Raw genomic sequence first — 72,089 nt, 5'->3', positions numbered from 1 at the left:
CAAATGAAATTCATGCATGAAAACATTATTTGAACGAAACCACTTGCGAATGAAATGTGATTCCTTTACATTTCACACTAAAAGTCAAAATTAGTAGTACACCTGTCAGCGACGTAAGCTGACATTGTTTAATCAAAACACTTCCACCAGAAGCTAATGTTGGGGCAGCTAAGGTGATGGACGTCGGCTTCAAGTCTCTGACGTACTGACGGCTCTCCTATTATATCTATACGTTGAGAGCACATTGTTGCTTGGTTATTGTTGGTTGGTTTGGGGTGAGGGTACCAAACAGAGAGGTCATCGGTCCCATCAGATTAGGGAAGGATGGGGGAAGGAAATCGGCCTCGCCATCATGGCATTGGCTTGAAGCGATTTAGGGAAATCAAGGAAAACTTAAATGAAGATGGCCGGACGCGAGTTTGATCCGTCATCCTCTCGAATGCGAGTCCAGTGTGCTGACCACTGCGACATCTCGCTCGATAAGAGCGCATTGTTATCTCTTGAGTCCGCTACCACTCTTTTGTTCCTTACCTTTTGTATCAAGAAGAAAAGAAATATTATTTAAGAACTTATCAGCTGGCGCCGATCTTGAAGAGACACATTCTTACGTTATGTCATCAATCTTATTTGGAAGAAGGAATTCTATCGTAACTGCATTAACTGTGTCGTGATATAACAGTTCTGGATAATTGGTAATTAAACCTATGATAATGAGGTATTTTTTATTGTGGTATTTTTTATTGTGATATTTTTTATTACCATTGAATTTTTTCATTTCTTTTAAGATTCAAATTCGCTACTTGCAAATCAGTAAAACATGTAGGACCTGGAATTCTTGCTAGTTCATGGTCAAGCAATAATGAAACCGCAGTTTCCGAGCCCTGTTTGGTGATTGTTTTCAAACCTAAAATTCAAATAAAAATACACTCCTGGAAATTGAAAAAAGAACACCGTGAATTCATTGTCCCAGGAAGGGGAAACTTTATTGACACATTCCTGGGGTCAGATACATCACATGATCACACTGACAGAACCACAGGCACATAGACACAGGCAACAGAGCATGCACAATGTCGGCACTAGTACAGTGTATATCCACCTTTCGCAGCAATGCAGGCTGCTATTCTCCCATGGAGACGATCGTAGAGATGCTGGATGTAGTCCTGTGGAACGGCTTGCCATGCCATTTCCACCTGGAGCCTCAGTTGGACCAGCGTTCGTGCTGGACGTGCAGACCGCATGAGACGACGCTTCATCCAGTCCCAAACATGCTCAATGGGGGACAGATCCGGAGATCTTGCTGGCCAGGGTAGTTGACTTACACCTTCTAGAGCACGTTGGGTGGCACGGGATACATGCGGACGTGCATTGTCCTGTTGGAACAGCAAGTTCCCTTGCCGGTCTAGGAATGGTAGAACGATGGGTTCGATGACGGTTTGGATGTACCGTGCACTATTCAGTGTCCCCTCGACGATCACCAGTGGTGTACGGCCAGTGTAGGTGGTCGCTCCCCACACCATGATGCTGGGTGTTGGCCCTGTGTGCCTTGGTCGTATGCAGTCCTGATTGTGGCGCTCACCTGCACGGTGCCAAACACGCATACGACCATCATTGGCATCAAGGCAGAAGCGACTCTCATCGCTGAAGACGACACGTCTCCATTCGTCCCTCCATTCACGCCTGTTGCGACACCACTGGAGGCGGGCTGCACGATGTTGGGGCGTTAGCGGAAGACGGCCTAACGGTGTGCGGGACCGTAGCCCAGCTTCATGGAGACGGTAGCGAATGGTCCTCGCCGATACCCCAGGAGCAACAGTGTCCCTAATTTGCTGGGAAGTGGCGGTGCGGTCCCCTACGGCACTGCGTAGGATCCTACGGTCTTGGCGTGCATCCGTGCGTCGCTGCGGTCCGGTCCCAGGTCGACGGGCACGTGCACCTTCCGCCGACCACTGGCGACAACATCGATGTACTGTGGAGACCTCACGCCCCACGTGTTGAGCAATTCGGCGGTATGTCCACCCGGCCTCCCGCATGCCCACTATACGCCCTCGCTCAAAGTCCGTCAACTGCACATACGGTTCACGTCCACGCTGTCGCGGCATGCTACCAGTGTTAAAGACTGCGATGGAGCTCCGTATGCCACGGCAAACTGGCTGACACTGACGGCGGCGGTGCACAAATGCTGCGCAGCTAGCGCCATTCGACGGCCAACACCGCGGTTCCTGGTGTGTCCGTTGTGCCGTGCGTGTGATCATTGCTTGTACAGCCCTCTCGCAGTGTCCGGAGCAAGTATGGTGGGTCTGACACACCGGTGTCAATGTGTTCTTTTTTCCATTTCCAGGAGTGTACAATGCATAAACTCTTCATGTCAAGTTCACTGTCTTTTTTTGTTTTGTTTTTTTCTTTTTTTTTTCATTTGCGCCAAGGCAAGCGACCAAGCAGTTGTAGTGTCAAAATTGGGTGGTGAAGATAAACGTTGCAGTTTCTTATGATAGCGCCAAGCGCCGATGAACTCAGCATTTCCCCTCGCTCGCCTCCGTCGTCCACAAAGGCCAATCTTATCATTTTGATTTTTATTCATCATTTTTAGCAACTGTTTCTGAAGAATGCCGATGTGAAGAAATAGCATACTAGTTGCGTTAAAATTTTGTTTCTTAACGTAGCTGGTGTGGTATTTATTCACATTGGAAAACATTTTGCTCCATTCACTCCTCCAGCCCCCCTATCCCCGCCTCTTTTGTGCCACATATACTTGCTTCACACAGTCAAAGGGAACTATTCGAAGTGATGAATGCTCAAAAAGTAATAAGACTCCTTCTCAAAGTGAAAGTAAAATTATGTTCTACTACAATTTCAAAAGAATAAATCTAAATATCTTCACAAGCTGCGACATTGTCGCGACTAAAACAATGACCAGTATATACAATATGTTTCCTTTAATTCACGTTTATGGTCACAAACTTTTAGTTAACAGATTACCGGTTCCGGTCTATAATGACCATCATCAGATCTGCAGCAAAAAATGGGAAAAAACATAAATACATTCGCAAATTGTCTACAGCTTAACAACAATAAATAGACCACATAGAAAAGTTCTCCTGACATATATATATGTGTTTGTGCGCTTTAAGTATGAAGAGGCATACCTGTTTTATAAAATGTCCCTGCAAATATAAAAATACCTTAAAAAGTCTGATGAGAGATGTGGCTTTCAGGTTAACAACACCCTACAACTATGAATAAAACATAAACTGAAATGGACATATGACAAATTTGATGACTCTGGAGTATACAGGATTGACTGTAGTAATTTTGACAAATATTATGTCGGTCAAACAGGCCGCTCTTTTATATTAACATTCGAAGAACACTCACAGCCACGGAACAAAACTGCTTTGGGACAGCATTTGACTGAAACTGATTATTCCATAGGGAGCATAGTGAACTGTAGGCCTATTCCCCACAGAAGGGAAAAATGCCGTGCTCTCAGAGTATTAAAGAAACTTGAAAGTTAAAAATAAAAGAAAAAACTGAGTAACTGGCAGAAGACTTTGTACCCAGTGCCTACATATTTTTATTTCACAATATTTCATTTTAATGACGGCGCGGTGCTGTTATATATAGCTTGTTGATAGTTTCACCTAGTACGGAGTGCCTCACATATTTACTTCGTTTTCCGTACGTTTTACCCGTGACTCTATTATTTTCATGTTCCTTCTCTGTTCATTCCATATGCTGCGTTAACTAAATAATGTTGGTCATGCACTGTTACGGAATTTTATCATTCTTTGCTTGCAACTGAGTGCCGCAGGGGAGGAGGAACTCTCTGGCGGTCACGTTCCTCCAACCACTTCTCGCCTGTGCGTAATTCTGGCGTTACCGCTAACAGAGGGCGCTGATTACATCTACATCTACATCTACATCTATACTCCGCGAGCCACCTTACGGTGTGTGGCGGAGGGTACTTATTGTACCACTATCTGATCCCCCCTTCCCTGTTCCATTCACGAATTGTGCGTGGGAAGAACGACTGCTTGTAAGTCTCCGTATTTGCTCTAATTTCTCGGATCTTTTCGTTGTGATCATTACGCGAGATATATGTGGGCGGTAGTAATATGTTGCCCATCTCTTCCCGGAATGTGCTCTCTCGTAATTTCGATAATAAACCTCTCCGTATTGCGTAACGCCTTTCTTGAAGTGTCCGCCACTGGAGCTTGTTCAGCATCTCCGTAACGCTCTCGCGCTGACTAAATGTCCCCATGACGAATCGCGCTGCTTTTCGCTGGATCATGTCTATCTCTTCTATTAATCCAACCTGGTAAGGGTCCCATACTGATGAGCAATACTCAAGAATCGGACGAACAAGCGTTTTGTAAGCTACTTCTTTCGTCGATGAGTCACATTTTCTTAGAATTCTTCCTATGAATCTCAACCTGGCACCTGCTTTTCCCACTATTTGTTTTATGTGATCATTCCACTTCAGATCGCTCCGGATAGTAACTCCTAAGTATTTTACGGTCGTTACCGCTTCCAATGATTTACCACCTATGGCATAATCGTACTGGAATGGATTTCTGCCCCTATGTATGCGCATTATATTACATTTATCTACGTTTAGGGAAAGCTGCCAGCTGTCGCACCATGCATTAATCCTCTGCAGGTCCTCCTGGAGTACGTACGAGTCTTCTGATGTTGCTACTTTCTTGTAGACAACCGTGTCATCTGCAAATAGCCTCACGGAGCTACCGATGTTGTCAACTAAGTCATTTATGTATATTGTAAACAATAAAGGTCCTATCACGCTTCCCTGCGGTACTCCCGAAATTACCTCTACATCTGCAGATTTTGAACCGTTAAGAATGACATGTTGTGTTCTTTCTTCTAGGAAATCCTGAATCCAATCACAAACCTGGTCCGATATTCCGTAAGCTCGTATTTTTTTCACTAAACGTAAGTGCGGAACCGTATCAAATGCCTTCCTGAAGTCCAGGAATACGGCATCAATCTGCTCGCCAGTGTCTACGGCACTGTGAATTTCTTGGGCAAATAGGGCGAGCTGAGTTTCACATGATCTCTGTTTGCGGAATCCATGTTGGTTATGATGAAGGAGATTTGTATTATCTAAGAACGTCATAATACGAGAACACAAAACATGTTCCATTATTCTACAACAGATTGACGTAAGCGAAATAGGCCTATAATTATTCGCATCTGATTTATGACCCTTCTTGAAAATGGGAACGACCTGCGCTTTCTTCCAGTCGCTAGGTACTTTACGTTCTTCCAGCGATCTACGATAAATTGCTGATAGAAAGGGGGCAAGTTCTTTAGCATAATCACTGTAGAATCTTAAGGGTATCTCGTCTGGTCCGGATGCTTTTCCGCTACTAATTGATAGCAGTTGTTTTTCAATTCCGATATCGTTTATTTCAATATTTTCCATTTTGGCGTCCGTGCGACGGCTGAAGTCAGGGACCGTGTTACGATTTTCCGCAGTGAAACAGTTTCGGAACACTGAATTCAGTATTTCTGCCTTTCTTCGGTCGTCCTCTGTTTCGGTGCCATCGTGGTCAACGAGTGACTGAATAGGGGATTTAGATCCGCTTACCGATTTTACATATGACCAAAACTTTTTAGGGTTCTTGTTTAGATTGTTTGCCAATGTTTTATGTTCGAATTCGTTGAATGCTTCTCTCATTGCTCTCTTTACGCTCTTTTTCGCTTCGTTCAGCTTTTCCTTATCAGCTATGATTCGACTACTCTTAAACCTATGATGAAGCTTTCTTTGTTTCCGTAGTACCTTTCGTACATGATTGTTATACCACGGTGGATCTTTCCCCTCGCTTTGGACCTTAGTCGGTACGAACTTATCTAAGGCGTACTGGACGATGTTTCTGAATTTTTTCCATTTTTGTTCCACATCCTCTTCCTCAGAAATGAACGTTTGATGGTGGTCACTCAGATATTCTGCGATTTGTGCCCTATCACTCTTGTTAAGCAAATATATTTTCCTTCCTTTCTTGGCATTTCTTATTACACTTGTAGTCATTGATGCAACCACTGACTTATGATCACTGATACCCTCTTCTACATTCACGGAGTCGAAAAGTTCCGGTCTATTTGTTGCTATGAGGTCTAAAACGTTAGCTTCACGAGTTGGTTCTCTAACTATCTGCTCGAAGTAATTCTCGGACAAGGCAGTCAGGATAATGTCACAAGAGTCTCTGTCCCTGGCTCCAGTTCTGATTGTGTGACTATCCCATTCTATACCTGGTAGATTGAAGTCTCCCCCTATTACAATAGTATGATCACGAAACTTCTTCACGACGTTCTGCAGGTTCTCTCTGAGGCGCTCAACTACTACGGTTGCTGATGCAGGTGGTCTATAGAAGCATCCGACTATCATATCTGACCCACCTTTGATACTTAACTTAACCCAGATTATTTCACATTCGCATTCGCTAATAACTTCACAGGATATTATTGAATTCTTTACTGCTATAAATACTCCTCCACCATTGGCGTTTATCCTATCCTTGCGGTATATATTCCATTCTGTGTCTAGGATTTCGTTACTGTTCACTTCCGGTTTTAACCAACTTTCCGTTCCTAATACTACATGCGCACTATTTCCTTCAATAAGAGATACTAATTCAGGAACCTTGCCCTGGACACTCCTGCAGTTTACCAATATTACGTTAACTTTTCCTGTTTTTGGTCTCTGAGGACGGATGTTCCTTATCAACGATGATAATGTCCTCTCTGGTAAGCCGTCAGGTATTTTATCGTTTCGCCCAAGGGGGGGTCCCTCTAACCTAAAAAACCCCTGTGTGCACGCCACACGTACTCTGCTACCCTAGTAGCTGCTTCCGGTGTGTAGTGCACGCCTGACCTGTCTAGGGGGGCCCTACAGTTCTCCACCCAATAACGGAGGTCGATGAATTTGCAACCATTATAGTCGCAGAGTCGTCTGAGCCTCTGGTTTAGACCCTCCACACAGCTCCAAACCAGGGGACCGCGATCGACTCTGGGCACTATGCTGCAGATCTTAAGCTCAGCTTGCACTCCGCGTGCGATGCTGATTGTCTTCACCAAATCAGCCAGCCGCCGGAAGGAACCAAGGATGGCCTCAGAACCCAAGCGGCAGGCGTCATTCGTTCCGACATGTGCTACTATCTGCAGCCGGTCACACCCAGTGCGTTCAATAGCTGCCGGAAGGGCCTCTTCCACATTACGGACGAGACCCCCCGGCAAGCACACCGAGTGCACACTGGCATTCTTCCCCGACCTACCCGCTATTTTCCTGAGGGGCTCCATAACCCGCCTAACGTTGGAGCTCCCTATAACTAATAGGCCCGCCCTCTGTGACTGTCGGGACCTTGCCGGAGAGTCGGCCACTGGCCCAACAGGCGAGGCATCCTGTGGTGGCTCGGAAACGATGTCATCACCACTAGGAAGCACCCCGTACCTGTTGGAAAGGGGTAAGGCAGCTGCCACGCGGCCAGATCCCACCTTCGCCTTTCGGCCAGGCACGCGCGAGCCCACCACTGTCCGCCATTCACCCTGGAGTGATGGCTGACCGGTAAGATGCTCACTGCCGGAAGACGCAGCGACATCAGGGGTTCCATGTGATTCCAAGGCCACCATGTTTCCTTTCCTTGTGGAATAGTTTTTTATTACTATCCCGTGCACAATCAAAGGTGTTTATTACTTATGTCATAATCTAGAATATTGGCACTTGAGCATGTGCCAACTACTGTCTCTTACTCTTCCTCTTTTTAACAATCTGACTTTTGTCATGTTCTACTTCATTGTTTTTTATTACTGTATTGCCTTTTATACGTTATAAGCTCATTATAGACTTCAACCTTTGTATCCCTCTTTATTTTATGCTGTTCAATTAATCATTGAAAACTAGTGTATGCCTACATTAGCGGCAATTTGGTGAACTTAAAGCACAAACATTTTGTGGCTACTATACGGCAGCTTGTTTTGAACAGTAGTGCTACTGACAACATGACCCGTGCGTATGATGTTATTTATATATATTTGACGATGCTGGTGCTGATTTTGCATTTAACATATTTTGACGATACCACTATGGTTGCAGTACATTAGGACTTAGGTTATAACACAGGTATGCCTCTTCATGCTTAAGGCACACAACCGCATATATATGACAGTAGCACTTTTTTTTTCTTTATTGTATTTCAATTCCCCATCGGGGCGGGCTGGCAGCAGCATAGGCGCTGCTCTTCAGCCGAAAGACATAGAACAAAACAATAGAAGACATTTAAAAACAGCAAAGGAGATAGATATAAAAAAGGGGGAACATCATGGAAGGCAATAGACAAAAAACGGGGTGACTGTAAAATGGAGAGAAAATACTGTTTAAAAGGAGCACACACAAAAAGCCACACACTGCGACGGTTAAAAGAACACAAGCCACAGTACGACAGGAGCATAAAGGTAGCGACTGATGGCATAGCACGTAACGTAACACTGACGGCGAACCTCAAGGCAGTACACAATTAAAATCACACCTCTTGATGCACACGAGAAACAGCACTAAACACAACACTGATGTGGCACACTGATGATGATCAATACAGAGGATCTGCCAGGCGCTAGGAGATGAGGGAGACCTGAAGAAGGGAGGGAGGGGAAGAGATGGGGGAGGGGAGCAGGGGATGTGCGGAAGAGGGCCAGGTAGGGAGGGATGTGGGAAGGAGAGAGGCAAGTATGGGGTGCAGGGTCTCAGGGGAGGGGGGGATGGAGGAAAATCCGCTCTGGGAGAAGGAGGAAAGAGGAAACGGGGGCCCTGGGGAGGGGGGGGGGGGGGGAACAAGGCCAGGTTATAGTTGGAAGGAAGGGTAGATGTCACAGAGAAGTTTGTCATCCGGGAGGGGGAGGCATTGGAAATTGCCCTGATGACGGAGATGGAGGGTGTGGAGGTGGAGAGGGGGAGGGATACAGCGATAGAGGCGCGGCTACGGGCGGGGGGATGGAGAGGAAGGAGGAAACCAAAGGCTGCGGGGGATCAAGCCTGCGAACAATGTAAAGGATGCGCAGATGTTGGAGGAACAGGAGGAGGTGGGGGAAGGGGGTCAGTTCATACAGGAGCCGTGTGGGGGAAGGAAGGCGGATACGGAAGGCAAGGCGGAGCACATGGCGTTCAAGGATTTGGAGGGCCTTGTAAAAGCGGGTGGGGGCGGAGATCCAGGCGACGCTGGCATAACAGAGGATAGGACGGATGAGGGATTTGTAGGTGTGGAGGATGGTAGAAGGATGCAATCCCCATGTCCGGCCAGACAGGAATTTCAGCAGACGGAGGCAGGATTGGGCTTTCTGCTGGATGGTCAGGAGATGAGGGGTCCAGGTGAGGTGTCGGTCAAAGGTGAGGCCAAGGTATTTCAGTGTGGGGGTGAGTTGGATAGGACAACCATAAAGGGTGAGGTAGAGATCATGGAGGCGAAAGGAGCGAATGGTGCAGCCTATGATGATTGCCTGGGTTTTGGAGGGGTTGAGATGGAGGAACCACTGGTTACACCAAGTGGTGAACTGGTTAAGGTGGGTTTGGAGGGTACGTTGAGACCGTTGAAGGGTAGGATAGAGAGCCAGGAAGGCGGTGTCATCAGCATATTGGAGAAGGTGGACTGGTGGGGGTGGCTTGGGCATATCAGCTGTATACAAGAGATAAAGGACAGGGGAGAGGACAGAACCCTGGGGGACGCCAGCCATGGGATAAAAGATACGGGAGTTGGTGTTCTGGAGGGTGACATAGGAAGGACGGTGCGAGAGGAAGGAAGCGACCAGACGGACAAAATTGATAGGTAGGGCGTAGGTTTGGAGATTAAAGAGGAGACCGAGATGCCATACACAGTCATAGGCATTTTGGAGGTCAAGGGAAACAAAAATGGCGGAGCGACGGGAGTTGAGCTGGAGGGACAGAAGGTGAACAAGGTTGAGGAGTTTTTCGTCAACAGAGAAGGAGGGTCGGAAGCCACACTGGGTAAGGGGGAGGAGGTGGTGTTGAGCAAGGTGCTGATGGATACGGTGGGAGAGGATGGATTGAAGGACCTTACTGAAGATGGAGGTGAGGCAGATGGGACGATAGGAAGAGGCGGCAGAAGGGGGTTTGTTGGGTTTGAGGAATAAGAGGACGCGGGAGGTCTTCCACAGGTCAGGGTAGAAGCCAGTAGAGAGGACGACATTATAGAGATGGGCGAGGACAGTCAGGAAGGAATAGGCGTTATCGCGAAGGTGACGGTAGGTGACACAGTCGTGACCAGGGGCCGTGTTGCGTTTGGACCAGAGGATAAGTTTAATACCTTGTGCTGTGATGGGAGTGTTTACATCGGAGGGGGGCAACTGCCCCAAGTACTGGAGACTAGGAGCAAGTGGAGCGACCGAGGTATCGGCACAGTCCATGACTGTGGGGAAAAGAGAATAGTCAAAGTGGGGATCATCAGGGATGGAGAAGACCTCGGAAAGGTGGGAAGCGAAGTGGTTGGCCTTACTGTGGTTGTCAGGAAGGGGGCGATCGTTATGGAGAAGGGGGTAGTGGGGAGCGGAAAGGGAACCAGTAAGACGATGGAAGGCGGACCAGTACTAGGAGGAGTTGATAGGGAGGGTGGCGTTGAGTCGCGTGCAGGTCTGGCGCCAGTCGCGGCGTTTCGTTGCTGTAATAAGGTTCCGTACGTGTCGCTGTATTTGCCGGTGGCGTTGGAGTGTATCCCTGTCATGAGGGCGCAGGAAGGAGCGACAGAGGCGGCGGGATTCACGGAGGAGGAGGACAGTCCGCGGAGGGAGAGTGGGACGGTGTGGTTGGATGGTTTTAGTAGGAACATGTGCCTCCACGGTGTCAGTAATTACCTTCTGAAGGAAGGACGAGGCGTGGATGATGTCGTCAGGATGGCGATAGGTAAGAGGGTGGCTTTCGACCTGGGTGGAGATGGAATCCCGGTAGGCATCCCAGTTGGCACGGCGATAGTCATGGACGACCTTGGGAGGGGGTGCTGGGCACGGAGCCAGAGGGGGGCGGTGAGCAGACGTTATGGTGAGAAGGACAGGGAGGTGATTGCTACCTGTGGGGTCAAGGACGGCGACAGCGATACACCCAAGGAGGTTGGCGGAGGCAATGACAACATCGGGGGTGGTGTCACTTTCAGGTCAGGTGTGCTGGGGAAGGGGAACAAGGTCACCTTGGATTGTGGAGAGGAACTGATGCCACCGCCGAAGGGCAGCAGGAGTGCGGCTATGGATGTTGAGGTCGGCAGCAATCACATAGGTGAAGAAGGTGTGGTCAATGTGTGAGATGAAGTCATAAGGAAGAGGAGCAGTGGAGCGGACATAGATGGTAGCACAGGTAATGGTGAGGGAGGGGAAGAAGACACTAAGGATAAGGTGTTCAGTGGGGTCATTGAGGAGAGGTTGTGGCCGGACGGGGATATGCTTAAGAAGGCCAATCGGGATCCACCCTGCACACGAGGACCAGGAGCGTCAGTGCGGTGGAGGATATAGGGGGAGGTGGGGATAGAATGGTGGGGCTGACAGTAGTACTTTTCATTTTGGTCTACTTGTTGTTTTTAAGCTGTAGACAATCTGCGAGTGTATTTATGGTTTTTTTCCGATTTTTTGCTGCAGATCTGATGATGGTCATTATAGACCGAAATCGGTAATCTGTTAACAAAACGTTTGTCACCATAGACGTAAATTAAAGGAATTTTAAACTTTAAATATGTCTTAAAATTGTGAAACAAATGTATGAAATAAAAATATCGATTCTCGATATCGCCATTTACGTAATGATATACTGGTTAGGATATAGCGTCCATGTATATCGATAGTTTCTGCGAAAATATCGATATTTTACTAAGAGCCCTACCCAACAGACGTCAGCGTAGCTGAAAATTCCTGGCAGATTAAAACTCCCGAGTTCGAGTCTCGGTCGGGCACACAGTTTTAATCTGCCAGGAAGTTTCGTATCAGCGCACACTCCGCTGCAGAGTGAAAATCTCATTCTGTCAGCATAGCTGCTCGTAGTGTACGGATGACGACCACCAGCAGAGAGGCTGTCGTGACGCGCTGAGAGGAACAGCAAACATGGCTTCCGAGCGCGGCAGCCTGCTGAGAGGTGCGCCATCCGTTGGAGCCGAGGTTCCACGGCATAATGTCGTCAGGCGTTCCGCTTAGTTCCATCTTGCTGCGTAAGCTAACATGTTTACCCGTCAAGGTGTTGTACAGCGCATTTAAAAACTAGCGCCTTACGACAGAACGGCTAACCAATAGGGTTGCCAGATCTTCGGGCGCCAACCGGAGTGTCCGGGTTTGGAATTAATTCTCCGGGTACACGGGCTAATGATTTTAGTCTGCGAGCTTGAATGTGATCTTACTCTTCAATCATTTTGAATAATTTTATGCGAATATTAATTTTTTATTATAACAAAATGTTAAGTTCCTGTTCCAACAACTTTTCATTACTGCGTCTTTAATATTCGGCTAGCACATAGGTAAAGAAACACTGATAAGCTGTGACAACTTGTCGACTGGCAACGTCTATTTTTCGTGTTTCTTCGTCCATTGTCAGTATGAGTTTATCGCTTATTGTTGGGACGCTTGGGTCGCGCGTCAATATACTAGGTTTTACAGTCCAGAATCTCGAGTAATAATAGTGAAATGAAGAGATGCTGTCTCCGTCTGTTTCGCGAAGAATGGTTGCAGGACAAAAATTATTAGAAAAAGTCCTTACAAAAACATGATAATGATGAGAGTTTGATAAGAGCGTAATATACACTATCTCAGTTACCATTAAATACAGCTGCCTGAAGGCCCTGAATAAACATTTACAACCAGAAAGACACGAGGCGAATATTATTAGACAAAAGAAAAAACATTCTCTTCTTAAAATCTTTTCAAAATAATTTACTGCAGAAGACGACAAAATCGCTGCAACGGAATTAACTTTGACTTATCACAGGGTGAAACTCCATTAGTCCTTAATTCCCAAGGTTGTGGTAGTAAATTAAATCCAAACGCTTTCAAAGGTGCCTCTGTAGTGAAGAAAGAAGACGCGGCTACCGGATCTAGTAATAATAGAAAAGAGAGTGTAGAAATGAAGAAATATTTCTTTAATAAAATTACTTTTCATTTTTTACAATTGGGTGGAGTATGTGGGTACACCACATTTTTTTTCGGAAGATTTCATCTTCTTATGAATGTCTTTTGTTTCCTTTCGCGCATTTATAAAACTCCATGAAAGTGAAAAAATTGGCTCGGAGCACTATGGGACTCAACTGCTGAGGTCATTAGTCCCCTAGAACTTAGAACTAGTTAAACCTAACTAGCCTAAGAACATCACAAACATCCATGCCCGAGGCAGGATTCGAACCTGCGACCGTAGCGGTCTTGCGGTTCCAGACTGCAGCGCCTTTAACCGCACGGCCATTTCAGCCGGCTCCATGAAAGTGAGCTTGTAGTTAAACTGTCATTGTAAGAGTGATTCCACAGTCCCCTGCAGAAATCGATTTATCTCACCAGTAGACTTGTTTTTTTTTCCCTTTATTCAGTTGCAGCTTAGTACGCCACAGAATTTGTTTTTTAAAAGAAATGGAGATAATAAATACACTAATGGTCATTAAAATTGCTACACCAAGAAGCAATGCAGATGATAAATGGGTATTCATTGGACAAATATATTATACTAGAACTGACATTTTCACGCGATTTGGCTGCTAGGTCCTGAGAAATCAGTACCCAGATCATCCACCTCTGGCCGTAATAACGGCCTTGATACGTCTGGGCATTAAGTCAAAACACAGCTTGGATGGTGTGTACAGGTGCAGCTTCCCATGCAGCTTCAACACGATACCACAGTTCATCAAGAGTATTGACTGGCGTAATGTGACGAGCCAGTTGCTCGGCGACCATTGACCGGACGTTTTCAATTGGTCAGAGATGTGGAGACTGTGCTGGCCGGGGCAGCAGTCGAACATTTACTGTATCCAGAAAGGCCCATACAGGACCTGCAACATGCGGTTGTCCATTATCCTGATGAAATGTAGGGTTTCACAGGGATCGAAGGAAGGGTAGAGAACCGAGCGACCGCTACGGTTGCAGATTCGAATCCTGCCTCGGTCATGGATGTGTGTGATGTCCTTAGGTTAGTTAGGTTTAATTAGTTCTAAGTTCTAGGCGACTGATGACCTCAGAAGTTAAGTCGCATAGTGCTCAGAGCCATTTGAACCATTTTTTTTAAGGGTAGAGCCACGGATCGAAACATATCTGCAATGTAACGTCCACTGTTCAAAGTGCCGTCAATGCGAACAAGAGGTGACCGAAACGTGTAACCAATGGCACCCCATACCATCACGCCGGGTAATACGCAGTATGGCGATGGCGAATACACACTTCTAATGTGCGTTCACCGCGATGTCACCAAACAAGGATGCGACCATCATGATGCTGTAAACAGAAACTGGATTCATCCGAAAAAATGACGATTTTCACCCAGGTTCGTCGTTGAGTACACCATCGCAGGCGCTCCTGTCTGTGATGCAGCGTCAAGGGTAACCGCGGCCATGGTCTTTAAGCTAATAGTCCATGTTGCTGTAAACGTCGTCGAACTGTTCGTGCAGATGGTTGTTGACTTGCAAACGTCCCAATATGTTGACTCAGGGATCGAGACGTGGCTGCACGATCCGTTACAGTCATGCGGATAAGATGCCTGTCATGTCGACTGCTAGTGATACGAGGCTGTAGGGATCCAGCACGGTGTTCCGTATTACCCTCTTGAACCCACCGATTCCATATTCTGCTAACAGTCGTTGGATATCGACCAACGCGAGCAGCAATGTCGAGATACGATAAACCGCAATCGCGATAGGCTACAATCCGACCTTTATCAAAGTCGGAAACCTGATGGTAGGCATTTTTCATCCTAACACGAGGCATCACAACAACGTTTCGCCAGGCAACGCCGGTCAACTGCTGTTTGTGTAAGAGAAATGTTGGAAACTTTCCTCTTGTCAGCACGTTGTAGGCTCGCCACCGGCGCCAACCTCGCGTTAATGCTCCGAATAGTTAATCATGTCGGTTAAATTTCGCGTCTGTAGCACGTCATCTTCGTGGTGTAGCAATTTTAGTGGACAGTAGTATAATAAAAGCAGGCGATAAAATTGGTGTCTTAAATGGTAAAATGGCGGAAAATTGTGGAACTTAAAACGTAAAACAAAGGGTTGGCGGTGCTAATAAAATACACTGGATGCAGGCAGGTAAAACAATAGACAATTAAAAAAACACGGTGACAGCCTGGTTTCTGTTCACAAGAGATATACAAATCACACCCAGCGACAGCATGATTTCTGTTCGCAACGCTTTGGAAAAGACGCACAACACTGAACACTCACTTCAACTCTGCACTAAAACGTAGGCACAAATATGACACACCACAGCCAAGGGCAGATGGGTGGAACCTGGACAGATGATGGGAAAGAAAAGGAGGAAGGAGAGGAAAAACGAATTTAGTGGAGGGGGGGGGGGGAGGAAAGGAGCCGACAGAGGACGATGGTTCATGAGAGTGGGGGGGGGGGGGGCTGGGAAAATGCGAGAGGGAGTGGGGAAAGGCAGAGGAGGGGAATGCAGAAGGACTTGGGGGGGGGGAGGGAGAGGAGGGAGGCAGAGAGATGGGAAGATGAGGAAAAAATAGGATGGAAGGTGGGGAAGTGGGAGCCCGTGGAAAGGACAGAGGAAAGGAGGGGGAGGTAAGGATCAGAGTTGATAGGAGGGATAAATGGAGGGTGAGAGGGCATCATCCGGGTGGGGGAGTTGATGGAAGCCACCTTGGGAAAGGAGATGAAGGGTGCAGAGATGGAGGGTAGGGGGGACACAACAGTGAAGGCGCGGCAGAGTGTGGGGATTGGAAAAGAGAGTAACCAGGGTATGAGGGGAATCAAGGCGGCGAGGCGGGAGGTGTAGACAATGCGGATATGTTCGAGGAATAGAAGCAGATGGGCGAAAGGAATCTGGTCATAGAGGATCCGAATGGGGGACGGGAGGCGTATACGGAAGGCGAGGTGGACTGCATGGCGCCAGTAGACTTGGACGACATCAGCGTAAATCCTCTTTCCACAATGGCGTTGCGCCCAGGAATAGAAAACAATTACTGTCATAATGTTAGCAGTTGGAATATGCGAACCCACAGTAAACACTTCAGACATTACTAACTTGCACTCGTTGTTCGTACTAGGTTTCGAAAGGATCGTCATATCAGATCGCTATTCAAATGGGAACTGTCAGATTCTCTCCGGCGGCGCTACTTAGTTCAAGCCCCATACTACTGGAGTAGTTGGGTATTTTCTCGAACGATGGCGCTAGATCTAGAAAGAGGTTACATCGTCGTTACAAGATACGCAACATGCAACGCCATATGTGAGAGACTTTACCAACATAAACTTGTTGACATAAATAAAACTAATTGAGGCGTTAACAGATGGCGTTACTTCAGTACTTGAGTCAAGCTTGTAACAGTATTTTGCCGAATCGGGACCAAATTGTTTGTTATCAGGATGTAGGGACAATAAGGTCTATAACGATGATGGTTTCGAAATATCGTCACGGATTGCAACCCTAGGTGCGGCCGAACTAAAAGTGAGGCCTTAGGGAAAGATGTGCTTCTGCCATATGCTAAAGAGAAACTATTAAATGAATTAAAACAAGATTTTCCTTTTTCATTTGGTCAGACGCTTCAGTTAATGGCAACAAATAATACAGGGTGTTTATAAATGAATATTGAGTTTTTAACGTTTTATAATATTTATTAAATTAAACTTACAGTTACAAATGACATGTCAAATGAAAGACCAACTCAACCAGTTTTACCAAGGAACCTTATAAATGTTCACAGCGAAGTATGCGATTGGTTGAACTTCACTGTATCCAAGCGCTGGATAGGCCGCAAGGGACCCACTCACTGGGCTTGCTTTGCATGGCCTCCACGTTCACCCTACCAACCGCCATGCGATTTTTTCCTTTGGGGCTTCATCAAGGATCGTGTGTACGTGCCTCCGTTACCAGCAGATCTCTCTGAATTAAGAAACCGGATTGAAGCAGCTGTTGCTACAATCACTAAAGACACACTTATCAACGTTTGGGAAGAACTCAACTACAGACTTGGTGTGTGCCGTGTGACAAATGGTGCTCACATTGAATATTTATAAGGTTCTTCGTAAAACTGTTTGAGATGTTCTTTCAATTGACTTATCATTTATAACAGTAAGTTTAAATAATAAATATTATAAATCGTTAAAACCCCGATATTTATTTATAAACACCATGTGTTACCCGATAGTAGTAACGTACTTTTACGAAGATAAGGAAACCTGTAACGACGTTCTTGATTTCTAAGAAAATGTAAACGAATCTGCAGAAGCCATTTCATGCAAGCTGAAATCTGTTTTGCTAGAAAACAATTTAACGCTAATCATCGTAGTTTCTTATTCAGCCGACAATGCTTCAGATAATGTCGGTAAACATAATTCTGTTTCTACTCGATTAAAAGAAGCGAACAGCAAATTGTTTCTGTCATATTAGATAACTGTGCTAAACTAGGAAACAAACTACTAAAATGAAAGTCTGGTTCATAGAAAAACTTCAGACTTTTCTTCATCGTTAAAAATTCGGAGGAGTATTTGCGATCTAGACGCAATGACTATATTGAAATATTGTCGTGGTTTTCCTTGCAGTCAGCTGTGGAATATCTTGTAAAAATGTATTATGTATCACGAGGCAATGCAAAATCACACCCCCTTATTTGGATATTTATTTGTTAACAATAAGACGAAATAAGCAAGGATCCGCTGACACTACCAGAGTGTTTCTGTATTTTTTAAAAGCAACTATAACTGTATTTTCTAAAGCAATTTGACCTTTGGAAAATAGGAGGCCTTTTCAACAGATGTTCACAAGGTTATGTTGAAAGTGAATAGGTGGTGGGAAGTTTCATAGATTAGATGCTAATACGTGTTTAGAACGGATTACGGAAAAAGTAGATTCTAGCTAAAAAGTACACACTGCTTTGCTACAAATTATTAAACTAATAAATGGTACAAATTCAGTGGTAATGAAGATATTTATAAAACTGTATCATTGCTAGGTTTGTATCACTCAAAACTATTTTGATTTAATGACTTAGACGAGACGGGAAAGAAATTGAAAACTGGCTTCGATAGAAACGAACGGTACAGTATCAAGAGTCTTCTGTTTTGAAATCTTTAGTGTCAGATCTCGGTGGGAATGATTATAATTATAATAAAGTGTGTAGTGACATTTTAGAAAAAGCAGATGCGGCAGATAAGTTCAAAATAATGCAGCATATCCTTACAGTTAATAACGCGCACGTTGAACGCGTGTTTAGTGCAGTGAGTTTGTGACGGTTGGATGCTAGAAACAGAATGTGTGTCGAATTTGCAAAAGCCGAGATACGTGTTGTGATTAATTTGAAAATGATATGTAAAGATTTCTACTGGGTGGTTCTTAAAAACTAGTTTCTTCTGAATGCAGAGAGATCCTCAAGAAAATTGGAGTAATAAGAAACGCGTTTACAAAGGTAATTTTTTCTACTACTGTTTTATTTGGTTTCGTATAGATTCGGGTAGTGGTAATTACAGCGTTGGTAAGTGATTTGTAGTAGTAGTAGTATTTAATTTTATTATGTTAGAAGAAATTGTGAACGTAATAATACAGAAAAATCTGTTTAACAAATTGTATGCGCAATTACACAAATGTCGATGGCTGGGTCATTAGTATTCGGGCCTGCACTTAGTTCAATCTGACAACCTTACTAACATGGAAGCATATACGCAACGAGTCGGGAATTTTGGTCGTCTTTCGCACGATTGTATTCCATAGTTTAATGTAACAAATGCAGCTCTAGAACCGTGTGCTTTTGAAGTATACGAGAGTACCAACCGCCGAGGAACTTTGTTACTTTCTTTTTTAGTCTTGCACGAAACAACTGTACCATAACAACGTCTCCAGAAATGAAAAAGCTAATCCTGACTCCCGAAAGCGTTGCTAAGTATTACATTTCTATTCCCGTCGTTCAGATGGCTGATATTAGAATAATCATTTGATGATAGTTTTTTATTATACCCCGATAGCACCTCACCACGCAAACACACACACACACACACAACAGCCGGCCGCGGTGGTCTAGCGGTTCTAGGCGCTCAATCCGGAACCGCGCGACTGCTACGGTCGCAGGTTCGAATCCTGCCTCGGGCATGGATGTGTGTGCTGTCCTTAGGTTAGTTAGGTTTAAGTAGTTCTAAGTTCTAGGGGACTGATGACCTCAGATGTTAAGTCCCATAGTGCTCAGAGCCATTAGAACCATTTGAACACACACAACAGGTTGCGCACGCGCACTCGCTAATAAACAACAATTATTATTCTCATTATTGTTATTGTTATTTTCAGAAGAAATATGATTCGTAGCTGTGTTACAAGTGTATGATGTAAGACGGCAAAAAAGAAGCAAATGACAAGAATCGAACGCAGTACGTGCGAATTTTTAATTTGCCGAATTTAGCTTGTCGGGGTGATGTTCCTACTTACTGTCTGACGCCGTCGTATGGTACTGAAATTCCTGACTATGTACATCGATTTCTCGATAATGCACAAGAAACGAGGCGTATTAGAACAGAGGGGTATTAGAACAGTGTTTGTTACAGCTAAAGATATACTACAACATAGGGAATGTTAAATGAAATTAGTTGACATTTAGCTATTTGCTTTCCTCGTGCGTTACAAAAGCTGTGGAATCTGCCCTCCACATAACTGAATACGACGTTTTACGTTCCTTTTTTTCATTTTTGCGTGAGCTGTCTCAAACAATACACACCATTCTCGTATACATACTTTTCCGATTATGATGTTTAGTCGGTAACTATTACCAGCATCTAAAGTTGCTTTTGTTTATTGTAGGGTGTCACACAGCCGTTTGATGTTGGAATTTTTTTGTGCATCCTTACCATACTTTCACGTGAAGCCATTTATACTCTTGGCGTCAATTGCCAAGTTCGGTGAACACAATGATAACGAACACTGTGTAGATGGTAATACTTACCGCGTCCTTGGAATTCGATAAGCCACAGCTTCCTGGCTCGGGGCAAATGGCGAGCACCTCAAGGAGCTTCGCCTCGATCGGCTGGCTACGAGTTTGGTTAACGCACAGTTCCTAAGCTGGGGACTCTTCACCGCTGCTAGCCTCCTGTGAACCGTAAGCTCTGCACAGTCTTCAACGACCACCATGCAGGGCGGAAGTCATACGTTGTGTATCATAGGGAGAGAGGATCTTGGTTTAACCACTCTGATCGTAGATAGACCTCTAAAAAAACTCAAGGTGTCCTACGTGCGGATGGGATGCTGGGCTGTTGAGGGGAAAATGTTGTTAGCGGACAACATCTGGGGCAACTTACTCACTCCACTTCTGTGAACGTTTGCTACGGTTCTCTATGGGTGGACCTTAGATTCCTGGTGACTCGTGGGATCGAAACGGGACTATCAGAGTCTTCCAGTTCAGCTCCCAGTGGGATGAGTGTCCCACTGATCGGTATCAATGCTCAGCCTACAGGAGACCTCCTGAAAAAAAGCATTGCTCAACATTTGTCAGGTATCAGCAACGGAACACATATATTAGTGGTTAAACCAAAATATGTAATCATTGGGAAGTTTCATCATCCTCCATCCAAAAGCTTCCACGAGACACTGCTATCAATTTAGATCTGTAAAGCGACTGAGAAATTGGACACTGTTGCTTGAAACAGCCACATCCTAACAAGCAACAAGACTCCAGGCATTTCAATGTCTTGAGGAATATGCCACAGAAACAGAGCTGCACATCACCCTGAATAAACGGAGTGTTCTGTTATGTACTGATATTACAGACATTCTAAAAGAAGAGCTGACAGGTTAGAAGGCTCAAGAAAATTTGCTTTAAGTAATACACGGTGAAATAGCTAAAATGGTTGCTTTTATTCTTCTATTAACAGCACAGCAGTCTCACAGTGTATCAGGACAAGATTCATTCATTTGGCAGTGAATCCTTACATACCCGGTAGTTACCTCGTTGTTAATGAATCGAGATGGAGATAAGAGAGCGAAATGGGCGTTTAGCGCTCAGGAGCTGCAGTTCAGTCACAACAGTTATACCCATCTCCTTCCAAGAATTAGTTGTAGTAGTCACCTGGTCCGAACTATCATCCGTCCATCTGTTAGGAGATCCACTTAATTCTCTCTTTTCTATCGGCCAATAGTTAATCACTTTTTTTCAATGTGTTTTCTTTCTATCAATACGATCCTTCCATTTCATTCTATTCTCTTCTATTTTATTATTAACTGAAGAGATTTTTTAACTCTGATCTTAATGTCATATTCCTTGTTCATTATTTTTCACATTTTACTACAGCTCCTGACATGTTTCATGCAGTTCATCTCCGTTACCTTCATACATGATTTTTTTATACATAAATCAGAACAATATAGAAAAGTAGATACTCCCGTAACTTTATAGAATTGCATTAGTATTTACTCTCTCATTCCTTTTTCTCTTTTTTTTCAAAATTCTTCCAGTTGTGCGTAGATAGCTGGAAACTTATTAACAGCCTTCTCAATGTCTTTGTCAGTGTTAAAACTAATATCACATCCTAGGTACTTGTTTTAAAATTTGTAATTTGTTATTATTATTTTCGATCTGACTGGATTTTTTTTGTCTTATTTGTAGATATACCTAAACTTGGTATATTATCATAGCTATGAGGGGGGTGTCCAAAGAAAGGCAACACTTTTTTCGTTTTGTCATCATTCTTCTGATTGCAACCCGCCACGAATTTCTCTCCTGTGCCAACTTCTTCATCTCAGAGAAGCTCCTCTTATACCATGAAAATCATTCCATCATGTCTTAACAGATGTCCTATCATGCTGTCCCTTCTTCGTGTCAGTGTTTTCCACATATTCCTTTCCTCTTCGATACTGCGCAGAACTCCTCATTCCTTACCTTAACAGTCCACCTAATTTTCAACATTCGTCTCTAGCACCACATCTCAAATGTTTCGATGCTCTCTGTTCTGGTTTCCTACAGTCCATGTTTTACCATACAATACTGTGTTCCAAATGCACATTTTCAGAAAGTTTTTCTTCAATTAAGGCCTATATTTGATGCTAGTAGGCTTTCCTTGGCCAGGAATGCTCTTTTTTCCAATAGTAGTCTACTTTTTATGTCTTCCTTGCTACATATGTCATTGTCTATTTTTCTGCCCAGGTATCAGAATTCCCTAACTTCATCTACTTCGTGGCTATCAGTTCTGATGTTAAGTTCCTCGCTGTTCTCATTCCTGATACTTCTCATTACTTTCGTCTTTCTTCGATTTACTCTCGGTCCACATTCTGTACTCATTAGATTTTTCATTCGATTCAGCTGATCATGTAATTCTTCATCAGTTTCACTCAGGATGCCAATATCATCAGCGAATCGGGTAGTCGATATCTTTTCATCTTCAATTTTAATTCCACTCCTGAACCTTTCCTTTATTTCCATCATTGCTGCTTCGATGTGGAGATTGAACATTAGGGGCGAAATATTACATTCCTGGGGGGAGGGGAGGGGGGGGTTGTCTGGGGGAAGAGGCCAAACAGCGAGGTCATCGATCTCATCAGGTTAGGGAAGGACAGGGAAAGAAGTCGGCCGTGCCCTTTCAGAGGAACTATCCCGGCATTTACCTAGAGCGATTTAGGGAAATCACGGAAACCCTAAATGAGGATGGCCGGTCGCGGGATTGAACCGTCGTCCTCCCGATCACATTTCTGTCTTACACCCTTTTTAATATGAGAACTTTGTTATTGATCGCCCACTCTTATTGTTCCCTCTTGGCTCTTGCACATAGTGTATATTACTCGTCTCTCCCTATAGCTTACTCCTAATTTGTCAGAATTTCAAACATCTAGCACCGTTTTACATAGTCGAACGCTTTTTCCAGGTCGACGGGCCCTAGGAAGTTGTACTGATTTTTCTTTCGCCTTGCTTTCGTTATCAACTACAACGTAAGAATTGCCTCTGTGATCCCTTTACTCTTTCTGAAGCCAAACTGATAGTCATCTAATACATCTTCAAATTTCTTTTCCGTTCTTCTATATATTATTGTTGTCAGCAACTTTGATGCATGAGCTGTTAAGCTGATTGTGCGATAATTCTCGCACCGTCAACTCTTGCTGTCTTCGGAATTGTGTGGATGATAGTTTTCAGAAAGTCAAACGGTATATTGCGAGTCTCATACATTCTACACACGAAAGTAAATAGTCATTTTGTTGCCACTTCCCCAATGACTTAGCCGGCCGCTGGTGGCCGAGCTGTTCTAGGCGCTTCAGTCTGTAACCGCGCGACCGCTAGGGTTGCACGTTCGAATCCTGCCTCGGGCATGGATGTGTGTGATGTCCTTAGGTTAGTTAGGTTTAAGTAGTTCTAAGTTCTAGGGGACTGATGACCTCAGATATTAAGTCCCATAGTGCTCAGAGCCATTTGAACCAACCTAATGACTTAAGAAATTCGGATGGAATGTTACCTGCCACTTCTGCCTTATTTGCTCTTAAGTCCTCCAAATCTCTCTTAAATTCTGATTCTTATACTGGATCCCGTACATCCTCTAAATCGACTCCTGTTTCTTATTCTATAACATCAGACAAATCTTCCCCCTCATAGAGTACTTCAATGTATTCTTTCTACTTATCCAATGTCACTCCTGCATTAACAGTGGAACTCCCGTTGTACTCTCAATATGTATAATAATTGTAGAGTAACGTGTCTGGTGAGCAGAGCGGTTGCTCATGTTCTACTTGGTCATCTCATTTTGTGTGATCTCGCAGACGTGTAGACGAGGGTTGTCCCTCCGAGAGTAGCCCAGACTGTTTGCTTTTGATGGATTTAATGTGTTTCCTGTGCTCAAGCCGAGCCTTGGACGTAGAAAAAGACGGCGACCATTACCTTACGTGCTGAGCGCACGGCTTTGAATTTTTATGGGGAGGTGATGACGCTACATTCGCGTCCCTAGATGTCTCATTACGTTATCTCAAAGAGGAATATGCAAATTTCGATCGGTTTTGTTGTCATGACGTTTCGTACCTTTTCACTTGAACATTCGTTATATATACTGCTCTTTCTACATTAGCTTGTTTTACCGGTGTAATTACCTGGTCATCAGCACTTAATGGAGTATTTAATGGTATGCTAGATCCTATTTTAATTCCTAACCGTATTTCAGCTTTCCACTATATAAATTAAATAAAGTGAGCGATAGACTACAAAACTGAACTTATAACTGCTTTCTTATTTACAAAAAGACTTTTTATAGAATTAATAAAATGTTTAGTAAAACGTTTTATTCCTAATATTTTCTACAGAAGGGGTGTCTTTATATCATCAAAGGCTCTCTCGTGATCGCTAAATGCATTTATAATCAAAATTTCCGAAGTATTTTAATTATTAGTCTTCTTGTAAATATAATGTTGCACGAAAGTCGCTTGCTACAGCCTGACTGTTATTCATAAAGTATTACTTTGGAGATAGCTTTAAATTTTTTATTAAGAATTTTCCGGTAAATTTTATATCCTGCTTGTAGTAAATCTATTTCTCGATAATTTCTTACGTCTTTAACGGTGTTCCATTCCTCAGGTAAGGCGCGTATTTAAAAATGGCGAAATAAAATTTTAAAATAATTCCTCCGTATATGATTTGTTCTGCATTAATTCTACCTAGTTCAGTAGCTTTTCGGTTACAACTGTGCAGCGTGAGTTACGCCGACAACACGGCACTGTATCTTCTCAGTCGACGATTGCACCAGTAATTTCGAAACACTGATTGTTTCGTTCTGAACGCGGAGCAGCATTGTATATTTTACACCTTGTCCACCAAAGTTGAATCACCGTGCCAGCCAAGAGTTAGATATTGCTTGTTTCTGTCTGGTTCTTTTCATATTTGTGTTTCAAATCGCATAATATTCTATCGGTAGAAGCCCATGATCATGACAACCTACAACTCACAGACTAGACAGTCTAGATGTGGAACTGGAAGATGAACACTTGCCTTGTGGTCAGTGATGAGCTTACGTTCCCGTTACGTGGGGAAGTAAACAGCCACAACATTAGCGTATAGGGAACGCGGCAGCCATATACCACAGTCGAACACGAGACGGACTCTCGCCTCATGAGTTTTGCGCAGTCTGTCGAGAAAAGTTTTACGGCCTTTTCTCTTTCGCAGAAAAGACGGTTGCAGGAATCACACATCTGGATATGTTGGACATCTGCGACAACATGTCGCATATTTAGTATCTTTATGCGACGGAACACCATCACACAGAAACCCGAAAGTAAGAACATTTCTTAATACTGAATTGTCTTCGCGATAGAGCGACTGCAAGGGTCGGACAGATATGGCTTTGCTCTGTTGGCATCCCAGGTCGTCTGATGTTACTCTATGTGGTCTTCGTTGTGGTAGTTTGTGTAAGAGTACGTATGCCTCCCTTTTTAAAAACTTTGAATTACCTCCCACGCAGCAAAGCTACTGCAGTGAATGTGGTAATTCAATTCACCCTTACGAATGTAGGCTACGCGTTTGTCGAGCGTCTGGAAGTTTGTCATGCGTTCAGTAGAGGGGATATTGAACATTTCTGAAATTGAAATTAGAACGCTTAACCTAGACACAATTTTAAGAAGTACCAAAAGGTTACTTCTTAATACGTGTAAAAGGTACACTGATTTAAAATGTTACGGCACTTTTGAAAGTAAAAATTTTGTAAGTTACACGTAACTTAAGATGTACTTCAAGTTTCTACTTTCATTCACGTAGACTATAAGTTTTTTGTGAAGTAACATCCTATATTTCACGGAAACTGTACATTCGCGACAACATTTGATCTTTAGTGTGTGCTGAGATGCAATGGATGAACTATTAGTAGAGTCTATTATCCTTCCGAACTATATCACGCGAAGTGTACATATACTATCTTAGTATATACATAGTTAAGGCTCACTGGCCACTTGACCATCTTCTTCTTCTGTGCGGATGCACAAAAAGTGCCCAAACTCTTACGGGAATCGACAACGCGCCGCGAGTAATTAGTATAATGGGCGGGGGCATTTCGAATGTAGTGCGGGACAATACGTTGAGAATGTGGGTGTCACGGGAGGCGTGCCAGAGATAACTCCCTGCAGTCGCACTATCCTCTGTGTCCTCGGTGGCTCAGATGGATAGAGCGGCTGCCATGTAAGCAGAAGATACCGGGTTCGAGTCCCGGTCGGGGCACACATTTTCATCTGTCCCCGTTGACGTATGTCAACGCCTGCAAGCAGCTAAAGGTTCTCATTTCATTGTAATGTGTACATGTACTCCGTATGCGTGAGGAGCTTCCAATAACAATTACAGGAAGCTCACTATCTCCTACCTGTTACATTAAGATGGTACATCAACTTATACACTTATATCAAAATCTCCATTAGTTTTATCTCATTGCGTGTGTTTCTATGTCTGAGGGGGAGGGGAGGGGGGTACAAAGAACATCATAGACTATGCGCTACTTTCGCAAATCTAGCTGTTGATTTATCACTGCCGTTTATAGAATGCATTATGTAAATTGCACTCGTAAAGACATTCATGGAGAACTGGGACAGAAATACCTCGCCGGAAAGATTGAAGAACATGTGAAAAGATTTTTGACAAGCAGAGGCGTTGTACGTCAATTTGGAAAAGGGGAAAAAGCTATTCCACAGAGATGAAACAAACACAAAGCATAGCAGTTATTACAGACATAATGGACTTGGAGGTGACTGAATGGCACACGAACAGTGAGGCTACTGGTAAATTTCTGCGTCCCTTTCATAGCTCCAATGAAGTGTCCCTAACAGCGATTTCAGTTCTGCCTCGTATCTGTCTTAAGCAGTGGCAGTTCCATTACACAGCAGCACGTGGGAGCACTGTGAACAATACCTCTATAGTTTCAGCTGAGGTATTTACGGTATATTAGCTACAGTTCGGGGACGACGACTCGTTATTCACTTTGATGGCTGCTCTACTGAGTTTCTCGGAACAAATCTCAGCTGCTGTAATCGGTCAGACTTGCCACTGCACGACAGGTGGTTATAACAAAGAAAGCAATCTATATTCAACAGTACACGTGTTTCTTTGTTCAGTAAATAGCATATCGAATCCAACATCGAATCTCTGCCTGTCTCTCTCTCTCTCTCTCTCTCTCTCTCCCCCTCTCTCTCTCTCTCTCTCTCTCTCTCTCTCTCTTTGCCTCCCCCTCTTTCTCTTTCTCTGTGTTATTGGCATCATAGCCTAGTAGCGACGAACTTCAGATTGAAAATGGAAGGAATAAAAGTGTTCACCCTAAGCACTAAAACATTCATTCCATTCTCAGCGTAACTTGTTGGATGATTTGGCGAGATGCTCTTGGTCGGAAAGTAGCAGTTGATCAGCGTACAGTCCGACTGGATTTTCAAACAACCGGGTTTGCACTACAGTACAGAGTATGAATCGAACGTTGTCATATACGCCTATATTACATAAAAACATAACTAAAGTCGAACCAAAAAGTTTCAGTGAATACTCTACCGTTCACAAGTTGCTTTACAATACGCAACTATTTTCTTAAATCGTTCAAGGACTACAATGAGGTGAGTCCTTTGATGTTGTGCTACCGTTATAGAAATACGAGAGTTGAATGAAAAGTAATGCCTCCACCTTCGTTAATTTGGTTTGGATGGGAATATTTTAATAAATCAAACGCAGAAATAATCCTTAGAATGTGATCTTTAATTACCATTATTCACTTTTCCACATAATCACAAGCCAGTAGGATACATTTCTGCCAACGATGAACAAGTTTTCTGAAGCCGTCACGGAAGAAGTGCACACTCTGTTTCCGCAACCACAGTCTCACAGTTCTCTCAACGTCTTCACCAGAAGCATAATGATGTCCCCGCATATCGTCTTTCACTATCGGGAACAGATGGAAGTCAGACGGTGATAAATCTGGACTGTATGGAGGATGCCGTACGGTGGTGAGATTCAGACTCTAAAGTTCTGCTGTGGTGGCTCGTGAAGTGTGTGGTTTGGTATTGTCGTGCTGCACAAAAACATTTTCCTTTTCCTTTAGGACCCTTGTTAGCCGTCATTTCAAAATTCGCAGTGTTGTGATGTAACGCTCTGAATTTATTGTTGTTCCACGATCAAGGAAATCAACGTAGATAACACCATGTGCATCACAGAACACTGTGGGCATGATTTTTCCAGCTGAGGTCTGCGTCTTCAATTTCTTTTTTTGGGGCGAGTATTTCTGTCGATATTCCATAGTCTGACGTTTCGTCTCCGGATCGTTATGGTTTACCCATGTTTCGTCTCCTGACTCAATTGAATGGAGAAAGGCGTCACCTTCATTCTCATAACATGAGAGGAGTTCCTGGCGAATTTCAAGTCTGTGCGCTTTCATTTCATGAGTCAGCATCCGGCGTACCCATCGTGCACAGATCTTCCGATAGCCAAGCAAAGTAATAATGTGACCTACCCGTTCTTGTGAAATGCCGATGGTGCTTGCAGTTACTCTCTGAGTGATACGACGATCGTCCTGAATCAATCTGTCAACATTTTGCTTGTGAAACTCGGTGGTTGCTGTCACAGGACGTTCAACTCTTATTTTGTCATGCAGGTCATATGTCCCCGCCTCAACATCTTTAAACTTACTAGCTCAACGACGCACGGTACCCACATCTACTCAACCACCATAAACTGCTTTCATTCTCTGATGAATCACCATCGGGATGACACCTTCTGCTGTCAAGAATTCAATGACTGCACGAGCGTCTGCTCAGGGACAAACCAGTAACTGCCGCGCGTGAATGCTGCCGACTGCTGAAGAGTTACGAAGGTGGAGGCATTACTTTTCAGTCAACCCTCGTATTTATTTGATTTATATATCCACAGACGTAATGACTCTTGTAACATTCCTTTCGTAATCCTGATGTTTTTTGACCGGCTGAAGAAACTGCACGTGCTAATTTTAGCCTAGCGTCTCTGCTAACGTGCATTTACGTTTGTTACTGGCCGGAAATGCCCTACTACTTTGGTATGATTTAGTGGCAACTCCCGATCATTTCGTGGGGTTCTCTCCCAGTAAGACACGAGGACTGTACGGTCAAATACCGTTTGTCAACATACTTCACATCGCTGCTTTGAACCTTTTCCTTCACCTACGTTTATAACCTCTGTTGTTTCGACAGTTTCAGTTTCTATTTCTTAATATTAAGTTCATTCTGTCAATAATAAGTATAGCTTAGTCACAGTGAACATTATTACATGTCTGTTCCAAATGCAACGGCAAGAGACTGAGAAGCATTAGAAATATAATAATCGGTCTAATCTTACAATTAACATGCAGAGATAATCGTAACTGTATACGATGTACACTTCATCTTCCAGGTAGAGAAACTGTTTGGAGATAACATAATCACATAAATAAAAATTTCAGATGGAAATAAAAAAGAAAATATAGGCATCTAACTTCTTATTTGATTGTTAGATGGCTAAAAAGAGACTGAAAATGACGAATCCTTCCGGAATTACGTTCACAGATATAGTTACATAATGGCAGTCACGCAGTTAGACCATAGTGAACTTGTCCGAATCTTAAACAGGGCGTGCAACAGAAACAGCAATGTGGTATATATCTCTGGAAAACCATGTAATGTTAAGAACTATTATGCTTTTGTGGCATTTATAAATTAAAAACCAGAAGGGGCAGTTGTGGTACTGTTTAACAACATAATCCTGTTCACAAATTTAGCCCTTAAGAAATTTGCTTAAATGATTAAAGAAAACTTATTACACAGTCAAAAAACTAGTAGAAATTAAAATGTGGAATTAATACAGCATTTGTGTGCCATGAATATGAAATTTGCAGCACGTTGCTCTTCCTACCTGCCCAACCAGGCACGGCAACAGTGCTGTGGTGCTAGTAATGTGGCCAGAGGACGCATTCGGCAGAGTTCAGGCCACTGCTTGATCTACTACGTGGTGAGCTGAAGTAAAATGGAACAAAAGAAGACAGTCGCCTGTTCCAGCGACCTACAACTCCTGGAGGCCAGCACTGTGGACACAGTGGAGCGGCCTTAGTTGTCGGTGGAAGAAGGTTAAGCCTGGAAGTGTAGGTTAGCAGAACGCGAGACGAGTCCGAGGCTGCAGTACTAGAGCGAAGAGCAGCGGTAAAGACGGATGCGCTGTGCGTACTGCGCAGAGAGAGTGAATGTCAGTTGTGATCCTATCAGTATTCTTCCGTTTGTTCAGGCACCTTGGCAGCTGACGGTGCGCCGATAGCATACACATCATTCTACAGTGAACTGCTTTCCTAGTAACGCTAACACACGCACACACACACACACACACACACACACACACACACACACACACACACATACATCCATGCATGCACACACTCTATTTTGTCACTAATAATAATCTAGCTTCTTCCATTGAATACTGTCAAAGTTTAACGTTTCGTTTATTGAACGATAACTATATGTTTTGACATCAAAATAATTTTGTGCATTGCTTACCAGTGCATTAGGCATCTACAGTTATAGAATACGTGTAAAACATATTCAAGCAGTAAAAACGGGTGACCATAGGGACATAAAAGTAAATGGTTTAATAGGTTATCAAAAGTTAATTTTTTGCAGCGTTACGATGTATGTACATCGTTGAACGAAATACGTAGGTTGGAACTTAAATTGTGGCAACACTGCTGTGGAGACACTATGCAATGGAATCTACTATTGTCGCTGATAGCACACGTTTTTGACACACCTACCTTACCTCCGAGCAAATGGACTCGCCCGTCCCACGTGACCGGCGTGCGCACAATCGAGGGAAACACAGTCACTTGGGAGCGAGCGGTCTAACGTAACAGTGTCACTATGTTATCGAAACTGGAACAACGGAGTTGGATCAAGATTGAATGTACCAGAGGTCGTACAGCACGACAGTGTCATAAAGGTCTTCAAGAGGCGTGCGGGGAATCGGCATTGCTGTACAGAACAGTAGCACATTGGGTGAAAGCCTTGAACGAAGGTCGGCAGACTGTGGCAGACATGCATCGGGCAGGTCGCCCTAGCGTCTCTGAAGAAGAAGTGCATGCTGTTGCCGCGTTAGTGAACAGTGATCGACGCCATACGATTCGTGAGCTAGCCCACGAAACCCGATTAGCGCATACGTCTGTGCTTCGCATCCTGAAGGAACGCCTGAGCATGAGAAAGATTGCTTCACGGTGGAAATGTAGAAATGGATGCGTTACGATGCTTCTCAGACGCACTTGGAGCGCTATGAGCGCAAAGAAGAGGCATCCTTACGCCGTATCGTAACACTAGATGAGAGATGGGCCACATCGTACGAGCCAAAACAGAAACGCCAATCTAACGAATGGCGTCATTATAGGTCGTCGCGAAAGTCGAAAGTGCGTCAGGACCCCAGTATGGTGAAAGTTATGGTGGTTCTCGTGTACGACTGTGACGGTGTTATCCTAACGCATTACGTTCCTCCACGGCAGACTGTCAGTGCACAGTATTACTGTTCGTTTTTGGAGCATCACCTGCGACCAGCTTTGTGAAAGAAGCGGCGACACTTTCTGTGCAGCCCACCAATCATTTTGCACGACAATGCGCGGGCGCATACAGCGCAATATGTGGCTGCCCTGATCGGTCGATGGGAGTGGGAAGTACTGTACCATCCACTATACACTCCGGACTTAAGTCCTTGTGACTTTGATTGGATTCCGAAGATGAAGGAAACACATCGTGGCATTCGCTTCAGTACTGTTCCAGAGATTCAACAAGTAGTAGACCGCTCCATTCGCACCATCATCAGAACAGGCTCTGCTAACGGTATATTACGCCTTCCACATCGCTGGCAACGGGTTCTACACCACGCTGGTGACACGTGCAAACATGTAACTCTTTTGTATCGGTTGTTAATAAATAGTTGCCACTATTTAAGTTCCAACCCTCGTATGTTTATGAAGTAAACTGCATTATTATGAGACCAATATCAATACTTGAGCTATTAATAAGTTTAATATAGCTGCATACACAGTCATACAAAAACGTCAGAAGTAGCATTAATTAATACCTGCACATTGCACTATAAGAAACCCACACTATTGTCCTCTCAGTCTGACGTAGGTGATTTGCTTTCAGGAAGATCTCTAATTAAAGGTGTCATAAAAATGTCCTTGCCAATTTCTTTGCGGTAATCTTCATATTGCAGTTTTTCTACGTGTCTTACACAAGACGCTCATGCAGATGTTGAGATGCTGTCTATTGCCTTGTGTGTAAGTGTCTCAACATCTACAATTTTAAATGTATTGTTCTTTTCGACAGTATATGCTTTTTCCTCAGCCTGTACCGGCTCGACTGGTTTGTAATGACAATGGTTTGGGGGCAATCTAACAGTATGGTCTCCATGCCGCTTTGTAGTTTCATCTGTTTCATAAACTCCGTATGCAGGCTTGTGGGTACTGATAATAACAAGCAATTCTGCCCAGGTCTGTCACGAACTGTAATGTATTCCATTAGATGACAACCATGCAACAATGTCTGCTGTTTTGGAATTCGCAGTTGGAGGATTGGTCACTTGCACTGAGTGGATGGTTGCATTATATACGACAATAACAGAAAACAAAATATATATGGTAACAGTTTTTCTTTAGCCCACCGTTTGAAGACACTGTATGTCATCTCAGAATGGTAATCTTCAGAATTCTGTGCGTTTGACGCCTTAAAAATCAGCTTACTCTTGGGAATAACGCCAGTTTCTGCTGATCGACATGAAGTACAATAATTCTGTTACCCTAACCAATTGGTGCCCATCGCTCATCTTCCTGCACATAGTGCTTGCATAATATAGATCGACTAAGTTTCATCTACATAATAAATTCGAGAGGTGCATTAGCAACAGTATCACTACGTACCATTAGTAATTTCCTCCCATAATTCCTTTTCTCATATTGAACTCCGTGTCTTTCATATCCCCAGAATGGTCTATTTTCTTCCGTTAAATTTTTCGGTTTTCTTCATATGTGAAGTCTGCAGCTCGTGGTCTTGCGATAGCGTTCTCACTTCCCTCTCACGGGGTCCTGGGTTCGATTCCCGACGGGGTTAGGGATTTTCCCTTCCTCGTGATGACTGGGTGTTGTTGTGTCATCTTCATCATCATCATTTATCCCCATTACGGTCAGAGGAAGGCAATGGCAAACCTCCTCCGCTAGGACCTTGCCTAGTACGGCGGCATAGAGTGACATCTTTGTCTGTGACGGCGGTGCTGGTTTCCCGCATCGTCCCCTACGGTCCTCGGAGTACGAGACCTCATCATCATCATCATACCTGAAACAAATTTTTTTGCTATCGAATACTGGCCTTCAATGTACATGCTGAATACTGTAACCCAAGAAACGTTATTTGAAAAAACATCTAGCTTACCGACTTCTTTTTTGTGGTTGTTTCTTTCCCGATGACTTGAAAAACAGCTGAGCCGTAGGCTTGTGTAAACGCCTTAGCATCGCTGGATATTCTCAGAATAGTCCACAAACGAATATCACGTTCTTCAGCTGTCTGCTGTTGGCAATTGGAAACGGTGAGACACTCCCCTTGTGCCAGCTTGGGTTTAGCCGAAGACTCTTTCAAAACAGTGATTCAGATGGAACAATATCCCTCTTGCTTGGAAGCCACAGGCACTAATAATGTCCGTCCTGCTTGATTGTGCTTACCATCATGCACAATGGACACCACGGGGGCAAAATAATCACCCATCACTGGACACTATGTCTGAAGTAACACTAAGCTTTACGAACACAGCACGACACGCTCAGAACGAAGACAAGAATTCACTGATGCGCAACTGGCTGTGTGTCACGTGGTACACTGCCGCATGCTTCTGCACATCCCACCCTGACTGCCTTCATAGCTGCTCTCGACTCTAGCGGCTGACAAGACCGGGGGTGGTTTAGGGCCTAGTATGGAGCATTGGAGTACATACCTGATTTGGCTTGGAAGCGTATGGCCATAGTTGGAGATGCAAGGATGTAGCGATGCGAACAGGTGAGAGTCAGTTGCCGGAAAGAAACTAGGATGTAGTTGTTCTGTAGAGCTGGGCAGTTTGAAGAACCAACTCGGTGGCTCAGAAGGAGAGTGTTACAACTGAAAAATCTAGATTTTACTGCACAGCCATTGACAGTTTTCAATTGCAGGTAGTAAATAGGTGAATAATGTAACAACAATGAAAATGGCAAACAATATTTTTTATTGCTGTAAGAACTTACCAATTTAAATTTCGTCAACACTTTGTCGTACCTACGCTTAAACTGTAATTTGTTCGGTTACGACCCTTTCTTATTTAAATATATAAATAAAACTTTAAAGTTGTAACAGTATTCCAAAGTATTTTATTACATCTTGCTTAGTGGTTCTTATTTACATCGGTTTTACAGTACATTTATGTAAAACAAAAGAAGTTTATTCGTGTACAACGTTATATTAGTAACATAAAAAGCTTGTATTGTATTGTATGTTAACCAGGGACCTAGAAACTACGGAGAGGCTCCGTCCCCGCCGCAGCCGCAGTGGTCCACAGCCCCACGACGACTACCGCAGTTCACTTCACCCCTCCGCCACCCCACACCGAACCCAGGGTTATTGTGCGGTTCGGCCCCCGGTGGAGCCCCCAGGGAACGTCTCACACCAGACGAGTGTAACCCCTATGCTTGCGTGGTAGAGTAATGGTGGTGTACGCGTACGTGGGGAACTTGTTTGGGCAGGTATCGCCGACGTAGTGTAACTGAGGAGGAATAAGGTGAACCAGCCCGCATTCTCCGAGGCAGATGGAAAACCACCTAAAAACCATCCACAGATTGGCCGGTTCACCGGGTCTCGGATTCGTGCCGGGGACCAGGCGCTCCTTCCCGCGCGGAAAGCCGTGCGTTAGACCGCACGGCTAACCGGGCGGGCCAACATAAAAAGCTTAGTAGATGCCATGAATACCCTTCTTTTTTCCTGCATCTATTCCTGGTTGTGAAGAAAATGCTGCATTAAGTACTATTTTGAGATTTGCCTCTCTTTCTTTCTTGTGACATCATCTTGCTCGTAAGAGTGTTTGTAGAAGATGGCATAAGGTTTCTCTTTTCTGACTTCCACGATATTGATGTCACGTCAGTTTACGTTTTCACCATATGTGTGCTTGGAAAAAATACTAGCCATTAATTATGCTATTTTTTTAAAATCTATTAGATCCTGGAGCACCTTTTTCTTTCATTCTGTTATTATTGACCTTTTTCTTGCCCAGTTTCAGTATTCACTGGGTTGGCTCTAGTGTAGGTCCTCCTTCAAGAACTCTGTTTCTCTTTCAGTGATGCAATTCATAGAGTGATTTTCAGTTTGAGTGTGGCCGTGATCAAAAATCAGAGTTATAACATTAATATGATTCATATTACCTACACAAAATAAAAGTAATGGGGCAATGATTTTGTTTTTCTTTTGCCCAATACAGTTACCTGAAAACAAAATTACTTGTTGCAGTACTGAAATGGATAAAGATTAGAAAATTTGTACAGGCATGTACCAGTCTCCTTAAAATCTTTGTTGTGCAAACCCTCGTGCCACAACTAGCAATATACCTGGCTATTTTGAATATCATATACTGTAAAACTGTAACATGAGAGCTTCCTTTTATAGTGTAAAGAAGAACACTCACTACAAGGTGAGATGAAAGAGGCACACAGATTTATTCGTATCCTGTTTCTCTGAATCAGTATCTGCAGCCTTTGCGTCTCTCGACATTTGTCTTTCTTTCAAATACCTCTTATAACTTTCTTGGATTTAAGTTTTTGAGGTTTGATTCTATTTTATATGCAGAACATATCCAACATTGGTTCTTTTTAGAAGTGTGAAATGCTAAATTAAGTGAATGAAAAACTGATGTGTATGCACGCTTTTTGAGAAATGGGGTATCTCTCTTCAAATAAGATTCCTCACAATCGCGATCAATTCCACTGGTATTCATGCTGCCATCTAACTACTGGTTTTTTGGAATCCCTTCTACAGTAGTGAGACCCTACACTAACAAAAGAGAACATGTGTTCTCTCAGCTACTTAACAGCTTACTCACCCACTTTCTTTCTAATTCCATGTTTACCCTTTAACTATACCTCTGTTTTACCATCACGTTCCTTTTTGGAGTATGAAGTTGTCACGAATCGATGTTTGATGCTCAGAGTTAAAAGAAACATGTGTTAATAAAGTCTAATTCTTTTCTCCCTAATTTCAAAATGATAAGCAATATCATTTGAGCAACGGATACTAGTATGTTCTTTAACACATCTTTTCTTTGTGCCACTATAGCAGTAAGCCGCAATGTAAATTCCCTCTAGGGCTTTATGTCTCCCATCTGCAATACAAATGCCCTTTGCTGTGTCATATTCCCCCTCTTCCAGAAAGCAGAATGCAAATTTCTCCTCATTTCATTAGTTGTGTTTGTCGTGCACCTCAATCTATATTTGCTACCGCAGAATGGTAATAGAGACCTGCTGTTAATAGTTTTCCCCTTTTTGTTGACATACTGTTCACCAGAGTTCCTCTTTTTCTTGCGCAATTTCCTTTTCAAACTGTTTCATTTCTCTTGCGTTTACCACGCTCTAACTCTGAAAGAACAATAATAACAGCATTTGTATATTTATCATTATTATTAACAATGAGTGCTTTTAAATGTAATTATGAGTGTATAGTCACAATATTAAAAAATACTATACATTTTTAGAAACTACCAGTTTCTTCCTGTACAGAGCTGTTTTCTTCTTCTATCACTATATCAGCATTATCTACAACTGGAATGATTTCAGTATCCAGAGAGTATATTCCCCTGTATCCAATTACTTCACATTCTCTTTCACCTCCTCTTAACGCTTTGTCATTAACAAAATCTACATTTAAATCAGGATCTTGAAATAAATCAGTTGATTTAACTGTCTGCTCCTAGAATTGATTCAGTACCTGACAGGAGCACAATATTATTAATCCGTTTTTCACCAAATTAGTCACTAGAAGAAGAAGTCATGTACACTCCTGGAAATTGAAATAACAACACCGTGAATGCATTGACCCAGGAAGGGGAAACTTTATTGACACATTCCTGGGGTCAGATACATCACATGATCACACTGACAGAGCCACAGGCACATAGACACAGGCAACAGAGCATGCACAATGTCGGCACTAGTACAGTGTATATCCACCTTTCGCAGCAATGCAGGCTGCTATTCTCCCATGGAGACGATCGTAGAGATGCTGGATGTAGTCCTGTGGAACGGCTTGCCATGCCATTTCCACCTGGCGCCTCAGTTGGACCAGCGTTCGTGCTGGACGTGCAGACCGCGTGAGACGACGCTTCATCCAGTCCCAAACATGCTCAATGGGGGACAGATCCGGAGATCTTGCTGGCCAGGGTAGTTGACTTACACCTTCTAGAGCACGTTGGGTGGCACGGGATACATGCGGACGTGCATTGTCCTGTTGGAACAGCAAGTTCCCTTGCCAGTCTAGGAATGGTAAACCGAGGGGTTCGATGACGGTTTGGATGTACCGTGCACTATTCAGTGTCCCCTCGACGATCACCAGTGGTGTACGGCCAGTGTAGGAGATCGCTCCCCACACCATGATGCCGGGTGTTGGCCCCGTGTGCCTCGCTCGTATGCAGTCCTGATTGTGGCGCTCACCTGCATGGCGCCAAACACGCATACGACCATCATTGGCACCAAGGCAGAAGCGACTCTCATCGCTGAAGACGACACGTCTCCATTCGTCCCTCCATTCACGCCTGTCGCGACACCACTGGAGGCGGGCTGCACGATGTTGGGGCGTGAGCAGAAGACGGCCTAACGGTGTGCAGGACCGTAGCCCAGCTTCATGGAGACGGTTGCGAATGGTCCTCGCCGATACCCCAGGAGCAACAGTGTCCCTAATTTGCTGGGAAGTGGCGGTGCAGTCGCCTACGGCACTGCATAGGATCCTACGGTCTTGGCGTGCATCCGTGCGTCGCTGCGGTCCGGTCCCAGGTCGACGGGCACGTGCACCTTCCGCCGACCACTGGCGACAACATCGATGTACTGTGGAGACCTCACGCCCCACGTATTGAGCAATTCGGCGGTACGTCCACCCGGCCTCCCGTATGCCCACTATACGCCCTCGCTCAAAGTCCGTCAACTGCACATACGGTTCACGTCCACGCTGTCGCGGCATGCTACCAGTGTTAAAGACTGCGATGGAGCTCCGTATGCCACGGCAAACTGGCTGACACTGACGGCGGCGGTGCACAAATGCTGCGCAGCTAGCGCCATTCGACGGCCAACACCGCGGTTCCTGGTGTGTCCGCTGTGCCGTGCGTGTGATCATTGCTTGTACAGTCCTCTCGCAGTGTCCGGAGCAAGTATGGTGGGTCTGACACACCGGTGTCAATGTGTTCTTTTTTCAATTTCCAGGAGTGTATTTAGTACCTACCTGAAATGTTGCATAGGATGGAACCTTGTTACCAGTGCCATGACTGCTTTCATTATCATTCAAGGCATTTAACGCCAAGCGCTCCATGCGCCTGCTTCTCCTTTCCATGTTAATGAAACACTTAATTCACACCAAACAGTAAGTTTGCAATGCGATATTAAGCCCACAAAACAACGAACATGCAGCCAGTTTTAAAAGTAGTATGATCAAGAATGGTGTGCCAGTAATAAACCATTCATTTTCCTGATGGAAAACACCTCTCAATTGAAAAGAGGATTACAGGGAATTAATTTGAAAGTGGCTTATTTGCTTTCCTGCCCATTTCCGATGTTTTTAGACTTGTAACATTTCCACATAGCCAAGGGGTCAATTAAAGTCTTCAGACGACGGCAATAACTGAAAAATTTGATGTTCTCCTTCTGAGCCCTCGACTGTCGGCGCAGTGGCACGACTGGGCGGCTCAGGACATCGTCGACCAGAGGGCGCTGACGTCGCCCCCAGTGACAAGACGGTAGAGCAACCGCAGCAAGATGCAGAGAAGAGCAGTTTTGTTCACACTGTAAAGATGGAGCATTAGGAGAGTGCCTTAATGCCTGGAGTGTTTCTTTGTCAGTCGACAAGTGGCCAACTTCAGAGTCGACTACGGCGTGTACCTGGCACAGTAAAGGGGATTATATACGTGTTTTGAGTGCTACAGTTCACTACAGTAATTAGAGTTCTTGGCGTTGGTGACAAGACAGAATAGACTGTCTTGTGCGGGGTTTCTTTATAAGTGGTGTGTGTTAAGGTTTCTGAGAGCAAGAGTGCTCTGACTTATTTTTTTGTCACGCTGAGGGTAAAATCCATATTCTACACAGCTATAAGTTACATAACATTCAGTTTGTACTGCAAAATCCAACTAATTAGATACACTGACGTCCGTCCCTTTCGCTATCATCACAGCTGATTGCAATGCACCCGGGTTCGATTCCTGGCTGTGTCGGAGATTTTCTCCGCTCGGGGACTGGGTGTTGTCCTGCCCTCATCATCATTTAATCATCATCGACACGAAGGTCGCCCACTGTGCGTCGATTCGAAAGACTTGAACTCGGTGGGCGAACATCCTCAAGAGGGGACCGGTGGCCATCAGTGCTATACTATCATTTCATTTCAGGCGGACTGCTAATGTAAGAAATGAGGAGGTTTCCCGCAGAATCGCTGAGGAAAGGAACATATTGAAAACGCTTAGGAGAAGAAGAGAACGGATACTAGGACATCTGTTAAGACATCAGAGCATAGCTTCCCTGATACTAGACAGAACTATGGATGGAAAAAAATTTAGAGGAAAACAGATATTGGAAAACATCCAGCAAATAACTGAAGCCATAGATTGCAGCTGCTACTGTGAGATTTAAATCTTGGCACAGGACAGGAATCTGTGTCAGACCGCATAAAATGATACAAAAAAAAAATCATGTAGCATATGTACATACGTCACCTGGTTAATTGTAATAGCAGTGGGTTGAGAGTTAGACGTTAGTCTGATTTTACTTATTTGTTCTACTATATATAGTTGCTGCCGGATTGTGAAATCTATGAGCCACGTCTGAAAGTTTTATTCTATACCTGTCGTTCATGTTTGGCGCTCCCTTAGTGAGTCACTCGGACTGTATGTGAAATCTATTTTTTTATTATATGTTTTAAAGAGTCTTTATACACTGAAGCGTCAGATAAACTGGTATAGGTATGCCTATTCATGTAAGTTGGTATGTAAACAGGCAGAATACGGCACAGTGGTCGGCAACGCCTGAATAAGACAAGTGTCTGACGCAGTCGTTAGATCAGTTACTGCTGTTACGAAGGCAGGTTATCAAGATTTAAGTGAGTTTTAATGAGGTGGTATAGTCATCGCATGAGCGACGGGACACAGCATCTCTGAGGTAGCGTTTAAGTGGGGATTTTTCCGTACAACCATTCCACGAGCGTTCCATGAGTGTCAGGAATCTGGTAAAACTTCAAATCTCTAACGCCGCTGCGGTCGGAAAAAGATCCTGCAAGAACGGGACTAACGGCGACTGAAGAGACTAGTTCAGCGAGGTAGAACTGTAACCCTTCCGCTAAATGCTGCTGATTTCAATGCTGTGTCATCAAAAAGTGTCAGCATGAGAATCATTCAACGAAACATAATCGATATGGGCTTTCGGAGCCGAAGACCCGCTCGTATTACCCTTAATGACTGCACGACACAAATCTTAACCCCTTGCCTGGGCCCTTCAACACCGATATTGGACTGTTGATGACTGGAAACACGTTGCCTAGTCGGACGACTTGTGGGGCGGCGGGTGGAATATTGTTGTATATGATTTGTATTTCCCGGTCGATTAGCAACATATGTCGGGCGGCGGGTGGAATAGGTGTTATTAAATGTTCCTTTTATTTATAATGTTGTTGTTTGCCGTTCTCAACACTGGCTCTCTAACTACAATATTGGCAACCAGAAAGTGATTAGCAAAACGTGAAGCCTGTAATTAGAATTCCTAGTGCCCACTTCATCTGAGAAATACATTTATAGCTACAGCTTATAGCTCTGAGGAATTAGGAGATTGTCTGGGCTTCATAATCAAAAACCATTTTCTCTAAAACGATACTATATTCTGAAAGTCACAGACCAAAAAGAATCCACACAATCCAACTACCAGAGCAGTTCAGAGTCTAATGCGCTGATGCAACTATAACCGTTCAAATTAAATGTTTAAGTGAATGCTCGCAATAATTTGATGATAATGTTCATCAAACGCCACGCTAAATAATGGTAGAATGTCTGTCCCGCGGCGGCACGTGAAAATACGACGTACGCAAACTGAAGATAGGTCATTAAAGTCATCCCAGAATTAACACTTCACTCGAAAACGATTTCATGGTTACGCGTATACCGAGTAACTTATTACGGCATCGGAGGCTGTTTATAGCAATGACACCGGCACAGGTGGCGCTAATCAGCATCTGGAGAGAACTGGGGCCTTTTCCTCTCATGCAATGTTCTTATATATATAGCCGCAGTGCGGACGGCTAAGGGAACGCCTGATCAAATCCGCTCTCCCGACTAGCCGCTGGGCTAGTAATGCACCACTTTAAGTTATTGAATAAATCACTGCTCCCTTTGCTGATGGCCGATGAAGCTTCAATGAGGAATCAGCACACAGGTAAGTAATCATAATAAAAGTCTGACGTGGCTATGTCAAATATTTTGGGCGAGAGAATTAATTTAATTACACTACACGCAGTAAACGAGCTCTGAACTTGCTCTTTGGAGATACGCTATCGCTATAGTTTCAGTTGAAACTCCTCACATCTTTATGATTATAGGGGATCTCCCTTCTACTTAAATTTAAACATCCTAGCCTTATTTATTCGCCTACTTAATCTATCTTGCTTCCTTCATTTTTAAGACAAAAACCAGAAAATCATGAATTTCAACTAAAATTTTAATTTGTGAGATATAGAATACTGTTTCTACTGAATTATTATGCAAAAGGAATCTAAATATAAATTTTTAAGTTTCTATCTCTTTTCTGTTGCGCCAATGATTTTTACAGAAAAACATTCCAAATTTCGAAAATGGTTAAAGTTATTGAACTGATATTCAACACATATTGATTTAGTATTACTGCTGACATGCTAGAAACATTTCAGGTTATTTACTTGATTTTTAAAGTATTTCGTAACATTTATGACGTCAGAGCTAGTTACAGCGGACTGGCTGGCACACAATGGAAAGACTGATGTGAATTTTATAAGGCGTGAGTTGGGGTGATGTTTAGGGGGGGGGGGGACTAAACAGCTAAGGTCATCAGTCCCAAGGCGTGAGTAGGCTGCTTCCCTACAGACTCTCGTTTCAAATTGTATCGAGTGGATGCACGTGTACGGGTATGGAGACAATCTCATGAATCCATGGACGCTGCATGTCCACAGAGAGCTGTTCAAGCTGGTGAATCCTCTGTAATGATAAGGGGCCTGTGCAGTTGGAGTAATATGGGACACCTGATACGTCTACATACAACTCTGTCAGGTGACACGGACGTAAGCATCCTTTCTGATGACCTGCATCCATTCATGTCCATTGTGCATTCCGACGGAGTTTGGCAATTGCAGCAGGACAATGCGACACTCCACACAACCAAACTTGTTACAGAGTGGCTCCAGGAACTCTCTTCTGTATTTAAACACTTCCGCTGTCCACGAAACTCCCCAGACATGATCATTATTGAGCATATCTGGGATGCCCTGCGACGTGCTGTTCAGAAGAAATCTCTACCCGCTCGTACTCTAACGGTTTATGGACATCCTCGCAGGGTTCATAGTGTCAATTCCCTCCAGCACTACTTCAGACATTAATCGAGTCCACGGCATGTCGTGTTGCGGCACTTCTCAGTGCTCGTGGGGGCTACACGAAATTAGGCACAGTATTCGTCTGTGTATAGGTGAAATATGTGAGTCTCTTGAAGCTAAATTTAAGGGTCTAGACACATATACCAAGACTCTTCTGAGACTGATCAACGATTATGATGCCAGGGCTATCCCACTTCAAATGAACATAAACCACATAAATGTAAAGAATGACAGAATTGTACGTAATGTGTATAATATGCACCCTGCGAAGAAGTCTGCTTAGTACAGAACAAAATGATGATGCCATTGCTGATTTCATTAACCAACACAGCGATGCTAGGATAGAGAAGACATGCAGCCTATAAGTTTAAAAGAAAAAACAATACATTTAGTTGATAGGAAATTTCGAAGAACAACTGGTCTAATGGAAAAGGAAGTGAGCGTTTGGCGTCATTGGCCGGGAGGCCCCTTGCGGTGCAGGTCCGGCCGCCTTGGTGCAGGTCTGCCACATTGGGTGACCTGCGCGCCGGATGGAGATGAAATGATGATGAAGACAACACAACAGCCAGCCGTGGTAATCACACCTCCATACTTATCAAGAGGGACACTTACTTGTCAATCACATCGCGATTACGGGCAGCATGGGGTTCACGCCTGAGCCTCAGGACGTGCGCTAGCAGCGCATGTCGGTTGTTTCAAGCGTCAACTTCGCGTCTCAATATCTCGGGATGTAATGGGAATATTGCGATGCAATCAACGCCATTGTGTATGTGCTTTGTCATGCTATGGATTGCTGAAGAAAAAATATAGGAGGTCCATTTAAAAAAACGTAATTTTGTGTTAAAAAACACATATGCTTTCGTTTTAGAATGTTTCCAAATACGTACATTCATGGGCCCCAGCCTTACATTGATACCGGTGAAAGTCGTTTCCCAATAGCTGTTATTGTTCCAGAGATATTTTGGGTGGACAAGATAGCTGGGACACCCTATATATATATATATATATATATATATATATATATATATATATATATATATATATATATATATAGGGTGGTCGGAAAATGTGTGGAATGCTTGTAGGGATGTTACAGGGCAGGTTGTACTGAGACATAAATGCTACGAAAGAAATTCGATACGTTGCTCCGTTTCCGAGTTATTGTGTGGCTGAGAAGAGAGAAAGAGAGAAATAGAGAGAGAGAATAATAAGTAAGTACATTCGGATGCTGGTGCTATCATTATACACCCATCTGCCCTTTGCAGGGCGAATCTGAAACACTTTTTCTCCTAAACGAAAATATATCACAAAATCCGATGTGATAAACACACATGTCGTTCATGTAACAGGTTTATCAGGCATAGTGTAACAACGCTCTCGAACTCCTTGAAATCACCTGCAACAGCAATAACATATCGATTTAAAAATGTATACAGCAGGGACGCAAATACATGAAATAAAACACAGCGAAAAAAATTTAACATAACATTTACTTACATGGCTTAATTTCCGCTGGAGATTGCTCAGACTCTTCCACCATCTTGTCTACAAGCTCCAGCAATAGGTCAGTCGCGTCGAGATAATGTACTGTAAGAAGAAAAAATAATTTAAAGTTCTTCTAACGTCAAAGTTAGAACTTGAACACTAAATTATGTACATACATGGCTGATCTGCTGGTGGAACCGCAACGGGAGGCTGTTTCACTATCTGAGGGGACTTCATACGTCCGTCAACTCACTCACTCTCACCACCAGCTCTCCAAATAATTCGTCCTTAATTTGATGAATGAATGCTATAACAACAACAAATTTTTGTAGCGAAAATATACTAAGAAATCTGAACATAAACTACGAAAATATACTACGAAATGCGATCTCTCTCTCTCTCTCTCTCGCTCTCTCTCTCTCTCTCACACACACACACACACAGCTTATATAAGCGGATATCACTAAAGTGTAAGAATAGTTGCCTCCTACCGCTCTACAAGTTTATAGCTGCTGAGGAACTTGCACACAGATACATGGTACGAAGCCATAGGACAGCAAACTATCACTGAATTGTAGGAAGAGTAGCAGCCTATCGATCTATAAGTGAAATAGCTGCTGAGGAACTTGTACACATATAAGTGGTATAAAGGAAAAGGACAGCAAACTATCACTGAAATTTAGGAAGAGTAGTCTCTTTCCGATCTAGATGTGCATAGCTCTGAGAAACTTGCACACAATACAGAGACACGCGGTTTTAACGAAATCTAAATTGTTGAAGACGAAAACGCACTTACATGGCAATTCTTCCTCATTTAGTCTTAGGCATTTCGCGCTGGCACTTCCGGGATGAGGAATATTTTGTGGTGAGAGATGTAGTTCGTTTAGTTACAGGTTTATCAGACGTAGTGTAATAAACCTGTCGACCTCCTTGAAATTACCTACAAAACCAAGAACACATCGATTTAAAATACATGAAATAAAACATAGCCGTGGATTAAGGCAGAATAAAGGTGACTGTGGAGGGAATAGAGTTTATATGACCTAATGATCTTGCCTATTTTTTGGTGGCAGCTAATACGATTGCAGGAACGCATTGCCTTTGAAAGGCAGCTTCTTAGAATGAGCCAGTACATCGGCAGCGATACAAATTGCCATTTTTCAGACAAATCTGCAAGTGCCCACAGAGGAAGTAGCTGCCTACTTATTCTCCCAGTGTGGTCCAGACTGCTTTGTGAGGGGAGAAACATCTCCTTCCTGGAAGAAGTCGGTATGGGCTTTGAGAGTGAAATATTTTCTTCTGCTTCAGACTAAGCTACGGTACCAGTTTCCCTCGCATACTGAGACCTGCCGACTTCCAGTGGGTGACCTGGAAACCTTTGTGAGGATACCGCATCTTAGAAAGAGCTGGTAGAACTCTATCGCCTCTGAATACGAGATAAATTGCAGTGTTTCAAGGCTGTTTCAAGGCTGTGAGTTCTCACAGGAGGCAGAGATGTCAACTTCTACTGAATGGTCCTGGATGTCCCTTAGAAATGGATCACTATCGTTCATGCCAGTGAAATATTTTGTTATGTTTCACAGCTTCAGGTATCAGTTTTCCTGATGAACTTTGAAAACATATCCAGCAATGCCACTGGTGAGTTGTGTAATTGTTGAGGCATCTCCAGTCATTTTTGGATACACTCTTGTTTCCAACTAGGAGAACAGATAGGGTCCAAGCAGGTCGTTAAGAAATACGAAGCAGCTGCTAGATAATTTATAACAGGCAGTCATCTGCGGCAATGGCGATGAGGGATGCAAACACACACACACACACACACACACACACACACACACAGTCACACACATACCGTAGATGGCACAGTACCGTCAGTTGAATGCCAGACACCATGTTGGCACGAGTCAGCCAGTGCAGCATGTGATTTATTTAGATTCTCGGTAGTAGGTTTTCATGTACTGCTTTAAGGGATCTTACCAACGTAATTTAAGGGCTGTTTTTTCCGTGATACTTCAATTTATGACACAATGTTTCGTATGTGCAGAGCAGAACATGGTTTTGTATCATTATCTTTCTTTTTAACCGTGTTATTATAACATTGTTCACCAATGTTTCTCTCATGGTGTCTGGTTTTGTTGTGTGAGCATTTCATCGAAGTTTGTTCATGTGTGTGTGTTTTTGTAACTGTACAGATGTATTTCTTGTGTCTGTAGCAAGCACTATGGTATTAGAAAAGGTATTTTTTTTCGTTGAGGTTCTTCAAAGGTTTTATCTATGTGTAGTTAGTAGTAGATTATGGTTTTGTCTGAGTTATCGATTTTTAATCGTTTTCAGTGTGTGGATGACTGTGTTTTCAAGACAGTGTTTATCTGTCTAGCGGGATACAGCATATCATTGACTACCTTGGGAAGCTCCGTTTCCACGACAGGAAGGCATGCGCTTAGAAACCCGACAGGGTCTGTAACATCTTTTCAAATCTTCGGTCTTTGCTAATACTCAGCGGTAGAGCAATGAGATTGTTACTGCTTATGTATCGGTATCGACGTTACAAACAGAACATTGATGAACTGAACTCGTGACTTGTGTGAGATGTTTACTTCACCAAATGTCGTGATTAAATCGTTTATAATTGATGGTTTATCAGTTGCTATTTAAATATTAATGATAAGTTGAAATTAGTTCCAGCGACACCAAATTCCCTATACACTGGTTGTAATCTCAAGTCTATAATCAGTCGTAACAGTGTTATTAATTCCTAACATCAAGGAGTTTCCATATAAGCGCCGAACGCGTCAGTGAAATGACATCGCAGCACGTTATCTCTATAAATAATATTGTGAAACTTGAATGATAAATGCGTGAATTAACACGATATGCTGGTTTATTACACAATATTAGTCACTTCCTAACAGAGCAGTGAGGAAGAAGCTTTCCCAGGTATTGGGGGGAATCACAAATTATACAAATTATATTACGAATGAAATTGTCTATCTGTGTTCACTTCCTAAATAATGTTAACTTCAGGTTATCTAATTAAAAGACACTTCTCTCTAATATATGCAAGTCCTCTATCTGAATTCTAAATAACGTAATATTTGAATTCAAAGTATCGTGTCACTGCGTCATAAGATATCACAATAATCAATTCTGTGAAAACAATCTAATTGCGCCTACATATACGAGCAGTCAAAAGTACGACCTGCTTCGGCTAACTCTCGTGACGTCGTGACACTGGATTGAATTATCCTTAGCCATTACTGACGAATCTCAAAGAGTAATCACACGGAGTATTCTATGGGAACGCTGGTTCTACTTTGCGAATTTTGATTATAATGAGTTTGCGCCTTACTATGATTTTGAATTCTGAGTTTGATTTTACTGAAATCCTATCTTTCTTTCGTACGTTAATAAATTACTAAGTATTATATTCCTGATTCAATTACTGGTTAATATCCAGATAATGGTGTTAACTGGAAATTTGTTTGCTTGTTCATTTTTCAAGGAATTTGGAAGTTGTTTTGGGGAAATCTTTGAGAATTTTGGAGCTAATTTTCATTTCTCGTCCGAGGAAGTGGCATTACATGTCGTGGTATTGTCCTGCCGGATTCTCGATCCTTGTGCACGAGATCCGCTCCTCAAAGAGCTCTGCAGTCGCTGTGTTATAGTGTCACTGACCTGATGTGCTTCATCAAAAGATTGGGACAGAGAACTGGCTCCAGCCGCAGAATAATCTCTATTACTATTATTATAACTACGGCTAGATGACAAAGTTGAATGCGGTGATATGCTGAGGGATATGTGCTGTGGTGCACGTAACCTGCGAGATCGGTGAGGAGTTGATGGCGGAGGAGGAGGAGGAGGAGAAGGAACAGATGCTGCCGAATCGGACCAGTGCGAGCAGTCCTGTTGCTGCAGCCCTGACCCACTTGCCACAGAGAGTGTCGCTCACAGACGCCAGTGCGGAGCTGCTATGGGCGGCGACTGGGGCGGCGGCGGGGGCGGCGGCGGTGGCGGCTTCCCGCGCGGCGACTTGTGGTACCCTTGCCAGCGAAGCGCACTGCACAGGATCCCGCCTCGATGTTACCGGCTTCGCCGTTCCCGGTACCTGAGCCATGGCGTATTGCGGGAATTGTTTCCCTGACACAGGCGCTGTAGAAGAGGGAAATACTAACGAGCACGATTAAGTACAACGTCCTAGAGAGCACCTGCTGCTACTGCTGCAAGTAAAGAAAGAACACTTATTATTTCTGAGCAGTGTGAGTATGTGTTACCTGTTTCGCTCTGGATCCTTGGCATCTCTCACATCTCCTCACGCCGACGAAGGTCTTCATGTCCTCCATCAACTGTGTCATTCCCCCCTCTCCTGAATTTGGGAGGACCCATAGATTCGCCGCCCGGAGTGGCCGTGCGGTTCTGGGCGCTATAGTCTGGAGCCGAGCGACCGCTACGGTCGCAGGTTCGAATCCTGCCTCGGGCATGGATGTGTGTGATGTCCTTAGGTTAGTTAGGTTTAATTAGTTCTAAGTTCTAGGCGACTGATGACCTCAGCAGTTGAGTCGCATAGTGTTCAGAGCCATTTAAACCATTTTTGATCCATAGGTGCATCTCACTGACATGACCTGCAACAACAATGATCTAATAATAAACACACACACACAAAAACTACGAGATACAAAAATATACTCTTAGAATATACGCTTAGATGTGATCTACGATGGATCCTGCCTATCTACAGCACATATCCCTCCCTGCTCCTCTTCTTTGTCCGCCAATTAATCACCTACAACAACAAAGAATATGGACCATAATAAATATGCGATGAAATTAAATTACGTATACAAAGTACTACAGAGGAGGGGAAAAGTTAATGGGTGTATGTACTGAAATAATACGAAACTCTTAGTGAAAAAGAAAGAAGTGAGAAAGAAACTACGTAAACGCGAAATAGGCTACCACAGTACGAAATTCTTAATGAAAAAGTAATATTTATCGATTTTGGTCCCTCGAAATCATCTATAAAACCTCGGACTCGTTGGTCACAACATATTATGGCCCTGAGCACTATGCGACTTAACTTCTGAGGTCATCAGTCGCCTAGAACTTACAACTAATTAAACCTAAGTAACCTAAGGACACCACACACATCCATGCCCGAGGCGGGACTCGAACCGGCGACCGTAGCGGTCGCTCGGCTCCAGACTGTAGCGCCTAGAACCGCACGGCCACTCCGGCCGGCACAACATATTATGTATTCTATGAAAAATATATACACTACTTACTATGATATTGCCATTGTTGAGTTCCCGCCACTGCTGCAAATGTAGCGACTGTTGCCGCTGTTGCTGCTGGTGCCACTGCTGTTGCTGTTTCTGCAGCTGTTGCCTATCGGCCTCTTCAATTACTGGCTGGATATATATTGAAACAATACGAAATTCTTAGTGAAAAAAGAGCAGTCACCGATTTTGATCCCTAGAAATCATCTACAGACTCTCTGGTCACGCCATTACTCCAAAGATGGAATATATACCTACAAAGGTGCCAATGTTGCTGCTGCTGCTGGCACTGACTCTGCTGTTGCGGCACAGTATTCATTTCATCCACGATTTGGTGTTGGTTAATATGCGCTATGAAACGAAATGTGTACAATACTACGAAAGTCTTAGTGGAAGAGAAAAGTTACAGTTACCGATCTGAATCTGTACTTACCAGGTTATTCCCCATCCAGCTCTAACGTCTCTGCCGTTTGCCCCCTCTCCCCGCCGCCGTTGGATAAGCAGCTGCAGCAGCAAGTCGTATACTCCTAGCTCACTCATTTGTTACATAGTTTAATTCTTAATTTCTTTGCGTGTTTTTGGAACTTGCATTGTTTAATTCATAAATTTCGGGCGTATTATAGTATTGGAGAGTTGTAGCATTGCGTTTTAGTACCTGAATAGTGTAAATTCGCGTAGTCGTTTGTCTTCTGTTTTTGTTTTGAACGGCCAGTGTCGGTTGGTCACAGTCAGTGTGCTCCCTGCCGCCATTGGATAAGCAGCTGCAGCAGCAAGTCGTATACTCCTACCTCACTCATTTGTTACATAGTTTAATTCTTAATTTCTTTGCGTGTTTTTGGTACTTGCATTGTTTAATTCATAAATTTCGGGCGTATTATAGTATTTGAGAGTTGTAGCATCGCGTTTTAGTACCTGAATAGTGTAAATTCGCGTAGTCGTCTGTCTTCTGTTTTCGTTTTGAACGGCCAGTGTCGGTTGGTCACAGTCAGTGTGCTCCCTGCCGCCGTTGGATAAGCAGCTGCAGCAGCAAGTCGTATACTCCTAGCTCACTCATTTGTTACATAGTTTAATTCTTAGTTTCTTTGCGTGTTTTTGATACTTGCATTGTCTAATTCATAAATTTCGGGCGTATTATAGTATTTGAGAGTTGTAGCATCGCGTTTTAGTACCTGAATAGTGTAAAATCGCGTAGTCTCCTTCCGCCGTAGAGCAGTGTCAGCAGTGCGCAAGTAGCAGCATTACTGCATTTACTAGGCAATCTTGTATTTTAATAACCGTTTAAATTTTGTCGATTTGTTTGCGCTCTCTGTAGATTAGTTCAGACGTTCTTTGCAAAACAGTTTTTAGCATGGATAGGGACTGCAACTGCTGTATTCGGATGCAGGCTGAGTTGGCATCCCTTCGCTCCCAGCTTCAGGCAGTGTTGGCTTCGGTCACGCAGCTTGAGGCTGTTGCCAATGGGCATCACTGTGGGGGTCCGGATGGGGGTTTGTCAGGGACGGCCAGCTCGTCCCACGCATCCCCCGATCGGACTACGACTGTGGATGCCCGGGATACTGCCCGCATTGAGGCTGATCCCTCACCTGTGGTAGAGTGGGAGGTCGTCTCAAGGTGTGGCAGGGGGCGAAAGACATTCCGGAGGGCTGAACGGAAGGCCTCTCCAGTTTGTATGACGAACCGGTTTCAGGCTCTGTCTCAGGCTGATACTGATCTTCGGCCTGACATGGCTGCTTGTCCTGTTCCAGAGGTTGCCCCTCAGTCTGTAAGATCCGGGCGGTCGCAGAGGGTGGGCTTACTGGTAGTTGGGAGCTCCAACGTCAGGCGCGTAATGGGGCCCCTTAGGGAAATGGCAGCAAGAGAGAGGAAGAAAACCAATGTGCACTCCGTGTGCATACCGGGGGGAGTCATTCCAGATGTGGAAAGGGTCCTTCCGGATGCCATGAAGGGTACAGGGTGAACCCATCTGCAGGTGGTCGCTCATGTCGGCACCAATGATGTGTGTCGCTATGGATCGAAGGAAATCCTCTCTGGCTTCCGTCGGCTATCTGATTTGGTGAAGACTGCCAGTCTCGCTAGCGGGATGAAAGCGGAGCTCACCATCTGCAGCATCGTCGACAGGACTGACTGCGGACCTTTGGTACAGAGCCGAGTGGAAGGTCTGAATCAGAGGCTGAGACGGTTCTGCGACCGTGTGGGCTGCAGATTCCTCGACTTGCGCCATAGGGTGGTGGGGTTTCGGGTTCCGCTGGATAGGTCAGGAGTCCACTACACGCAACAAGCGGCTACACGGGTAGCAGGGGTTGTGTGGCGTGGGCTGGTCGTTTTATTAGGTTAGATGGCCTTGGGCAAGTACAGAAAGGGCAACAGCCTCAACGGGTGCGGGGCAAAGTCAGGACATGCGGGGACCAAGCAGCAATAGGTATTGTAATTGTCAACTGTCGAAGCTGCGTTGGTAAAGTACCAGAACTTCAAGCGCTGATAGAAAGCACCGAAGCTGAAATCGTTATAGGTACAGAAAGCTGGCTTAAGCCAGAGATAAATTCTGCCGAAATTTTTACAAAGGTACAGACGGTGTTGGGAAAGGATAGATCGCATGCAACCGGTGGTGGAGTGTTCGTCGCCGTTAGTAGTAGTTTATCCTGTAGTGAAGTAGAAGTGGATAGTTCCTGTGAATTATTATGGGTGGAGGTTACACTCAACAACCGAGCTAGGTTAATAATTGGCTCCTTTTACCGACCTCCCGACTCAGCAGCATTAGTGGCAGAACAACTGAGAGAAAATTTGGAATACATTTCACATAAATTTTCTCAGCATGTTATAGTCTTAGGTGGAGATTTCAATTTACCAGATATAGACTGGGACACTCAGATGTTTAGGACGGATGGTAGGGACAGAGCATGGAGTGACATTGTACTGAGTGCACTATCCGAAAATTACCTCGAGCAATTAAACAGAGAACCGACTCGTGGAGATAACATCTTGGACCTACTGATAACAAACAGACCCGAACTTTTCGACTCTTTAAGTGCAGAACAGGGAATCAGTGATCATAAGGCCGTTGCAGCATCCCTGAATATGGAAGTTAAAAGGAATATAAAAAAAGGGAGGAAGGTTTATCTGTTTAGCAGACTACCTAGCAGATCAAAACTAAAATTTCTGTTCCGACACTGACAATGTTGAGTGTTTATGGAAAAAGTTCAAGGCAATCGTAAAATGCGTTTTAGACAGGTACGTGCCGAGTAAAACTGTGAGGGACGGGAAAAACCCACCGTGGTACAACAACGAAGTTAGGAAACTACTGCGAAAGCAAAGAGAGCTTCACTCAAAGTTTAAACGCAGCCAAAACCTCTCAGACAAACAGAAGCTAAACGATGTCAAAGTTAGCGTAAGGAGGGCTATGCGTGAAGCGTTCAGTGAATTCGAAAGTAAAATTCTATGTACCGACTTGACAGAAAATCCTAGGAAGTTCTGGTCTTACGTTAAATCAGTAAGTGGCTCGAAACAGCATATTCAGACACTCCGGGATGATGATGGCATTGAAACAGAGGATGACACGCGTAAAGCTGAAATACTAAACACATTTTTCCAAAGCTGTTTCACAGAGGAAGACCGCACTGCAGTTCTTTCTCTAAATTCTCGCACAAACAAAAAAATGGCTGACATCGAAATAAGTGTCCAAGGAATAGAAAAGCAACTGGAATCACTCAATAGAGGAAAGTCCACTGGACCTGACGGGATACCAATTCGATTCTACACAGAGTACGCGAAAGAACTTGCCCCCCTTCTAACAGCCGTGTACCGCAAGTCTCTAGAGGAACGGAGGGTTCCAAATAATTGGAAAAGAGCGCAGGTAGTCCCAGTCTTCAAGAAGGGTCGTCGAGCAGATGCGCAAAACTATAGACCTATATCTCTGACGTCGATCTGTTGTAGAATTTTAGAACATGTTTTTTGCTCGAGTATCATGTCGTTTTTGGAAACCCAGAATCTACTATGTAGGAATCAACATGGATTCCGGAAACAGCGATCGTGTGAGACCCAACTCGCTTTATTTGTTCATGAGACCCTGGAAATATTAGATACAGGCTCCCAGGTAGATGCTATTTTTCTTGACTTCCGGAAGGCGTTCGATACAGTTCCGCACTGTCGCCTGATAAACAAAGTAAGAGCCTACGGAATATCAGACCAGCTGTGTGGCTGGATTGAAGAGTTTTTAGCAAATAGAACACAGCATGTTGTTATCAATGGAGAGACGTCTACAGACGTTAAAGTAACCTCTGGCGTGCCACAGGGGAGTGTTACGGGACCATTGCTTTTCACAATATATATAAATGACCTAGTAGATAGTGTCGGAAGTTCCATGCGGCTTTTCGCGGATGATGCTGTAGTATACAGAGAAGTTGCAGCATTAGAAAATTGTAGCGAAATGCAGGAAGATCTGCAGCGGATAGGCACTTGGTGCAGGGAGTGGCAACTGTCCCTTAACATAGACAAATGTAATGTATTGCGAATACATAGAAAGAAGGATCCTTTATTGTATGATTATATGATGGCGGAACAAACACTGGTAGCAGTTACTTCTGTAAAATATCTGGGAGTATGCGTGCGGAACGATTTGAAGTGGAATGATCATATAAAATTAATTGTTGGTAAGGCGGGTACCAGGTTGAGATTCATTGGGAGAGTGCTTAGAAAATGTAGTCCATCAACAAAGGAGGTGGCTTACAAAACACTCGTTCGACCTATACTTGAGTATTGCTCATCAGTGTGGGATCCGTACCAGATCGGTTTGACGGAGGAGATAGAGAAGATCCAAAGAAGAGCGGCGCGTTTCGTCACAGGGTTATTTGGTAACCGTGATAGCGTTACGGAGATGTTTAATAAACTCAAGTGGCAGACTCTGCAAGAGAGGCGCTCTGCATCGCGGTGTAGCTTGCTCGCCAGGTTTCGAGAGGGTGCGTTTCTGGATGAGGTATCGAATATATTGCTTCCCCCTACTTATACCTCCCGAGGAGATCACGAATGTAAAATTAGAGAGATTAGAGCGCGCACGGAGACTTTCAGACAGTCGTTCTTCCCGCGAACCATACGCGACTGGAACAGGAAAGGGAGGTAATAACAGTGGCACGTAAAGTGCCCTCCGCCACACACCGTTGGGTGGCTTGCGGAGTATAAATGTAGATGTAGATGTAGATGTACCGATGGTGGTTGATCCAGCTGAACACTTCATTTTTCACTTAAATTGGTAATACGCATCCAAAAAAGGAGCAAACTGACAATTAATGCACAAAAACGAGAGCAAGACAATAGGTCTCACACTGCGGTTGTTGAAGGCGAAATGAGGGGGACAGAGGGTGGAGTAGCCTTCATATGCCCTCTGGCCCTCCACCTACGACTTCCCCCAGGGAGTCAATAGAACGGCAGAATCCTACTCCAACTGCAGATAAATGCTGGTCTGAGCGCGTTGGTCATTTCGGTGCCAGTTTGCGAGCACTGCCTGTGTCCTGCTGGTTATGGGGTTTTTGCTGTTCAACAAAACAGAACGTAAGGTTAAATGTAGCTAACGCGCGCCCCCATTTCGCGGTAAGTACACGTTCAGCTTTCTATCTATCTAGGGTTGCCATAATTTCTGTCCGAGGAACCGGGATATTTCTCATAAACTGGCTAAAAATGGAAGTAATTTGGGAAAGAGAAATCGGGTCAAAGCGGGCTACTTCTCTTAAGCTTAAAAAAGTGAAAGTTTTTATCAAATGAAGCTTTTAGCTGTGAACAGCTGCAGCTATAGCAAAAGTAACGGAACTTTGAAGGAATATTGTGTATTTCATTGACCGTGTCGGGCGCTAACAGTTATTTAACAATTGCTGTTGATTTTGTTGTACCCAACGTCACATTTTCTTCTTTTTATCTGCGGCTACGGGTACATTCAAAAGTTTCGAGCTTAGCGTGAAACTATAGTTCACCGAATTCACACATTGATAATTTCGCTGCTTTTACTAACTGATCCTGTTTGAATGAATGAAACAAAGTAAGTGTCTCTTTCTTTAGGTCCTTCCAGAGTGTACGACTGATTCGTGCTTTACGTCAGCTAAATGATCCTTAATATTTGCTCTTCCCCCATCTACAGTAATATCGTAACACTTACAAATTACACATTCTGTATCATAGCCACGCCTCCCTCGTTTTATGACGAATCATTCACCTGAACATTTTTCTTCGAATGGAAACTTCCTCCTCTGCATTTTGAGTTCACTGGAAACAATCAAAAACGTTCAGTACTAATTAACCACGATACGAGTCAGAAAAACAGAATCACGTCGCTGGAAATCTTAAATTGAAATGAGATACGGGGCATTGATGGTGGCCTATCAATGTGCCATCGCGCTTGGACTCATAGTGTTTAATGAAGGGCTCATTCTTTGAAATGAGTTCATCTCTATTAAATACGTGAGGTAGTAAATAAAATCTGTGGGTTATATATCACTTACAAACAGTACAAGTTGTGTAGGGAACGTTGTAGGCATTAACAGTCCCTTTTCCCAGCGAATCTGTGGTTCTCAAGGCTAATTGTTGAGGAAGTAAGAGCTATAAAATATTTATTATGACACGAGGCTAGAGCTCTGTCCTTGAATATGCAGAGTTTTGCAGATACTACCCCTCTTTAACAGTCATAACTTTGCACAATACACTACTACCATTCCTCAAATTCACTATTAGAACTACGGTGTCACCTTATTCACAGACGTCCTGCACACACTTGAAGTTGAGTAACCGAATAACGATGGATTCATAGTGGTTATTCATTTAGATGCAGCTGGTGCGTTGAAAGGGACAAACAAAAATCTATTGTACTCTTGGACTAAAGCATTTTTGCGTTCAAGGCTACAGGAGGTATCTGCACTACATGGTATGCCTTTTGGAAAACTCAGCTTCCGCACACAAAGGTTATAGCGTCTAAACAGGTATGTCTCTATAAGTCGCCTCTTCTCGAAAGTGTAACAAACAAAATCTTTGTATGGCGCTCTAACAGACTCTTTTGGTTTTCCATGGCAAACTCTATTTTGTCAGCTACAACAACAGATACATCTCTCGGAGATCCTTCTCCTGCTGCAAAGTGATTAACAGGTACGGTGCTTAGCAACAGGAACTTTAAAAGTGCGTAGACTCGATACACAGCAGCTTTGCGGTTTCGCCACCCGTCTGCTTAGTCTCTGTAAATTAACTCCAAATGGAAGCACTCTAATATATATTGCACTCGCAATGAGCTCTCAGTCAGGGGAAATTTGTGTGATCTGGGTGGTGGCAGACAGGTCTACATTACCTATGCATGGAATGCACTGACATAATCTCCGAATTGGCGGTCTAAATATTCAGTGTGTCCCATTTATCTTGACCACCATAAATAACTGTTTGCCCAGATGCAAATTACAAAATGCTAAAAGCAAATGTTCTTATCCGTCAGGGGACCACAAATCAGCATGATTGCCTTCGTTGTAGCTTTGTTTTTTACAAAGGTATGAACAGCGGTATGACTTTTTCAATTGGCACCCTATATTTTTTATTCGGTAATTCATTTCCTCTCCTAAAGACCTATTCAAAAATATATCGCAATGTACTATACACTGAAACACAACGTTATTAATTACATAACACAACACTGACTTTGAGCCCGGGATCACAAATCCGTCAACTTGCTGAAGCTGTCAGAAAACAAATGAAAACCAAGTGAAACATAACACGAAATTGACTTTGACTCTCCTGTACCATTGCCCAAGAGTAGAACATTCGAAGGTGCTCAGAGTGGTGATGCTAGACACTGATACACTGGTGAACTCGTTGAATGAAAGAATTATTCACTGCTTCCAGTGTTGCCTGCTGATGAGAATTAGTAACGTTCTCTAGCAGCACGCATTCATACATTTCCATGTATAATGCTCACTGTAACAAATAATTTATATTTATTTCTGTTACTTGAAATTCAAAAGGACACTTAATTTTGTGAGGCAAAAGATAATTATGAATTTTGCTATTATAAATGGTTATTCAAAGAGTGTGAAATACTATCTGTGGCGGAGGATGTGAAAACCACCACAGGAGAAATGATATGTAGTCAAAACTGACAAAGACTGTACAAGAATTAGTTGAGATATAAATAAGCAATATATTGTAATAGAATCGCTTGTCTTCTGCGTGGACGGAATGGGAGAGGAACCCGTGACGTTGCATTAGGCTCTTACGTAGTCTTCATTTGTCATAAGTTGATGATCGACGCCATTTATAGCTGGAATTGTAAAAGGTGTGTAAAGATTTTAATTGTTTCTGTTAAAATATATTTATCTACTGAAATCTGTTTGTCGAAATTACTGCAAAGTTCGCACCGGACATTACCCATTTTATTTAAGAAATTTCAGCATTTTATTGGATATCGCTGGTGGTGCGGGGCTGCGCCGCGAGCGAGAAGTCTGCAGCAGCGGCAGATTTAAATATACGATCGCAATAACGACCACATCCTAAAAAGGGTACAGGTAGAGGTGAAGGAAAATAATAAAGTATTTCTTTTCACAGCGTTCCAGACGCAGAATAAAAACAGACAGTAGATTTTATCTTGTGCCTTTACAGGTGGATACAAGCTGCAGCTTTTGTAAATTTTCTTCAAAAAGTGATAAATTCTGAACATATCGTAAAGTGTATTTAAAACTGGATAATTTTCATGAGAGCTTAGCAATATAAAAAAGAAAACATTTTCATATGGTAAAGACAATCTTACGCTTCATAGCTAGTCGGGATATATCCAGTTAAACAGAAATCCACTGCAACGTGAAAATGTTTGCCAAGTTCGATTCGACAATAATATTTTCGTTCTTGCACAAACTGCTTTAGTACTTGAATAAAAGTAAAACTTGAATAATTATTTTGGAATATTCAAACAAATTCATGTTTATTAATCTGCAACAGAATATTTCATACGTAAAGTAATAATCGCATGTGAAAAATATATTGCAACCTTTCATTTTTCATATCCATCCATGTACATGTTAAGTTCAATCTCAACGGTTTCCCAATCAAATCAAACATAAAAATCAAGGAAAGTTTAAAACCAGACGGTAAACTGCGGAATAATTAGAACAGACAGGATCGCATTAAAAATTACAGTACAAGCAAGCACGATACGTTACTGCATGTCCTCTGGAGTTGTGGGAATATCGCGATAGACTACGTCTTTAATGCATCCACAAAGAAGAAAATCCAGAGGATTTAAATCAGGAGACCTAGCAGGCCAAGTAACTGTTCCTTCTCGACCAACCCATCTGCCAGGAGAGGATACCTCGGTTCAGAACACGACGTGCACGCAAGGCGTTATGTGCTGGGCACCCATCGTGTTGATACCACATAAGCATTCTGGTTGTTAGCGGCACTTCATCCAGAAGAAGAGAAAGATTTCGTCTGAGGAAGTTGGCATATGCTGTGCCGTTTACACTACCACTGGTGAAATAAGTGCCAATAATTGTAGTACCAAGCATCCCACACCGCACATTAACTTTCCACTGACGATGATCTTCCGTCTGTGTAAGCCATCGTGGGTTGGCGATGGACGAATAATGCATGTTCCTTGGATTTACCTGTTCTTTGTTTGAGAAGGCACATTGAACAGTAAATAAAACATTGGAGAAGAAGTTCAGGTTGGCGAGGATTTGCTGATGTGCCCACTGACGGAACTGACACGATTCAGGAAATCGTTCCCATGCAATTATTGATGTTGGTGCACACGGTAAGAATGGAACTGGGGATGTGAAAAAATACGATGTACACTGGTTTTAGGAATGCCACTCTTGTGTTCACGCTGTCATGTGCTCACATGTGGATTCAAAGCAACGGAAGCGAGAACAGTAGCGTCGGCAGCTTCGTCTGTGCGAGTGCTACGACGATTGCGTTGTCGTGGTTTGAAACTTTCCGTTTTCTGAAGCGTCACAACAGGATGAGAAAACATCGGTCAGGAGGATCAGTTCTTGTCAGGATATCGCTCTCTGTACAGTTCCGCTGCCTGCGTAGCATTTCGCCTACCTTCAACATCAACAATAAAAGAAAGGTTATTTCGATGCAGGTTGTAGGAACGACAGCCTTTACTCTGTGCGTACTCTACACAATAGTATTTAAAAGGGCTAAACTACTGTACTAAATGCGCCTGTACATAAGAAAACAGTATTGCAATTACTGTTCTGCTAACTTACTTTCCCCATAGAGGAGCAGCATTTCTACCTTCTCTTCGTTGGTGTACATTCTACTGACACAACTTTTCAACTGACGATGTTTGACGGAATGACGGGTGTACATTCTACTTATGTTTACTTCCGTCCTCTGTCAACGTCAGCACGTGGATGTGTTCCATTACCCCGAGTACTTGCAGTAAACGCTGGGAGCGTCAACGTCAATGTTGTATTATGTAATTGATAACGTTGTGTTTCAGTGAATGGTACACTCTGATACATTTGAGAATAGGTCTTTAGGGCAGAAAATGAATTACCGAATAAAAAATACAGGGTGCCATTTAAAAAAGTCATACCGCTGTTCATATCTTTGTAAAAAACAAAGCTACAACGAAGTCAATCATGCTGATTTGTGGTCCCTGACGGCTAAAGAACATATGCTTGAAACATTTTGTAATTGGCTTCTGGACAAACAGTTATTTATGGTGGTCAAGATAAATGGGACACCTTGTATATAAGACGCTACTGTGCGTTGGCTGGATTTACACGTATCAAAAATGCGAAAAGATTTTGTGGAAGTGGTGATTTCGATAAAAAGAAAAGACGCTAGGCCTTTTCTAAAATTGTGATGACATTCTTTACTCATCAAATGTCCAAATATCCGAACTGCTGATGTCATCGGTCTCTAGACTTACATACTACCTAAAATAACTTATGCTAAGAACAACACACACACACGGTCTAGGGAGAATTCGAACCTCTGGCGGGAGCGTCCACGCAGTCCGTGTCACGGAGTCTCAAACCGCGCGGCCACTCCACGCGACCCTTTATTCATCGACAAATATGTGACAGCAGGATATTTTCTGCTACTGGATAGAGCGAAAATGACACCCAGCTGATGTGAATGTGGACGTATCGTAAGCTATTTTTGCTACTCATAAATGATAGTTAGAAATGTTATGATGCTGCTTGGACGTAAAGGTACTGTTACTTACGTTCCGTCATATCAGCAGACGTTCATGTAAATAGAATTACGTATCTTTATTCGTAAGGGGAGGATAGATTTGACGTGGTGAATTGTGACTTCAACGCATTGAGGAGTACATTTGAACGTAATTGGTGATAGATTCATTTCCTAAACAGCTGCACGATATAGCAATGTGAATGTTCAACTGGGTCTGCTATAGTGTACAAACAGGACGGGATCTATTGCTGTAACAAAATGGATACATGGAATGTCTCCTCATCGGATCCCCTAAGCATATCCTCACGTTTTTCTTTGTTCCACTAATGACTGCTATACTGATCACAGTAAACCAACCCCAATCGGTGATGTCTCAAACCTTTCATCCGAGGTAGCGCTCTCGATTATCACACAGCGCTAGCTGCCTGTGCTTCTACAAGTCTATTATTTGAGAGAGTCTTCGCAGGCAGCAACACCTTCCAAAAGCTGACTGGAAGACTTAAACCGCAAATAATTTCCTAGAACTGAAGAGAATCGAGACACATAGCCGGTGTGAGTGTGGGCATATTACAATTTTCGGGTGCCGTACACATATGAACGATAACTGCACTCCTTTCTGAAATGTGTATGTTGCAGTGTAAAGTTAATGTGGCTTATGTTTCAGCAAGTGCAAAGAAAATGGTTTTGTCCGATCGTAAGGGAGGTGCGTATTCAACACGTCGATAGCCGTAAGGGTATGAGAAAGATTTTACGTGGAAAAATATGTATGACATAGATATTGGGACTCGTTCCAGAACCACAGCCGTCGAGAGGAGACATTTCTAGTACATCTCCGGTGTCAGACTGCAGCAGCAATCATAACATTTCATTTTAATTACACTGATAATATATGTGCCTATTACCAATATTCTTGTGAGTGTGGAGACTGCCATAGAAAGCGTAGCAGCAATCAAGCAGGCCGAAACTGGAATCAGTACCTCAGCAGACACCTTTATTCCTGGCTGAGGCTTGCCCATTCTTTGTACACCAGCTCTGAAGTCTGATAAAGCTTCTGATTTGCCGAGGCTATTGACCATACGGCTTACAGCTCCACCTGGACAGTGAATAGTGAACTAATACCCAAATTGCTATGAATTGCCTTCGGGACCATGTGTATCACGTATTATACTCCATGGAAATTTGAGAAGGTTCAGTATTATGAGTGTTTGCGCTGAGAGTACCGGTCGCATTCGAACTCCTTCTACCCAGGTCCTCCTGATCTGCGAATCCTCCCTGCCTCTCTGTGGCTGCACGCCCTTCTGCAGCTGTGCCCATAGGCTGCGTTTATGGTGGTGGTTTCCTCTGGCCTCTGAGCGCTGGCGCTGTACGGAGGCACGGTGCCGTAGGCATCTGGAAGATGAGTACGTGAGATGTTGTTTCCAACTATCTCAGTCAGATAGCCGTGAGTGGACCATGTTTCTTAATACATCACAGTGATATCTGTTGTTGTTACTATCCTGTGATGCGGTAGACCCTCTCCCCCTCCTTCTTCATCCTGGTGTAGCTGAGAGAACAACTCTTAGGAATTCCGAAGTATCTTTACAAACGAAAAATACACTTACCAGACTTGTAGTGGACGGGAACCCTATAATCATGATGGTATAAATTCACGTCGAAATTTTAAATTCCAACTACTGTTTCACACATCACCGCATCCATCCGTGCTGTCAAATAATAATAACGTTCATTATGTAATGAAATTTCTCGTCAAAAACATAACAATATTGTTTATGCATGCCAACTACAGCACAGTGTCGATCTTTATTTATTTAGAGTAGTTTTAAACTGTATGAAGCAAATTTTTCAAACGTCTATATTAACGATTTAATTAATATTTCCTGTGGCATATCTGCTAAAGCACCATTTATGACAGCTTCAAGATGTGGCACTCCGCACCAGATTTAATAGCTCCTGAAGCAGTTTCTGAAGTGTACCGCAAGAAAAGTGAACCAGGAAGCCTGGGGCAATTTAAAGTCACTGATAGAATGAGATATCTCATGCTAGTCCCTATGTCATTGAAATGCCTGCGCTAGCTGGTCAGAGCTGGTTAGGTTGTGGAAAGGGGCCAAAGTAGATTACTGTCAGTTGCACTCAGCATACAAACTTGATTATCAACACACAGTACTATAACAACAAACATGCAAAACACTCAAAATTTCAATCGATCTCCTGGACTAAACTTAGATCGGCTGAAGGCCACATTTAAAATGGAAGACACAAGGCCTAAGCAAAAATTGAAATACAAGGTTCTTCTAGAGGTTTCACCCAAGAATATTTTCTAAATCTTCAATCTAATGGGCTGAAGGCCTTAGCAATTTAATTTTAATGGAGCTTGGCTGGAGGTCACACATTAAGCAATAAGAAGAGTTTCATTCAAAAGTCAGACGGCCTTATCTTAAGACATTGAATGCAAAATTCGACTGAAAGCTCACACAAAAGCATCACAATCTTATGCCTTAAGGGCAAGACCAGAACATTAATTTGAGAGATATTAAAACTCAGCTGAAGGCCACACATCAACACAATAATTTAATGGCTTAAGATTTGATGTAAAATTCGGCTAAAAGCCCCATATAAGGAATAACAATCTTATACCTAAAGGGCAAGAGAAGAACATTAATTCAGGATATATAAAAACTCGGCTGCAGGCCACACATCAGCTAAATAACTAAAACTCAAACAGGGAAGTTACTATGTGACAGACACAGAACGGCGCTCAGAAGTTCCAAGGGTCGGCCTGGAATTGTAACACTAACGCCTGTACAGAGGAGACGGGCAGCCTGACGAACAATCTCTTAATCGGCAGGCAACTCAACCGAGAGATAGGTGACCGACATATCAACCAAATCACTACCGCTCCACACAACCAGCAAAACGACCACAATATTTCAATACAACGACACACAGAATATTGGCGCCCACAACGACCAACAACACCTGAGCTGTCGAACTGCAATCTGCACTGGGCAGCAACAACACGACGAGGAAAATGCACTGTCGAAAATTACGTCAACGATCAGGGCAGGTAACCTGAACGTCAACGGCCACAAGGCAGAAGATACCGGTGGTGAACTTCAATAACAGGGAATAAATTAAGTTAAATTCCACAGGAAGGCAGCTGGAATCCTAGCCGACTTAAATACACACACGTTGTTGCACGCCGGAATGTCCCAAAAGCGACAACCAGAATCAAACGAAGAAATGTAAACAGTTGAGGCTCGATACTAAGTTAAGTGAAGACTCAAACTTCATGTCCAAGATCGGTGGGCGACGAACTTCGTTGCACTTGCAAGCAGCACCTCACACTCCAACCGCACGTGCACGCCGCCAGCGGCTCCAGCCCCACTCCACGCGACGCGGGTTTGCTTGCTGCTCCACACCAACCGACCGACTAGACTGTTGGTCCGTCCACGACTGCTGCTCTGTGCCTGAACGCTCTGCTGGTGCGCCTCTAACTCACTGACTTCCTTCGGATGGACGACGTCCTGGAGACACCGGCTCGGACCCAACCATGCAGAGCGAACACAACCGACATCTCTGAACAGGAAGGAACCGACCCAAATACAAGACGTTGATGAGACGACCGACCGAACGATCAACCAAAGGTCGTCCCCACGGGAATTGGCTCTGTAGATCTCACTGGGGCTCCGTCCCCGACTGTATTTGTGCAGCGTTCCAACTCCATCTGATTTCCAGACACACGACGATCTAGAAATACCATCAATGGCCCAGAGATAGTACGAAAGTGAAGTTATCGATAAGCGCTGCTGCTGTCACTCACAGGCAGGCAAGACAGCAATTCAGTGACATCAGTAATTGAAATTAAAAGGATGGTATGAACATGAGCCATTCAGGGCTCAGTCATCTGAAAAGCAAAATACGTTTTCTTTTTCTCTCTCTGTAGCTCTCTGTGTATGCAACGATCATTTTTTAAAGTGTATTTCGAGTCAGCCTACTACTGGTTTTGTGACATCGCAATTTGTATGTGTGAAATAGCTACCACATCCTCATTTCAAATAACTTCCTGGAATTCAACCAGGTAACACTCTCAGCGACCGCCGATATTTCGGCGGGAGAACGCCCCGCCATTTTCAAGGCAAACTGCAACGGACAGGCGACGTACATTCAAATTTAAAACCTCGGTTCTCGGACTGCTGCAGGAAAGATAACAAACACACACTGAACCCTAGTGCCACCAAAGATGACCAAAGTCAGAGCCATCGGTAGTGAGAGTACAAACTCGGTCCGGAGCTCGTGGTCGTGCGGTAGCGTTCTCGCTTCCCGCGCCAGGGTTCCTGGGTTCGATTCCCGGCGGGATCAGGGATTTACTTTGCCTCGTGATGACTGGGTGTTGTGTGATGTCCTTAGGTTAGTTAGGTTTAAGTAGTTCTAGGGGACTTATGACCATAGATGTTAAGTCCAATAGTGCTCAGAGCTATTTGAACCATAAACTGACTCTTTACCTCTGTTTTTTGACAAGGGAGAGAGCCGGATTCCAATTAAACAAAAACGTCCATCCCTGTTAACGAGGTTGCTCGCTAATTTAATCTCAACTGCCTCCTTAATAACACTGTCCCAATAGCTGGACGTGCATGCCAATATCTCGGTGTTATTATATAACATGGGGGGAGCAGTATCCAAGCAAAGTGCTGCAATAGAAGATCTACTTGGCTGCTGTAATCGTATGTGCCGTTTATGCTCAGTACATCGGTCGCCCACGGTCCTGATAGTTTAACCAATATATGCCCTGCCGTAGCTACAAGGAATGCGATAGACACCAGCCTTACGAATACCAAGATCATCCTTAACAGAACTCAAAAGACCTCTGATTTTAGATGGAGGTCGGAAAATACATTTCACATCGTATCTCCGTAAAATACGAACGATCCTGTTGGAAGTGTTTCCTACATAAGGCAAAAAGGCAGTAGGCGTATGTGTCGACTCAGAATTATCATCAATCACCCGATGTACAGTTGGTCGGTAGCGCAACGCATGTTCAGTCTGTCTATCACTATAACCATTTTGACGAAACGTAACTTCAAGATGGGACAGATCAGCTGACAAAGTCTCAGCGTCGGAAACGACATGTGTCCTGTGTACCAAGGTACGCAGTACCGCTTCACGCAGAGCCTGATGGTGACACGCCGGCCGCGGTGACCGTGCGGTTCTAGGCGCTTCAGTCCGGAATCGCGCGACTGCTACTGTCGCAGGTTCGAATCCTGCCTCGGGCATGGATGTGTGTGATGTCCTTAGGTTAGTTAGGTTTAACTAGTTCTAAGTTCTAGCGGACTGATGACCTCAGATGTTAAGTCCCATAGTGTTCAGAGCCATTTGAACCATTTGAACCTGATGGTGACAACTATTAGCCTGTAAGTACAAATCGATGTGAGTATGTTTCCTGTAGACTGCTTGCCCCAATGATTAATCATCCTTCCTCCTAACCAACACGTCAAGAAAGGGAAGGCAACCATCCTCTTCCACCTCCATCGTAAAACGAATGTTGGGGTGGATGGAGTTCAGATGTTCTAGAAAGGCATTCAAATTCTCTTTACCATGAGGCCAAACAACAAAGGCATCGTCAACATATCTAAAGAAACAGGCGGGTTTCAAAGGAGCCGACTCCAATGCACGTTTCTCGAAGTTTACCATAAACAAATTTGCGATCACAGGAGACAACGGACTACCAATCGCAACTCCATCTGTCTGCTCGTAATACTGGTCACTGAATAAAAAGTAAGAGGATGTCAACACAGACAGAAAGAGGTTAGTTAATTCAGCACCGAACCTAGGCTCAATGAATCGCAACAAATCAGACAGAGGAACACGAGTGAAGTGAGAGACGACATCGAAACTCACTAAAATATCAGAGTCATTCAACCTCAGTCCATCCAAAAGACGTAAAAAATCTGCTGAGTTCCTGATATGATGTTTACACCGACCTACTTGTGGACTCAATAGAGAAACAAGATACTTGGTTACACGATAAGTCGGAGCGCCGATGTTACTCACTATAGCACGGAAAGTAACCCATTCCTTGTGAACCTTCGGAAGGCCATATAACCTAGGCGGAACAGCACTATAAGTGATAAGACTCTTGATAGTGTCCTGCGACCAACCACTTTTCTTCAGGAGGTTGCTGGTCTTTCAGCATTTTTTGTGGGGTCAGCATCGATTCAACGATACGCTGAATCAGACAGTAAACGTTGCATCTTCTGTACATAATCCTGTTTTTTAAAAACAACAGTGGCATTGCCCATGTCCGCTGGTAAAATAACAATATCAGTATCAACTTTGAGAGAGCGTGAAGCAGCCCTCTCTGCTGCTGTTTCATTACTCTTGGGTGGACGAGCCCTGGTCAACACACGGCATGCCTCCCTCCTAACCTACTCTGCAGCGTCAGGAGGTAGTTTGCAAACTGTCTGTTCAATTGAACTATCTTTGGTGGCACTAGCGTTCAGTGTGTGTGTTATCTTCCCTAATCAGTTCGAGAACCGAGGGTTTAAATTTGCATGTACGTCGCCTGTGCGTTGCAGTTTGCCTTGAAAATGGCGGGGTGTTCTCCCGCCGAAATATCGGCGGTCACTGAAAGTGTTAGCTGCCCGAATTTCCAGAATTTATTTGAAAGTTGTATACGCCAGGAGAAACTCAGGTCTCACATCCTCCTTATATCCCCCCTTATATGTGACTGGAAATTAATTATTTATTGACTTCAGCAGCTTTTCTGGAGCGATTCCCTGTCAGGTATTAGCTTTGGAAGGAAGGCACATCGTGTGCGCCGGTATCCGACCGGTTGGTTCATGCGTACAGACCACGTGAGATGGCTGTGGCCACCGACAGGAAGTGTGCTTAGGATTAGCTCATGCCCGAGTGCATTTCTACTTCTCAGGTCCTCACCAGTGAGGCACAACCTGGCAGTCGACTCGGGTCCAGGGCAGCCTGCGTGGGTGGCGAGACACGAGAAGTTTTTCAGATATGTTGCATGGGGGCTTAGTTATAAATTTAATGCAAATATTTTTTTTTATTTTTTAGTAGCTGTCTGTCCGATTACGAAGTCTCATTATTTAAGACATCGAAATAATGAAAAAAAGGGAATTTTTTTACCTTCATATATATTGACGAAAAGCACTCTGATCATTACAGTATCTCCATTCGAACAACATCTGCTGTATAGCCCATCAAACAACTGCATAAAACATGGAACAAGCACTGACTACTGCCACATCTCGACAAGCACTCTCCACCACGACTTCTCGACAAGAACCGCCAGTGGAGGCGGCGGAATAAAACTCTTTGGCGCAATCTCTGGCGCTGTGGCTCAGTGTAGCCACCTTTCAATGTTTGGATCTGTGAAAAAATGGTTCTAAGTGAAAAGTTAATATTAGTAAAGGGGACACATATCTGTGCTCATAACTACCCCTCCTGCGTGGAAGGGGTCAGCTTTGTATTTTCAGATGGGAACACTTCTTTTTCACTGCATATTCGGATTCTACGCCAAAAAGTACGTATAGTTCAATCAAACCATTGTTTTCCATTCGTGTTAGATGGTACTGTTTCGGGAAATATCAAATGTGCCTGTTTTTGCAATTGAGAACCGACGCATTTTTGTCTGTGGTTCATTAACGATATAAATGTAAACTTTTGTGTTCTAACCGTTGATATTTTGTGTTCGCAAATTTGTTTCTAAAGTATAATATAGTTTCCTTACACGATTGGAATGTAAAGGGAGCCGCAATTGCTTAAATATTCCACATATTGCAATCGATTTCCTGCCAAATTCTTTAAATAAACTATATTTCATACACAGCTCGTATTCTATTAATTTTCTTAAATAAACAATATTACACACATTGTCCAAATTATGTGAAAAATATTCCGTACATTGCGATCGATCAATCACTATTTACGGAAGGCGAGGAGGGCAAGGAAAACTAAAGGATATCGATTTAATTAATTAATTAGTCAATCAAATTGTTACAGTGGGGGGTGAGGTATTCGAATAATCAGAGGGAGCTCATGAATACTGAAAGTGGCACAACTGAAGTATTTTCCAGCATTTTTTCAATCCATTTAATGAATTAGTCAATTAATTTGATATCAGAAGTGATACCAGGTTTCTGAGAGAGTGAGAAGAGTTGAAGGGGGGGGGGGGGTGACATGGAAAATTACTTAACCAAACAATAGGTTTAGGATGCATTATCCCCAAGTGGTCATAATCCTCTAAGCAGAGCAATAGGTTCAGGGCTTGTCAACCAAAAGAGAACAATAGGTTTGCCCCTGAATATATGCTTGCCCCTGAATATATGCTTGCCGCTGAATATAGTCAAACCGCACCAACAAACTGCACTGGTGTCAGCTTTGTCTTTCTTCTAGGGTGGTAATAGTTGCAAACAAAAATGCATCATGTCATATAAATTATAAAGACAAAGCAACGATCTAAGGATATTACAATGCAGAAATATAACAAATAATCAGAATCAGAGTTCGTTACACTTATTTTGTTATAATAATTCTAAATTTATTCCTTTTAACATTTAAAACCATCTTAAAAATAAAATGGGAAGCACTGTATTTTTAATATATTGTTTAACCTACAATTAGTGAGGCCAGCCATATGTTGTGTTCGTATTTTAGAAATATTCCAATCAAAATGTGCATGTAATAATATCCAGGCAGCATAAAACCTCGGCCACCACACTCTGTTGTTTTGTACCTTGGTGTAATTAAGCAAACAAAACGGAACTACAAAGGAAAGTAAGTGTTCCACTCATAACTGTGACTAACACGTCATTACAAGTACAGCGACCATACAGTGAAATCACTTAAGTGGCTTTATACAAATCACAATATTTAGGATATAAACATTTAGCTCAATGTTTGAACACTTGCATGGTGCTCGAGGTCTTGGTGTGAAAGACATAATGACAAGATCATAGGAAAAAAACTGCGTATTCCTTAAACCTGCTGTGCAATACAACGAAAATAAACTTGCTATATAATATAATCAATTATTCTACTCACAAAAACCCCGAAAAAGTCTTTACAGTCATAACAGCTCTAAAAATATGGTTATGTAGCTTGCTATACAGAAATCACACTATATTAAGCTATTAGCCTATAGCCTGAGGTTTAGGTATTAGCATAGTGCTCGATGTCTAAGTGTGAAATGGGCAATGACACGTACAAACTGAACGGATAACTTAGTCCCAAATACTTCGGAAATCAACTGATTGATTATTCACACTTCTTCATGTCATCCACTGCTTTGCAAGACGGCTTATTTTAATACACTGTTATACAGAATATTAAGGTTACCATTGGATATCAGAAGCGTAGAATAGAACAGGAATTGGCAGTATTAATGCATACCGTTGTAGCTAATGGCTATTCTCAGGGCATATCGAAGATCGTTATGGCACGCTAAAAAGAAGTTAAGCAAAAGTTATAATGGTAGTGATGTTTCAGGTCAATGCAAAAAGCTAAAACCCAAAGGACAAAACTGAACTGCACTTCTGGAATTCAAATGTTATTCCTGAATTTAAAACTTCCAATACACTACATTTAAGACAAAAAACTGACATGAGTGATAACAAGTATAACGAAACGCTTGTTTACACATTAAACTGTGGCTGGTGCAGTGGTTTTTATGTTGCGCAAGGGTAGGTCATTTTCTACGTGATTTAAGGAGTACACTAAAGCATAATAAAACCACTTTTGGTGATCATCTCAGAGACAGAAAGCATACATTACTGATATTCGTCGTAACATAGCAGTCTTCAATAACGTACCCAAGTACACAAAGGGAAAAGATTAGATATCTTAGAAAACCTATGAATTTATACTAACAAGGAAAAGAGTCCAAATAATTTATTCAGTGACCGGTTAGAATCTAATGAGAATTTTTTTTACCATTTTTATGACCTTTTGCCAGGATGACGTGCTTTCATAATTTTACGGAAGGTGAAGTCTCCTTGTTGTTCGATTTTTATTCCCTTTCGCTCAGTCGTGGGAACTGTGGACAGTCCACACAGGACTGACATTGTTTTCTCTTTTGGTTTGACTATATTCATTAACACTTCGGACTCCAAAATATGTTAGCGGCGGGCCACGGATTGCAGGTGACCTGCTATCTCCACACGTGCGTTAGTAAAGACATAACTTTGAGGCTCTGAACTGAAATTATCGGAACTGTCGATCTGGCTCTCAAGCTGGGCGCACAAGTGTGGGTTTCTGCGGCAACGGGCCAGGCCTCGTTCAGAAAGTCCGTGAATTTCTCTGCAGTTTCCACCAGACAACAAATCCCAGCTGCTTCCAATATGGCGAACGGGTGGACCAGTGACCACATAAAAAAAATTCTTCCGCAAAAGTCTTTGTTAGTGGAAAATGACCAAGGAAAATTACACGAAGAAGAGTATAAGAACTAAGATGTACGAAGAGAGTTTTGAAACATTTGTAGACGATCTACATCTACATCTACATCCATACTTCGCAAGCCACCTGACGGTGTGTGGCGGAGGCTACGTTGAGTACCTCTATCGGTTCTCCCTTCTATTCCAGTCTCGTATTGTTCGTGGAAGGATAGATTGACGGTATGCCTCTGTGTGGGCTCTAGTCTCTCTCATTTTATCCTCATGGTCTCTTCGCGAGATATACGTAGGGGGGAGAAATATACTGCTTGACTCCTCAGTGATGGTATGTTCTCGAAACTTCAACAAAATCCGTACCGAGCTACTGAGCGTCTCTCTTGCAGAGTCTTCCACTGGGGTTTACCTATCATATCCGTAACGCTTTCGCTATTACTAAATGATCCTGTAACGAAGGGCGCTGCTCTCCGTTGGATCTTCTCTATCTCTTCTATCAAGTCTATCTGGTACGGATCCCACACTGGTGAGCAGTATTCAAGCAGTGGGCGAATGAGTGTACTGTAACCTACTTCTTTTGTTTTCGGTCTGCATTTCCTTAGAGTTCTTCCTATGAATCTCAGTCTGGCATCTGTTTTACCGACGATTAATTTTATATGGTCATTCCATTTTAGATCACTCCTAAGGCCTACTCCCAGATAATTTATGAAATTAACTGCTTCTAGTTAGTGACCTGCTATATTGTAGCTAAATGATAAAGGATCTTTCTTCC

This window comes from Schistocerca serialis, chromosome 6 (genome assembly GCF_023864345.2).
Source record: "Schistocerca serialis cubense isolate TAMUIC-IGC-003099 chromosome 6, iqSchSeri2.2, whole genome shotgun sequence".
Classification (NCBI taxonomy): Eukaryota; Metazoa; Arthropoda; class Insecta; order Orthoptera; family Acrididae; genus Schistocerca; species Schistocerca serialis.
Note: the sequence above shows the minus strand (reverse complement) of the source record.